Consider the following 72,089-nt stretch of genomic DNA (forward strand, 5'->3'; position numbering starts at 1 on the left):
TAGGAAAATACATTGAAATTGAGCGATCAAAACGCCTCCTTGTTTATCGAATGAATCGCAGGGACTACAGTTTGTGTAGAATTTGTTTGGAATGGATAAATGCCAACACACAGTAAGGTACTCGGGCGAGCGGAGTGAGTCTCGGATTTTTTGTTGGTGGCGGGTCTACACGAGAACGTGCTTAGGAAAGTGTATATTACAACTCATATGAATAAAGGCCATCCGACCCGAAGCGTATTGTTTTCTTCAGATAATAAACAATTATTTCATAATCGTGCGTAGAATATGAGATGGTAGATAGGTAACTGTAGAGAAAAAAATATATAAAAAAACAATTTAAGTCAGCGGGGTTTGTCTGGGAATGTATCCTGAAATAGACAGTAACTACCTTATTATAGGAAATTAACGCTTCATGAAATTAACGCGAATTTCAATTCAAAAATTCGCGTTAATTTAAGTCGCGTTAATTTTTGTTAACGTTAATTTCCGCGCCGTTAAGTGGAGCGTTAATTTCCATGACCTTTATTTCCATTATTTTGGCCCCAATTTCTCGATACAGTCCAGACGTTCTTGACTCCCGGGAAAAGGCATTATTTCATTAGGGAAAAAATCTACCGGTATCACTAAAACTGTGAAGAACGCTCAAGGCGGTCAGATAACCCCTACGCTTAGGATTAAACGCCTAGTATAGAAATAAACTTGTTCCTGTTGTCTCAACGTGTCTTTTCTTGGTGTTCGTCGCATTAATTTCCTTCATTTTGAAATGTTACCCCCTCTTTCGCGTTAATTTCCTTTATTGGGATGTAATTTTTCCTTCAATTCGCGTTAATTTAAGTCGCGTTAATTTCAAATACCTTAATTTACACAAGCGTTAATTTCCTATAATAAGGTAACTCGAAAATAAAATATGGAAAGCTGTAAGTTTCTGTCGAGTATTTTGACGATACCGCTCGAATTCCATGAATGGTAGTTGAATGCCTAGCAAAGTAAAGCTCATTGAGTCGGGTAGTTTTTTAAAGGAATACCTGTCATCTATAAGCCTATAAGTGTACAGACGCACAGATGACGTCACGGGGTGGTGTGACTTAGTCCAAATCAGAGTTGTCGGCAAAGTTTTTCAAACTCGTGAGGCCACAACAAAGCAAAAAGGTTCAGCTTAATTACAAATGTACAGTGGGAAATAATGCGCCAAGCATCATTCACCTTTCGAAGCATTTTACTGGGCTTAAAAGAACCAAATAGATTCGCGGATTTCCAATAAAACATGCTGCTTGCTTATAAGGTAAACCCTCGATCCAAGTGGCCCAACTTTGCTGGAGCTTAACCCGGTTTCTGTAGCATTTAGCGGCCAGGAATATTACTGGTCCCCCCTGAATGGGATGCTAGTCCATCGCAGGGTTACCCCCAGCAGTAAATTTGCCAGTACCCATTCATAACCAATAACGTATGTTGCACTCTGTATTACGGACCCTTCGCCGGACTCCGGAATATGGTTAGAGAAGCAGGTTTTTATACGCTGCCCATTGCTGGATAATGTTATCAACATTCACTATGTAATTATACATCTACGACAGACACAGTTCATAGTATCCAAGGATACAGGTCATTTTATTGCTGTGCAAGTTACATGGAAAATTGTACATCAATGGGTGGAGAATGGAAACTGGATCGTCCTTTAAACCACAGGCTGAATGACAGAACAAGAATGATTTTCAAGAAGTTTAGATATTTCCGAAATCTTGTTCTTAATTCCCTTGCTTCTAGTATAACCATTTCTCACCCCTATATCGAAACGTATCTCGATTATTTTTAAATTCCTTAGTTTTTGTTTTGCACTCTACAGTATATATTGTACAAGTTCAATCAATTGGGATAAATATACCAATGTCATGTTGGTATATTTATCCCAACTGATTGAACTTCGGTTTTTCTCAGCAGGCCTAAATTCCAGCCCTTAGTTAAAGGCTCCAATAGTCTAGTAAGCATATTCAAAACTATATGATTATGCTTACTAGACTAATGGAGCCTTTAAAGCACCTGCTATGATTAAAAAAATTCACGCAAAAGCTGAAGCCTCCATACTTGTTAAGCCATACAATAGGCCCTATGCATAACTCTGTTCTGTTAGCTTGTGCACTTCTTACTAATTTCATCACACATTTACCAGAAATAGTAAACGTGTGATCAAGTAAGTAAGGAGTGCGTATTTTGGTCCATTGTAGGTTACATGTAAATCTTAATAGCAGTTTAAAGGTTTCAAACCTTCAAACTGCTATTAAGCTTTACAGAAAGCCTTGCCATTCAGCATACGAAAAATCCAGGAACACTTTTTATAACTAACAATTTAACGTCATGTGACAGAGTTATTTAATAACTCTGTAACATGACGTTAAATTGTTAGTTAAAACGTTTTAAAATCTACTTGGGATTCTTGTGCAAACTCGTTAACGTGCAGAAGTGATAATAAGAAAAAAACCCTGAAGGGCTGTATTATTGTACTGCGCACAATGGAATTCTGTTTGAAAAACAGAATAGGAAAAATAAGAAAGTCACTGAGATTTTTTCTATCTTACGGATAAAAGAGGGCTCTAAATAAGTTCATTCACTATCAGTGTAAAATCTCAATTGGACAGGATGAAACCCTGATACGTAAACCAGGTTTAAGCAGTGCCTTGTGAAAGCACTGCTAAAACTTGGTTTACAAATCAGGGTTTCAGGGTATCAGACCTTGGATAAAACTATTCAGATTTTAAAAACAAACAGCTAGCCATAAAAGTAATACTCAAAAACTTGAAGTAATTGATTACAAAATGACATTTGAAAATGTTTGCCAGTTGTTAACTTAGCAAGTAAGCTATTTTCAAAAAGACTTTTCGCTCTTACAGTTAAAAATTCGTGTAAGAACGAAAAGTGCCCTGAAAACAGAAAAGTCAATTAGTTTCCGGAATGCTTATACTTGAACTACTGAAGATAGAAAGTTATTCTCTACTTTTTTCAGGTATTAGTAATAAGTCTCAACAGCTTAACATGATGATTTGCTAAGCCGCATCATACGCACTTTTGAAAAAGTGATAACTGACGTTTTATGGCCTGAAAGTCTACAAAGTTTGCTCCACATGCGTCAATGTTAAATACAGCTCCTTCATTTGACCAGGTCTTCCAGTCTGGTTCTTAGGTGACCACATTCAGATCTCTGTCTTGTCTGCGCTTGTTGCGATTGCGCACGACAAGGAAGACGGTTGCGCAGACAATGACGGCCACGACGACAACACCGCTGACCGCGACAATGATGGCCAAGTTGGTTGAGAAAGACTGGGGCTCATCCTGTTTCTCCGATTCAACTGAAAAAGAAAAGATATTAATTTTTAGTATAATTTCCAAGGTGTTTCGCTATTGTAAACCATCATCTGTCTGATTATCATGTTTCACAGCCTTTTTTCATTTTCTTTTTATCTTCCTCGTTGAAAGCGGGAAAAGAATGCGAGAGAACTGGAAGCCAGCAAAAAGGGGAGGCACGAGGGGGTCGGTGGTGTTAAGCGAGAAAACGAGGTTGATAAAAACCTCGCTCGCGCGCTCTCCCTCGCTTGCGTTGAAATTAGTAAGGCCGTGAACAGTCTTAACAAAAGAGTGAACGACTCAATCATATCATAAAATATATTCATAATGTAGCACAAATAACTGCGTTTAAATTGTTTTGTCTGGAAAGAAGTATTTATCTTTTCAGTCATAAATTGAGTAGGAAGAGCTCTTGTATGACGCCTCGATTCATTTGCATTGTTGTAAAAAAAGACGGTTTATTTGTTCAAGTATATATGGAAAATCTGTAGTTGAAGTTATACTACCCATTTCTATGCACGTCAGTGATATGCACGTTTGACTAGAGGCTAAACTGCCCTGGAGGAAAAAAACTTCATTTTAAGATAACGAATTCTACGTACCTTCTTCTTTCTCGGTGTCGTCAACAAAGGTATAAGGGCCTGCTCGCACATTAACCTCCTCTACAAAATTATTCACCGAACGCCTTTTCCTCTTTGCGGGGCACGCGGCAGGATCAGCAGGGCATTCGCAATCAGAATCCGCGGAGGCCAAGTCCGCCAGACAGACTCTGAGAGTACAGTGGAAGTAAACCGTATCGCCTGCCGCAGCCCCAAAGTACCTGAACGAGTTGATCGAAAAGGTTTCTGTTAAGCTGTCAGCGGCGCAACTGTACGCCAGTGTGTTTGTGTTGTCCTCACTGACAGCAGCACTACCGCAACTGAAATGGGACAAAAACAAAAAAGTTATTTGCTGTTTTGGTTCAAAACAAGCCTTCTTTAGAGGGTCTGAATTGGGGTTCTGGAATCTCAGTTATCAATTTAATGTTCTGCGATTTCTCAGCTATCAGTGAATTTTGCAGATCCTAGATCTCAGCTGTCAGTTATTAAAGATTTTTGTCCGTGTGTGAGATATATGTAAAGAAAATAGTAAAAAAGCTAAAGACGGACAAATTTTGACGTTAAAACATTACAAATTTGCCAAAATTTACAACATTTACTAAAATGTCACTCTAATAGTTATATCTCTGATTCTACTTATATGACTTATTCTACTTATTTGACATTGTCTGGACTGTAAATTTCTACCAGCTTCTCCCGGTAGGCGTGATGGCCTCTTTTACCGTTTAACATTTATTCATATTTTCTGTTGTGCTCCACTGTCACTCCAACATTCTATCATCCAATATACAGCGCATCGTATTCAATCGGTTTAAATGATGAAGGTCAAAGACCGAAACTTTTTTAGCAACTTTTTAATGTTTCAACATCGTCTACTTCTATTAACTTCTAAAAACGGTCTTCGGCGAGTGTAAAATGTCTCTCAAATAAACTTAGGGAATAAATATAATCGGGGAATAAACATTGTTATTATCGAATTAACGTTTTTAGTGACTTTATGGTTCAGGGTATATAATCACTTATAAAAAAAAGTATGAGCGTGTCACTTAACTTTACCGTTTATATATCGAGATCAACCTAATAATGCAATTCCTTACCCGTCTGTTATGAGAGTAACTCTGTTATCAGTTGACGACGGCTCACTGTTCGATGACGCCCAGCAGCTTACAGGGAAAAGGTCAAGGTTGGGTGCAGAACTTTGAGTCTCGACCGCGGCTGTGAAATACAACGTTACATCCAGCGGCATTGGGTTGGATGGAGCAACGACAGAGGAATCGCTTGTAGAAACATCAAGTGTCAAGGTAAACAATGCGTTACCTAGGCAATAAAGGAAAGAAAAGTAAAATTAGCCAGGTATAGAAAGCTGTTAATTCCGCAGAAAAAAATGCAATCAAAAACACTTTCTTAGGTACCTGAAAAACCCTATTATATCTTTCAAGGCTCGGCCGAATGCACGAATTACCTGGTAATTGGGGATTGAAGTGCTTTGCTCCCATTTTTTTTATATTAAATTTGTTTGAGATGACAAAAGTAAAAGGTTAATATAATGTGTAACAGACGACATTATTTGAAAAGAAACAGTCGCTTTATCTGGTTTAACTTTTTGAACAACTGGGCCCTGAACTGTGATAATATTTTGGTCTCTACCTCTATGAAGAGATAAAACTTTACCAATGATCAAGATTGCATGTGAAGATTGAAAATTGAAGGTGTTTATAACAGCATCGCTGATAAGTTTTTAATTTCTCCTGGCATCATCATGACCTTGTTAAGAGGACAGGTGGAGAGAATAACGAACACGATCAACTAGCTGTAGGATGATATCTTTGATGCATCACCAACTTCTTAGAGCTTTGATTCAAAGAAATCTGCATGTATGAAAATATGTAAAAGGAATTGATATTTTGAGTTTGGGACAAAAGCCAGATTCGTCTCTCACAGTTTATGGCTGAAAACGACTTTCAACTGAGAACAGAGGAAATGTACGCCTCTGCTAGGTATGGAAAAAGATAATAAATTTAGAGTACAAATGATGGTTATGACAATGTTTATCCTTGATTGGCGATGTCACAAAAATTGTTAAATTGACGAAAAAATAGTGCTAAGATTCATTACTGGGTTATATATTAACAGACGAAGTGTTTTTATTTCTTTTTTTTTCATTGACTTTGGATAGTTATTAAGTCGATCGTCATCTGATAAGAACTTTGAGTTTGGAGTTAATCGAACCATGCAATTTTCATTCCCCTTGAAGCTCAAGGTTCGATAATTCGAGATTTCACTGTACACGGTTAATTGCAGTGAAAGGAACACTTTTTTAATTGGAAACCATAACTGTTGCACGCTATACGTACCTGTGTCGTTGTTGCCTCGGTTCACTATCGGAATAAAGTTTGCCTCGACGTTGCCTTCATTGTCATAATCACATGACACATAGTACAGGTGGTCATATGCACGCAACTGGCCTGCACCACCCGGGTCACCCTTTGTAACGCTGACTTCAAGAACGTATTTGACGCTGTCAGCTAACTGTTGTTGTTCCAAAGCACAGTCAGGTAGGTGCAAACCGCTGTAGGTTACTGTCGAAGCGTCGGTAAATGTTGGTTCACATGCCGCCTCGCCTTTTAATTGCCAATCCGATGCTACCCACTCGTCAAGATCATCCACGTCGGTGATGGTAATATCAACCGTGTGATCGTTGTTACAAGTGACAGCGCCCGCAGGATCCCCCTGACCTGAGATAAAGAAAAATGTAATGTTAACACTCAACACTGCCTCCAAATAACGAAAACGGCTCTGGTTCGGTACAATAATACCAATTTTTTTTTAAACGACAAAGAAAAACTGCTGCTTTTTTCATTAAGTGACTATAGTAGCTCTATTTTTTTTTACTTGATATCAAAGTTAAATCATACAACAATCAATGTATAAAGACTTTGACACGAATTATTCACTGAACTTGGTATGTCATTTGCCGTACATGTCTTAAATGATTTGATTGATTCAGTCGAGAGCATAACAGTTACATACATGCTGTTTGTGTGTAGAAAAACGTTTAAGTAACGTTTAATTTAATGGGGACTCTCCTCGAAAAGCCTGGTAGGGTTTGCTGAGAGTTCCTCTCCTAAGTCTACTTAATGAAATATTGTAGCTTAGAACTTAGAATGTAATAGGACAAGTAAGATTGATTGATTGATATAAGAATAAATGTTAAAGTTCACTGAAATTGCTTGGAGTTCTTCTCATCGTTATTTATACCTTGTTTACCTTATACCTTATTTATGTCACTCGTTAAGATAAAAAGAAGCCTTCAATTACCTCTCACAAGCTGGACGGCAATTGCAAGTGTCATAAACAGAATGAGCTTCGTCATGTTGAACTGTAAAATTCCACCGACTCTTTAAAGCTTGGTTTCTGTTAAAACAAAATAACAAATATTCGACAAACAGCTAAATAACTCAAGAGTAAAGCTGGCTTATTAACAAGGATTGTTGTTATTATTTGCATATTTGATCCCAGAAGTTTTTTATGTCTTCCACTGTTCAATGTAGAAAAAGAAAAAGAGAAAAGAAAAAATCTTTGGAAGCAGAAGAATGTTATTTGCGATAAAGTCCCCCTTTAATCACTCCGTAATTAAGTTTCAACTCAAAACTAGAAAAAAAAAAGAGCCATTTAAAACAAAAGTTTCAATGTTTCAAAACAAGAGAACATTAAATACAGGCTAGTATTTTTGGTAAGTATCACAGTTTGGTTTTGCTAAGTTGCGCCGTTCTGGAAAAATGGATCATTGATTTCTTGAACATTCTGGTATTCGATCATTGACCAGCTATCCCTATGACCAGAGAGCAAACAATAGCAAAAATTCCTTCAGCACACCGAAACCCCAAAATCCAAAGTATGCGTATTAAAATGTTTTAAAACATTAGAATTTCAAAATGTCAAAACGCTTAGACCATTTGGATCTTCTTTTCTCGCGTACATTTTTTACACTCAGCCATGCGTGAGGCCATGTTTGGTATGCGAACATGCGATAACAGGCGTATTTTCTTGCTGGGTGAGAAGAAATAAAAAGCTAACACACCCAAACGTAAAATAACATATCACAGAGACGTCATCCAATAACAAAAACGTCTTTTAAGGTTAAAGAAATTGCTCGCAAGCAGTCCGGCACAGTTTTCACTTTAGTTCACTGTAAATTAATTCCTGACTAGATTTAGCAGATGACTTAGTTTATAATGTTTTGCTACCGTGGATGAAAGTTTTCGAGGTTTTTATCATCGTAATACAAAAATGTTTAGATTCTAGGTCTCATGAATACAATCCATGAACAAATAGGACTGGATATTTCAAGCATTTTCTAGCAGAAGTTAACTTAACTAAATGCGCTCAATTATACGGCTATCGCATTTCTCAAATTTATCAGTCAAACTTTAAATGCAAAGATTTAACAGAGAAAGATCCCAATAAATATTCAAGCCTGCCTCTTTTAATTTTAACAATCCGCAAAATAAAATACTCCAAGACTAAACTTCATGGGTATTCGACTGGATTCGCTTGGTTGAATGCCACTCCCTTGAAGCTTGAAGAACCGAATTTGCAGCAGTTCGGTTTTGTTTTGCTCAAAATACGAAAAAATGATTAAACGAAGCTCATCTACGTTCTATACCAAATACCGCAATGAAACCCTGAGCGAGAACGACGTATTAAGAGAGATTTATAAGATCATTCCAGAAAATTATTCTATGACTTGAGACGCAATCGGGATTAATAAAACAGTGAAACGTTAATTTTTCTACCCTTTTCTTGTTGACGCTCCAAAGAGGCATTTGCAATGTGAAAAGTAATGTTTTTCTGTGTTGTAATCTTAACTTTTTAGAAACAGATTTGCGATTGCACTTTCTGAGAAAGAATTTGAGACACGATTATCATGCTAACTTAACTATACAACTTACCAAAGTTTGAATGTACTTCGCTCAAGATTCTGCTCCAGAAACTCAGCACAGTCAACAGGCTACTAAAAAGAAAAAAATTGGAGTCCAAATCATGAAGGAAAACTTACTGTAAAAAGGGCATCCAAAAATGTACTTACCTCTCCGAGATTTGCTGCGGAATGAAGCAAGTTCTTCGAGCCAACTTCTTATAAGTAGGGGACGCGGCAGGATTGAAAGAAAACAAAGGAATAATACAATTAATAATTTATCATTCAAAACAATGCCAAACTAGAACGTCATTACATACTTACTAACGTGGGAGTAAATAATGTCATTGTGTATGGGAATTCATCCAAAGATTCTAGAAACTGGCTACAGACATGTTTATAGTTACGGGTGCCTTTCGATAAAATGTTTCCTTTTTATGCATTTTTTGATGAAATTATACTTATTTACTTGAACGTTTTTCGTCTCAAGAACAACCAAACAAGCAATTTGTGTGGCACTCTGAATTACTCATAAGAGCTGTTTAACTTTGCACCAGGCACAGTTTAACTTTGCACCAGGCACAGTTGACGCAAAAATTCAATTTAAGGTGAAAAGGTTGCTACCTGGTGTGCACGCTAATGAAAAATTGCTCATTTTATTTTAACTCGAAACTAAAAGCTGCGTGTTTTTTAACATTTGTTTTAATTCCAGACAGTTTGTATGGAACAATTTTTTGAGACCTATGCAATAGGAATGTTTAACCAAGTAAGACATTAGTCCTCACTAATCACTAAACAGTGATTTTCACTGGTTGTTTAAATTAAAATTAAGAAAGTACTGATGCATCCACAGAAAAGAGTCTTTATACAAATAGAATGTTGCGTGTTTCAAGCCGTTTCTATTTATAATAAATAAAAACAGGTTGACAAGCACACATTCCGACCGCTATTCGTCATTGACCCCTGCCAACCTTCTCTTAATGGAAATGCAAAGGAATAGCTGATTCTAGATATATAATTTGCTCCTGATGGGGTTTTTGAAGAAATATTTAAAAAATGAAGTGCAGTAGATATGATATATTTACTGCGTTCTTTTATGAAGGAACTGCAATTGAAAAGGAATTTGAAACTCGATTGAAAATTCGTGTTGACTTGCTCTCGCTGGTTATAGCCATTGGCGACAACGACGATTTTTCTGGTTTAGAGTTTAACAAATAATTAATGTGTAAGGTTGTAAGGCTTAAAATTACTTTACATTCCGGTTAATGGCACTTGAATAAATCCACTATCTTCGTTTTAAGTATGTCGGATTATTATTAGCAGAGCTTAGTGGTATGCATGCATAAAACTTGCTCCAGGCAACACCGCATTCCGACACTGGAGTGAAAAATGATTGTCCATTAAAATTCTGCCCACCAAACTTAAGTCTACGAAAAAAATTTACTCGTTGTCCTTTTCCTAAACCTGGGACAAACAATTCCTAACAGGTAATACACAATGAGTAAAAAAATTTACGACCATTGATTATGAAATGTCTTCGTGTATGCAAATTAAAAAAAGGTTTAGTAACCGATTACGCAAGGGGTTTGGTAGTTGAGCACTTGTTTCAAATTAATTTACCGGTTAAACAACAAGAGTATCACACTTTGTTTACCAACAGTTATTTTTTACGCGTTTGGTAAAATGTTGGAACAGCAAGAGAAATCGAGTAAATATTATAAACTGCGCTTTCCAAAATAGCCTTCGGGGGTTAAATTTTTGGCAGTTGATTAATACATAATAACAAACATTTGAAGTATTTTGTTTTCGAGATAAAAAAAACTATTTGATGCCCCATCGAAAATAAAACGGAATTACGATTTCTCTTGACAACAGTAAGAATTCAAATAATTTCTTTCGAAGAAATGTTGGATCTTGCTTAAATTACATTATGAATCAGAAAATCATGAACACTAAAATTCATCTTGGATATGTAAATATATGTAGAAACCTATCGAACGACAGCTCTAACAGCAGGAAATATAGGTAAACTAATGGAGAGCAATGGATGGAGCAACGTTCTCTTTCCCCGCTTTTTTCTCTTTTAAAGTGTAAAGGTACACGTTTTTCATATTCCCACTGTAAATCAGCCTAGAGAACACTGAGAGAACCTCGAAAAAGTAAAAGAAAATAATAATAAAAATTGTGTACGCCATGCATGGAATGTAGCTTTTCAACAGATGTGCGTTTGTTTTCAAACAAAAGTATTTTAATTGACTTATGTAGAATGAAAACGCTAGCTATTTCAAAATAATTGCGGTCTTTCGGGTCATGTTTAGAGTGTGTATTTAGTTGTTTCCTAGGTTATTACACAACCTTAAACATTCTAGAAGAAATAAACCGTAAGCAAAAAGATAAACAAAGATGCGTCAATGTTGGATAACACGTGTCCATTTAGCTATTCGCACCGTACTTAAGGCTATGACCGTTTTTTTTTTACTATTTATCAAATTATTTTCCAATGGCCATTTTTTAAGATTATTACATTCTTTAGCTTTTTGTGTCATAGTTTGAAGATATTTTCGTTTGCCTTAGGTACAAAACAACCGAATGAATTAGATAAGAGTTCTACAAGTAGGCCCTTTGCTATCTACAGATTAATGACAATACTGAATCGATCAGTAAAAACATATCAAGTCAGTACAGCTAACAAAACCAACGATTCTTTAATCAGCGCTAGCCTTATTCGAATTTCATGATCTTTGTATAATTAGTCTCTTCCAAACATGCCTAAAGCCTTTAAGACGCAACAGCCCGTTTGACTGATAAGCCCGTGTCCCCCAAAGCTAAAAGATAGTGACAAACTCGTAAAAAATAGTACCACATGAAAGAACTGCTCAAAACTTTCAGCCGTAGCTTAATTTTTATATTTCTATCCGCAAATTAAAGTTATATCTTTCTTTTGATGTTCAAAGATAATGTTTTTCATGGATAAGTTGCCAACCACTAATTTTAGAACCGCTGAGACCAAAAATCTGCAAAATCCCCGTGTCGTAGCCTCTTTAAGTCTCTTTAGTACTGTTTATTATATATATATGCTATACGAGGTGGTTTTAAATTTGAAGTATGTGGATGAAACCCCGACGTGTGACCATTCAAATGAAAGCTATTGAGCAGCACTAGTACTGTTTAACAAGCTGTACAAGGTGGTTCTTACTTCTGAGTCTGTTGATGAAACCCACCATTCAAATGAAAGCTACTGAGCAGTACGTTTTGTAGTACTGTTTATCATGCAGTACAAGGTAGTTCTAACTTCTAAGTCTGTGGATGAAGAGCACTGCATGATTCGGCATCTAAAAACGGCTCAGTGACGGACAATACTAGGTTGTAATGGCAAAGCTTTAAGTTATCTCAGCTAAGTTAAAAACGGGAAGCTCAACTTTTCAGAAGGATTAGTATTTGTCTTCTGAATGCTACGCAAAACGCGTATAACTGGAGAGCAACGAAATTCTTTCAGGCAGTTTAAATTAAAGTTCTGCGACCAAACCAAACCGAATTAAAATTAAAACATACATTAGTGTTGCTAGCTTGACACGAAATATTTGCACACAAATTGTATCTCGCGGCATTCTCGCCCAACCGTGCATGCGAAACAGTAGCCTGATCGACCCCGACTGTGTATGTGCGTAAGAGTTTAAAAAGGATCCCTTAGCGACCTGCTGAGAGCCAGTTTTATGATAAACCGAGCGTCACGCTTAAAATCTAAAACGCATTCGGAATTTCTATTCCGAATGCGTTCATTTTGTTTGTTAAAACAAAATCACAATTCAAAAATGATGACTAAATTTGATGCGCTTCCAAAAGTCTAAATACCTTTCTGAGTTTGGTTGTGAACTAAAGATTAAAGCGTTTTGCCGCTTAGCTGTCTTTGTGTCGCCACTGGACAAAAGATAACGAAGAAACAGTCAATAAATACTTGGTTAATTATCACTGTTTTGACAGGGCCAAGTTAAAAGTCATAATACACTTAGCAACTGAGCGTAACGAAGAATAAACCATTGTGTAGACGATTTCATCCATGGATTCTTGGAAAAACCAGAGAATGCCACATAGAATTTGTACTTGTTATTCATTTTTACAGAAATTAAAACTCCGTCTCAAAACTCTGTCTTTTTACTCTGATAAAGATAATACTCATGTCCCCGCTCCCAAAAGGGCAAGATAGAACCCAAGACGCAGGCAAGGGCTCTATCAGCCATCCGAGCGAGTGGCGAAATGAAATGCGACGTTCTTTATCAGATTAGGGACACATAAATTTAATGATTTTTTCATTCATCATTTCATTTCATTTTATGAAATTTCTACACTCGATGCAAAGCAGCGAGGTTAATTAAGACGTACCGCCGTTATATATATTCCATATACTCCGATGAAGAATAGTTCTTTGTATGATAAAGCTAATAAACGAGAATATTCTATAACGATTTAAACTTCGTGTATGCAATCAAACTCAGACTCAGTTTTTAGCACATCCATCACGTCAAATTTCTATATTTATAACTCTTTCTAGATCTAAATATCTTCTATCCTTTGAAGACTAAAATCTGCCTAAACAAGAACTGAACATCTGTAATCAGGATTGGACTCTATTTTGGTGTAATTTGCCCGAGGCACACTGCATAGTTTTGGTACAAAAATCTGCCATCGAAAAAGCACTACCGGAGAAAGAACATTGGTTACATCGTTAGCTTTTTATCATTCCCAATGCTTAAGAATTGTAAAACATTCTTGCTTACGCTCGTAAAGCATCCTCAAATTTGATATAATTCGAAAACAGAAAAACGAAAGGTATGCAAATTACAGCGGTTTGCAAACTTTTGAATTATTATGCATAAAGCCCTACTGTTGTCAACACATTTGTTAAAATTTACGTTACTTGAAAAGCAATATAACCTTGATGATATTCTTATTGTGCGACTTAAATGATTTTTATGCGTTATTAAGATAACGATAGAATTCTAAGTACTATAAGAATCTAGAAGTTAACCTTCATTAATAATTTCCACTCCATGAAACTCTCAAGCGCGTGTCAATTTCGTGAACAGCAAATGGCGCGCGAATAAATTAAATTTGTTCGTGTCAAAATACAAATTCTTTTTAACGGTTGCCAACGTTCCTCGTAATGCTATTTTGAGAACTTGGTATTACATCAAAACAACAAATATTGCTGTTTATTTGAGTATTTTTTATGCACCTATCAATGATAATTCGTAAAAGAAGGGAAGACAGCAATTTTCTGTCCTAAGTGGGCAATTTTGACCGTTTTAATAGTAGTAATGTACTACACTCTGAGGCAAATTTGCCTTAGAGATGTAGTACATCACTACTACCAGTGGTGGATCCAAAATATGGGGACAAAAATGGATTCAAATATTGGAATCAAATATTGGAACCAGCCCTTTTATATGACTTCAGTGGTCGGTCCAAAATATGGGGGACAACCCTAGGTTCAAAATAAAAAAAACTTCTTATACTCTTTTTCAAACTTTTTTTATAGTGCTTTCGAATGGGATTGTCTTATATGGGTCCACTTGCTACCCAGACTGTACTCTTTTTTACATTGCTCACAAAACCATCGTGTATTTCGCATATAACGGGCTTTTGTGCGCCTTATAGCTTTCATTTTGTCTTCTTTGGTAAACCATCTCTGGTATCGGCCATTAACAATATTATCATTCCAAAACATCAATTGTTATATATTAATAACACAATATATTAATTTCTTATATCATTAATAGTGCGTTTAAATATGTTGTAAATCTTTCATTGGAATCCAGCTGTTAAAGTCATCATTATATCCCTTCCATTTGACAAGAGCGTGTTTCTTTTTGTAGTCTCTACGGATCACTTTATCAATTCTGAATACATCCTGTTTTGCTTTTAATAATTCAGGTTCATAAAAGCTACCTTGTATTTCCTCATCTCTGAGGTCTTTCAATTTGTATGTAATGGGATTAGTATGTTGGATCTTAGTAATTACGAACATTTCTTCACTCCAATTCGGTGTATAACCCTTATCGAAAACAATTCGTTTATACTTAGATATTCGGACCTTGTCACCAACCTTAAATTTTGGTTTAGCTGATAATGGCTCCATATCACCGTATAGGTTAAAGTAAACAGTTCCTTCATTCTTTTTCTTTGAAGCTTCTGTGGGTGTCATTTTGATAGAGCTATGTTTTGTATTATTATATTCTTTTACTATTTTTGGAAGTATTTCAAGATACTGTGTATTACCTTGAATAGTAAACTGTTTGTACATTTTATTTTTCAAAGTTCTATTAAATCTCTCAATAACAACAGCTTTACCTTCATTAAAAGTGGAATACATGTTAATATCATTTTGCTTTAGCCATTCCTTGAACGTTTTGTTATAAAATTCAGATCCCTTATCAACCCAGAGATATTCAGGTTTACGCTTGTCATTAATGATAATATTGTTGAAAGCGCTAGTTATTGATGCACCTTTCTTATCTTTCAATTGTATAGCCCAAGCGAATTTACTGAATACGTCAATTATAGTCAATAGATATTTATAACCTTTATTCCATTTTGAAAGTTTATCCATAAAAACTAAATCAGCAGACCATATGTCGTCAATTCCATTTGATATTATTCTTCTAGTTTTAAATTTTCGTCTGATTGGTTTATGTAACTCATCGGCTAATTGTTGAGACCAATCATTTTTACTCAACGCCGTTTTCCGTTTTTTGGCTTTTTAACACCGAGCCCTATTTTAGCCTTGGTTGCAATTACATTACGTGCGACAGTATGACCCCATTGACGTTGAGAATAAGGGGTAGAGTCGAGCTCTTGGATCATTTTTTGGTCAGCTTTATGCTTGCAACTTAGTTGTTTAGATTTTGCTTTATTTCCACAAACGCTGTATGCAATATCATGCCTCATCGCTATTTCATCCGTTCTGCCTGTCGGTTTTTGAAATATTTGAAGTATTTCACCTGTTTTTGGATCATATTTCACTTGTTTTTCGAGAGGATTATAAGGACCCAAAAAGGCATAGCCAGGGGGTACCCAGCCGGCTTTTGGTTTTGGCAATTTCCCAATCAATTTATGTATATCAAGAGCACCTCCTTTAATAAATCTGCTTTTTTTCTTCCTGCATATTTGACAAACTGATTTTTCCATAAGCCGACCATTTTTAGCTTTTACCTTTTTAGAGTTTAATGATTTGGTTTGTTTTTTACACGATAGACAATACGATTGGCACATTATATATATTGATTAGATATTTAATCGCAATAATGATTTATCCATTTTTTATTTTTATACTCACTGAAATTGCATTTGGGGTCGAGATTTTCATTTTTATATGCTCCAGCTGGCTTCCAAAAATTCTTCGTTTGAATCCCGCTCTGTTTATTGACCATACCTCTCAAAAAATTACCGCTCCAGTACTTCTTGAATAAATCCTTGTCTGCTCCTGTGATATCCATTAAAAAAGATGCCACTTGCTGACTCTCTTTGAACCCCGGCACTTTTGAACCAATTTTTTGGTTAATGGTTTGTCCTACGCCTTTGCCTTTTCTCTCACTCACAAAACGAGTTTTAGTAATACCACAAGAAGCGCATTTCGATTTGAGCATTAAACGATTGTTTTTTGTTCTCGCATATTTTTCAGAACCAGCCACTGAATTAGTTTGTATTTTTTCACGTACGCAATACGATTTCATATATAATATGATCACATATTTTTGAAATAATGTTGAATGAATTTTTCATTATTCATTGTGTCATATATGTCAAACACTTTTAATAAATTATAATACGAATTCCCCTTATTCATTTCGTTGAGAAAGTATAAAGAGAAGTATCCGCATGTGGTTGTATTTATATTCTGTATCTGATTGTTTTGATGTATCAATGTTAAATTCTTCTTTTTTGCGTGATCGACTATTTCTTGAAATGGAGGCATACCAAAACTATCAAAATAATTGATTACCTTATCTTTTACATAAGTTGCAACCCAATGGCTACCGCTCATATAAGAGGGTTCAAGATTGTAAATAAATAATGCTTGTCTATGGTTATGTGGTACTCTTTTATCCCTTGACAAAACATCACTGATTGGGATGCTTAAATATTTGCACCATTTTATTAGATCAAAATTACTCATCGGTATATTCTTATGGAATGTTGGCTTTCTTACTTTCTTTTCGGTTTTAAGATTTTTTTTTTTTGGAAGCACTAATCCACCTGTTCTAAGAAATTTATCATATTCACCCCATGATCCTAATACTGGATGAGATCTGTAAGATAATACATCTTTCTTACTTGGTAGTTTAATTTTACCACCGTTTTTTGATCTTTGTTTCCTAATGATTTGTGGTGAATAATAAGGGTATTCTATTTGCATTCCTGTCCCTCCTTGATTATCAGGAGTGACTTGAATTCCTTTTCCAATCACCTTTCGCATTTTACTTATTTGTGCTTTAGATAAACTCAATGTAATGCCTTTTCCCTCACTTTTTACTTTATTATGACGTGTTATTTGTCTTTCTGTAAGGTATAACTCAGTATTACCCTTCTTTTTGATCTGATTCTTGTTAATTAATAAACTGATTTCACTTGAATTTTTGATTGCTCTGGCTAGCTTTTTTATTTGGCCTTCTGTTAGAGGAATATATGTTGAAATATATTTTGTGCTCATAGTCTTGCTCTATATATAATAGTGTTAGATTAAATATTACATAAAAATAAGTTCATTCCCAATTTTATCAATTACGATACTTTCCTCATAAAGAACTACAGCGTAAATCATATAATTGTCAGTAGCTTGTACATTTAATCGATAATGAAACAATATCTGTTTTGGATCATCAGTAACCGATTCCTTATGATTTCTTAAATCGAAATAGATAACAGGAAATAATTCAGAATAATTTTGTAAATTTAACTGAGTTCCTGTATTGTAGTCGTTTGTCCTGAATGCATATTCTTGAATGTCATTATATAATCTTGGTTTAAAATCACAATCATACTCTAGTTCCGGAGTAAAAAACGAAGTACCAAGTTGCAAACGACAAGTAGAAAGTTTACATGCATTATTACCCGCATTTATTTTAAAAGTATCAAAAATAAAGGGGTTTTCTAATTCATTATTAGTCTTGTTCCTCTGAAGATATACAAAAACATGTTTTGCATTTTTAATAGCTGGTGTAATTTGATATATTCCGGATATTGATGTTGTTGGTGATGAATGTTTAATAAACTCTCTTAAATATGTAAATTTTGATGGCCTTAAAAAGGTATTATTTACTAATTTTTGTCCTGCTGATGTAAAGTTCAAACGTGGTAACCATAACTGAAAATCTAGAACAACATATCGTGTTTCATCACCCCCAACTCTGTAAATAAACTCTCTACCATCATTTAGTGTTATGTTTAGTTCGATTTGCATAGGTGGTATCATTTTATCTCGTAGTTCTTGAAAAATGGAAAACCTATTTAACGGAATACAAGCATATACGTCTTTTGATTCTGCGCACAATTCAGCTCTTTTAATTGCTCCTACTTTTGGAGCTGTTGTCAAATTGCCCACTAATACAGCTCTATCGTCAAGATACCAATTGAAATTGGTAGCTACTGTACGGCTATAGTCATCAGAAAATTCAAGCAATCCTTTTATGAAACAGATTTTATGCAGGCTATTACTATCGTAAGGCTTTTTACCCCCTGAAGTTATCATTATGTGATTGATGATACTTGTACTATCATTTATCGTTGACGTTAGCACAGGTGTTTGTAGAGCATTGGCATCGATAGCTGTACCATCAGCCTTTTTTTGAAGTTTGTATTTGACGATAAAGTATCCGTTATACCAATCGAACCATGAAGAGCGATCGGTCATATTGAATATATACCCTGTTTTTTCCTGATATAAGCCATTTGCCGGCTGAATAATGGGTGTTTGCAGATTGAATCTGAGATAATCAACTTTTTCAACATTTTCTATGCTTCTGAAACTCATTTATATTATTAGATTAGATAATTTACTTCAATTGTGCTAATCGTTTCAAAATAAGATCCCCAGCTTTTTCACTTCTATTTAACACGGTTTTTAAACTTTTCTTTTGTGCTTTGATTATTGGTGATTTATTGATATCTTTTATCATTTTTTTAGAATATTGTCCGATATTTGATAAATCATTAGTTATTAAACCTGATCCTTTATGGCGATATTGATATAAACCTTTTTTAGGGTTATAAAATTTTGACCATTCGTATACTCGATTCATTTTATATTATTAGTTTAGATTAATTCACCTCTTTGATAACGATATGAAACGCCGTATCGATTTCATTTAAATCAATGGGACGATTATACGAATCGGTTATATATAGTCTGATTGAATCAATACTATTTTTATTAATTGGTGAAAATTTCAGTCGTCTTGGTTGAAGAGTGAAAGGGAATGATCTACGAATGCCTTGTGCTATGATACTAAAACAAAATAATACATCTCTGGATTCATCTGTCAAGGATCTGTTAGTCAAATCGCAATGAATACATATCATATCAACGCTCCTTGTTAAATCAGGTATTTTGTCACTTATATTACTCCCTGAAGTTAAAATTTTCTTTTCAAAACCCAGAATCAAATTAAAGTCTGATACAGATAGATCTAATTCATAATTTGGCTTTATGGTTATTATTGTTCTAAATAATGATAAATCAAACGTAACTGAAAATGGATAATTATCACCATCTTTACCAGTTGTATTTGTGTACCAGTTGTATGTCTGTATATGAATACATTCCATTAGGAAATTCAATATTTTTAAAACTTGTATCACTACCAACGGTTTTTCGATATCTTATTTTAGTATTAGTGAATGAGGATGCGATATTGTACCAACTATATGTCATCGTTATAATCTCATCCAGTGCCATTTCATAATTTTTATTTGGATCCAAGAAAAGTGGCTGTTCAAGATAAATAGTGAAATCATTTGCTTTTTGGTTATAATTATTTGCTTGTCTTTTCGCCCTGAATGAACTAAGTATTAAATGCTTCTCCATTATATATATTTAAATTAGATAAAATAGTTGTTATAAATTTTTTCATAAAGACGCTTTGTAATTCTTTTCACTCTTAACAGTTCATCTATTATTGTAATACCTTGGTTTTTTAATTCATAACTCGTATTTCCAGCGGATATGCTTCCACAAATTATATCCAATTTTTCAATAAGTTTTTCAGGGTCTCTGTAATAAATAGCCTTATAATTATGGGCTAGACCACTACCTTCCCACTCATCTTCTTCTCTATCAGAATCAGGCGCTGTGTCCCTCCTCATACCCTCTATCTTATCAAATAATGATTTTTCTATAGCTGGTTTTTTCTTATATTTAGTTTTACGGGGGGTCTTTTTTAATTTTTTTGATTTTTCCTGTAAATCCGAAGCTGAGAAAGGAACCCGTTTGTACTCCATACGTTGTACTTTTTGCTTAGTTAATAACAACTGGTTTTCAATATTGTTAATTTGTTTTGTAAAATCTTCATCTATTTCCAACAGGTCATTATATGATTTTCCTTTGTATTTACCAGATTTGATCATATTTTTACCACTTTTCTTCAGTTTGCCTAATAAAACACTAACCTGACGCCTTTCTTCGGCGAGAGATTCCCTTTGACGATCTAACTCCTTTTGATCAGCACTTGTATCCCATTTTTTTCTCTTCTGTTCTATTGAGGGTGGTGGATCAAAATCGGGCATTTCATCTTCATCTTCTGTTTGAGCTTCATCAATGGGTGGCGGTGGATCAAAATCGGGCATTTCATATTCATCTTCATCTTCTGTTTGAGTTTCATTAATTGGTGGCGGTGGATCAAAATCGGGCATTTCATCACCCCCATCTTCTGGTTCAATTGGATATTCTGGAAGAGGATCACCCTCTCTTACCCCTTTATTTTCCAACTTTTTAGTTGCTTCAATTTGTGTGTCGAGACGAGATGTTACTGGTTTAAACATTTTTATGAATTTGATTTGTCCTAATTCATCTTGCAATTTTGAAGACATTATTTGATTATTAATATTTTTGATTTGATTCTCAACTTCCTCTTTTTGGTCAGCAATTTTTTGCCAAGCTAATAGACTCATTTATATATATTAGTGTAGATTATTATCGGTCTTCCAGAAGTCTTTCATCAGTCTTTCATTAGTCTTCCAGAAGTCTTTCATCAGTCTTTCATCAGTCTTTCATTAGTCTTTCAGGCGTCTTTCATATTATATAACTGATATATATAATATGAAAATACCAAATTATGACACTGAAGACGATATAGTCTCGAACTTTAAACAAGTATACGATTTCATGCCAAATCAATGTTTTCGTATGCTACTTTGCGCTCCGAGTAATATGGGAAAGACTAATACTTTAATGCATATGATTTACAATTTACTATATTTCGATAAAATATATTTATATGCAAAAAATTTAGACCAGTCTAAATACCAGAATCTTATCAATGTGTTCCAACCAATAAGCGATGAAGCTGGTTATAACATTATTGAAGCTAGTAACGACCAAATAATTCCTGTTTCTAAACTAAATGATGATAATCAAAAGCTCGTGATATTTGACGATTATGTTTGTGATAAAAATCAAAAACCATTAATCGATTATTTTATACAAGGGAGACATAAAAACTGTAGCGTGATATATTTGTCTCAAAGCTATTTTAAAACGAAAAAGACATAAGACTTAACTGTTCGCATTTCTGTATTTACGAATTCCCAAGTGCTAATGAGAGGGCACTGATATGCCGTGAAAACAGTATTCCAAAAGAGCTATACGAGCAAGCACGATAAACCACGTAAATTCATAACAAAAAATTTCGATGAGAAGATTTAATCTAACATATTAACAGAAAATGGGGTACATTAATGACGAAAATGATTTTATGCATACCAAATATTCTCAAAGTGCAAAACCTGCAATTGGTTTTAAACAACTGGGAGCTGATTTCGATATGGATAACAAAAAGATATTCAGGTTAAATACGCAAGCTGATGTAGCTATCGATGCTGATCTCGATACATATGCTCTTGATCTTTCGTCTGGAGTTAATAAGGGGTACGTTAAACGTCAATGTCTTACTAAAGACGCTCAGGGCAATGACTTTGATTTGGGCCAGTGTAATATATTTAATAGTGAGCCCTTTTATCCCGGTTTGTATAACGATACATCTTTGCCAAATGTTGAATACGTGAGGTTGGAAGACCAGAAAGTCAAAGCAGAACTCAACAACAAACTCGCTGATAAAGCTGATCTAAGTACCAACGACGAACAAACATTTAACAGCATAATAAATGTTCCGAATTTCGATCAAGGATACAGCAATATGTCAAACGTAATGAATAAAGAATATATTGACTCCAGAGACGCGCTTAATAAAACATATGCCGACAATACTTTTCTAACGAAGAAAACAGGTGCTATTTTGGCTAATACCCTTCAGAGCAAGGCTTCCAAAATATATGTCGACAGTACTTTTTTAACGAAGGTTGTTGGTAATGGTTTAGCTCAGAACATACAAAATAGGCTCAATATTCACGGTAGTAACATGATGCAGGCAAATCTCGATATGAACGATAATCGCATAACAAATCTAAGCAAACCAATATATGGAACCGATGGTGTAAATAAATTGTATGTTGACAGTTCACATATTACCTCTATTGATAAAGGAAACGTTTTCAATAATATAATGATTGACAGTGATAATCAACTTAGTGAAGAGAATGATATCGAGCTTGGAGATTTAATTCATCATCCAAATCCTGTTCATCAAATCAATAAAAAGGTAATAGATACAAAATTACTTCTTGATAGTTCGAAAAATTACTACTCAAGCAGATTAGGTATCAACATGTACCCTATACCAATTAATTATTATACAATGGCATTTGAACTCTATTTTCCAGTTGAAATAGATGAGAATAGTGTTGATATCAGTGTTGTGTCATTGATTGATACTGTTAATAAAGTAACTACACGAGTTTATAACGGTTATAGTCGAACAATAGCTCAATTTCATAAGTATCAACAACATAACAACAACTATCTCTATGTCGATATCATTTTAAAAATGAAGTCAGGACACTCGTATGTACCAAAACTGCAAACTTATATTATAATATATGGGATTAAGAATTATGAAAGTAATGTTGAACCCAGTATATACGATCAGCTATATTATGTTGAAAATGATAGAATAGCTTTCAATGCATCAATTGATATGAAAACACAGGCCATTCATGGTATTGCAGAAGGTACTACTGATGATCAAGCTGTTAATTATAAACAGTTGGTAAGTCAAATCAATATTCTCAAAACAACTCTTGAAAATCAGATTAAATTATTACAGTCCAAGAGTTTTTATAGTGAAATATTTGAGTACTATTTCGATCTAACGGATGCCTCTAAATTCATCATGTCAGATAGCAACGGAGCTGTATTGTCTGTATTAAATGATAATCTTGTCTTTAATCCCACAAAATTGTTAGCAGATTTTGATCCGAAGAATGGTTTTTTTGGTGTTTTTAAAATTAATTTAAATACAAATATCACTCACGCCGATAACTGGACTTTTTATATGGGATTTAAATATGACTATAAAACCGGTGATAATAAAAGAATTAAAATTGAATTTATCGAGGGTGATAGCTTTAGTTTTCCGTGGGTTAAAGTGGAGCATAACAAGCTATTCATCGATTATGATCTAGATTCATATACAGAGCAAATAAGAGGAACATATTTTGATAAATATTTAAATCTCTGGTATACTAAAATAGGGAATCAATTTAGAATCGCTGTTTGCAATAATGCTATGAGTATTGATCAAACATTGGCTGGGTTTAATATCAATGCATCCAACATTAAAATCAGTTCAGATTACTTTGTACAAAGAATCGGTTTTAGTAACACAGCAATGTCAGTGAATAGTCGAGAGTATCACAAAGTCCAATTTTTAGATAAAACAATGGGTATATTCTTCGAATAAATTATCTAACTCACTATTATATGAAAACTGCAGATTTAATACATGAGATGCTGAAAACTATTCAACGGTTGATTAAAAATATCAGAAAATTATACAACAGATTTAAAAATAGAAATAAAACATAGTCTAAGCATATAATATATATGCCGAAACAACGCAAAAATATATTCGAATGGAATCATATTAGTGACAAGTTAAATCAAGCGCAAATTCAAGAATTGAAAGAATACTACAAAGTATACCATAAGAAGTGTTGGTGTTATAAACAAGCTACAAAAACCTTTAAAAGGTTTAAATTAATAGGCAATTCGCTGGCTATTTTATTTGCTTCGGGGGGCATAGTATCGTCCGTTTCAACTGGTGGTATCAGCCTAGTTGCAATCAGCACGGGAGCTTTATTGATACAAGGTTGGCTTCAACATCAAAATCTCGATTTGAAAATTCAAAATTGTATATATGCAACCCAATCCTATATGCATATACTTAACACACTAAAATTTATTTTGCGAACGGGTGAATTCGACCTATCCAATATCCTAATAACGATGAAAAACACCGATGACTACATAAGTGATAACAGCCCGATTATAGATAAGTATATGGTAAAATATGATAAAATTTTTACTTTATAAGGCGCAATATCTCTGCATTTTTCAATTCTAAAATCTTTGCCCAATATCGATTATAAAATTCAAGCGTTTTTCTCGATTTAGTAATCTTTATACATTCAAATGGAAGATCAAGCAATTTAAACAGTTGTCTTATAATATATTTCGTGCTTATCATTCGTCTTCGGAGTTTATTTATAGATGGAAGAATAGTATCGATCTCATGAAACACTTTGTAAATCTTATCGCGCTGATTATGAGACAATTGAACTCCATTTTTAATACATAAATCGTTTAAAACAGCCTCAATGTGGTATTTACGATGATAGATGCTTTTACGCCATATCTTGTGTATGTTCTCGTAAAAATCGAAATACTCATTGTAATAAATAGAACCATGAACCAAACCGCAATTAATACAAACATTTATACCGTTTTGATTTGACATATCCTGCTTACTACAGCATGGCTCAGCATCCTTGTTACCTTAATTCTATCAATAGTTGATCGCATAAAGGGCATATAGGTTCTTTTAAAATTTTTAATTCATCGTGGATTTCAGAATTACAAACCATTATATATATTTAGCACATAACTTCACGGCACAGCTGTGTTTGGCAGTAAATTTTAGAATAAACTTTTTGAGTAAACTTTTTGAGTAAATTTTACTCAAAAAGTTTATATATAAAAAACTTTTTACTTGTTGAAATATGATTGGTCAATAGAAATCACGCCATTAAAAACATTGTGGAACCATCTTTTACTCATTAATCATTTATAACTTATGGCTAAAACCGTAAACTGAATAATTATGTATTTAATGTTGATCCTTACGAGGCCTTCCACGTCGTCGTTTCTGATCTTCAGGTATACACTCTAAACATATATGATTTTTGTCTTCATTTGATATTTCAGATCGACTATTCAGGTCTGAAGATAGCATTTTAATAATACAAATATTAGCTTCAAGGATGCTCTGAATACACCACATTTTATTAATGAAGGCTATATCATTCGAGCTTTCATCAGCTTCTGGCAGGTGTTTGATATTTAATGTAATATCACTCATTCTATATATATTAATAAAGAAAATAATTATCTGTTTATATCTAAACGCACTATAAAAAACATATAAAGAATTATATATATAGTACATAATAAATGGGACGAAATAAAAAATACGATAATGAAGAAGACAGACAAAACGCTATTAAGGAAAGCAAGACCAGATATATGCTAAACAAATCATGGATATGTGATGCATGTCAACATGACTACACGCTCGCTGGAAAGCACTCTCACATGAGGACCAAGAAGCATATTAAAAATACTGTTATCAAGGCTATTGAAGACCAATACAACATAATACCAGCTGAAAACATATAAAGCAATATTATATAATTATATATTGTATAGCACAGTATATATGAATTGCTGTTATCTGTTGCCTTAGGTGACCAAAAATATATTTATTTCTGGTTATCTTTAAACGCACCAAAAATCTCAAAAATAATTTTTACTATAAATGACTTAAAGAAATGGTAATTTTATATAGTACAAAAAAAAATGGCACAAAAAAATATCTCAACCAATATTAATATGGACGAATCTGATCTCAACAATCTATCTAAAACCGACCTTATAAAACTCATTTTATCACTTAAAGCCCAACCAAAAGCACACGAGCACCAAAAGGTCGAGCCGAAAGCACACGAGCCCCAGAAGCCGAATCAAAGCCCCACCCCCTCGCGTAAAATACCAAAAAAGAAGACATACCAATCTCATTCAAATACTCCTAAACCAATAACAAAAACCCATAATACTCTTAAACAACTATCAAAAAGTTACCTGAGGGATGCAAAGGCACTAGGCTATACATGGATAGATCTTGTAAAAAACTCAACAAGGCAAAAAGTAATCAATAAAATTCAAAAATATAAGACCGATAAGACCTTAAACAGGGCACTCAATGAATTTAATTTCGATGACAGTATTTTTGATTCAACATCCAATGACCAACCTCTATTCAAAATAACTGAAATTGGGAATACGGTTAATAAAAAATTCAATGCTTTCACTAACGAATTTAAAATAAATGTACGCAAAAATTTCATTGGTGATAAAAATGATGTTTTCAGTGTATTTGAAAAAATGGTTGAAATGACAATAAAGAAAAGGCAGTTAAAAGGTAATGATAGATTCAGATTGGTAATTTCAAATGATGAATTAGATCATCCTATCTCAACAAAATTGTTAAAAGTTTCTGATTTCAAGTTAAATCAACTTTCAGATATAATCAATACGTTGGAGTATAAAGAAATAGATTTAGAAAATTGCAAAATAATTATTCAATCTGTTAAAATACCTTCAGGTAAAGGTCGACTATATTTATCAAAACAAACAGTAAATAGGAAACAATGCATTATCACAATAAAAAACACCGACTCAATATGCCTTGCTAGGGCAACAGTAACAGGCTTTGCTAATTTGCACAAGGATAATTACACCGCAACTCAGTTGAAAGATGGATTCAATAAAAGTCGAAAACTACAAGAAATTAAAGCCAAAGAGCTACATAACAATGCTAATGTTTCAATAAACGATTATGGAAATTCTTTAGAAGATGTAAATAGCTTTGCATTACATTTAGATGTAGAAATAAATATAATCGATAGTGAGCAATTCAATGAGATTATATATACTTCCAATAAGGGAAAAGCTGATAAAATTTATCTATACAAAACACGGAATCATTTTGATGTTATAAAATCAATGACAGCTTTTTTAAATGTAGCATATTTCTGTCATTCTTGTAAAAAAACTTATACGAAACGTGATAAACATAAATGTCCTCAGAAATGCTTATGTTGTTTTAAATATTTTTCAGATGGTAATAAATGTGATGGTAAAGACGTAACCTGCAATCACTGCAATCGTGTTTTCCATGGTAATAGTTGTTTTAAAAACCATACTAGTAACCGATCGAAAAAAGATGGAAATGATTCAGTATGTAGCAGTGTAGCAAAATGTTTAAAATGCAATCAAATTATACTAAAAACATATATTAAAATACATAAATGTGGTTACAAAATGTGTAATAATTTTAATAGCTATTGTGAAAGCAAACATAAATGTTTCATGAAAAAGATCAAGTGTAAGGGTGGAAATTGTACCAAAGATTACAAAAATCCTTGTAGATTAAATAAAAAAATAAAACGAAAAGATTATTGCTACTCATGTAAAACATATAATAAAAAATATTTATTTTTCGATTTCGAAGCTAGACAAAACACTGGAACACATGAAGTTAATTTAGCTATCTGCCATGATTTCAATGGTAATGAATCAATCTTCAATGATATTAATAGTTTTTGTAACGGAATCCTCAATGATGAATATAAAGGATATACACTTCTGGCTCACAATTCAAAAGGATACGATAGCCATTTTATTCTTAAATGGTGTATAGATAACAGTTTTAAACCTTATTGTATTTACAATGGTGCAAAAATTATGATGATGGAAATTCCACAATTAAGAATCAAAATAATCGACAGCTTAAATTTCATTCAACAATCGTTATCATCGTTTCCTAAAACGTTTGGTTTAAACGAGTTGAAAAAAGGATATTTTCCACATTATTTCAACAAAGTTTGTAATCAAAAGTATATAGGAGAGATGCCTTCCAAAAAACATTATGGCTATAATCAAATGAAAACAGAAGATAGACAGAAATTTTTACAATGGTATGACGATCGTGTTAATGAAAATTATGTTTTCGATTTCAAAAAAGAGATAGTTGAATACTGTCGTTCGGATGTTGATATATTGAGGCAATGCATGCTAAAATTTAGACAAGATTTTATAAATGAAGAAAATATTGATCCACTAAAATACATCACAATAGCTGGTGTTTGTATGGCTATTTATAGAGGTAATTATATGCCTACCATAGCTGTAGTTGATAACGTTGTTCAAACAGAAAACCATAGTGCAGTCAGTATTGCATGGCTTGATTACATTGCTGAGAAAAATAATATTAAAATTCAACATGCCTTAGAAGGTGGCGAAAAAGTTATCAATAACAAATTAAAAGTAGATGGATTTTGTGAATCTACAAATACTGTTTATGAATTTCAAGGTTGTTTCTGGCATGGTTGTCCAGATTGTTACAAGCCTGATGTAATCAATAATAAGAATCAATGCGATATGGGTACTTTATATAATAAAACAAAAGCTAAAAACAACAAAATAACGAGTGCTGGTTACAATCTTATTGAGATGTGGGAATGTAAATTAAAAAAGGATAAAAGTTTTCAGAAATATTATAAAAATGATTTGAATAGAGAAGTGGTTGGACCACTAAACCCAAGGGATGGATTTTTCGGAGGAAGGACTAATGCTTCCAAGCTCTTATACAATTTCAAAGATGGTGAATATGGTAAATATGTTGATTTCTGCTCCTTGTACCCAACTGTCCAGTTCTACAAGAAATATCCCATAGGTCATCCTGAAAAAATTATATCGCCAGAAAAATACGATAAGAAATGGTATGGATTCATAAAATGTAAAATTTTGGCACCAAGAGAACTATGCCATCCTGTTCTGCCTCAAAAAATAAAATGTGAAAATTCTGAAAAGCTAATGTTCCCTCTGTGTTTATCATGTGCTAAATCAAAGCAACAAGAAAGATGCCAACATAATGAAAATGAACGATCATTCATAGGCACATGGACAACCGATGAAGTCAACAAAGCCATTGAAAAAGGGTATAGAATTACAAAAATATATGAAGTTTGGCATTTTGAAAACTCATCCGACGATCTATTCAAGGGATATATAAAAAAATTTATGAAACTCAAACTTGAATCAACGAAATATAATTTTAAAAATAACAATGACGAGATGAATTTCAGAAATAAAGTCAAAAAGAATTTAGATATTGATTTAGGTGAATTAAATGAAAATTCAGGTTTACGAGCCATTGCAAAAATGTGTTTAAACTCACTTTGGGGGAAATTTGGTCAACGAAATAACATGAATCAGTGCAAATACGTAACTGATATAAATGAATTTTATCAAGTAGTTCTCGACGATACTATAGGTAATTTAAACATGAATTTCATAACCGATGAGATGGTACAGATGAGTTACACTTATAAGGATCAGTTTGTTGATAATTCCTATAATACAAATATCTATGTAGCCTGTTTCACGACTAGCAGTGCACGGTTAATGTTGTATGAAAAACTAGACTATTTAGATAAACAGGTATTATATTTTGATACAGATAGTATTGTGTATATCGAATCTCAAAATAGTAAGGTGATAGAAACAGGTGATATGTTAGGTGATTTAACAGATGAATTAGGTGGTGAAGCTATAAATAATACATTCGTTTCTGGAGGTCCAAAGAATTACAGTTTCACATATGGAAATAATAAACAGAAATGTGTTATTAAAGGTTTCAGGTTAAACCATGAAAATTCCCAGATACTGAATCACGCAAATATGATTAAAATTGTAAAGAACGAAATCAAAGAACTCACATTAGTAAATGAAAATAAAATTACCAGACAGAATAAACAAATTGTAAACAAATATGAAGAAAAGGTATACACCTTTGGATATGACAAGCGCGCAATAAAATACATATCGGAAAGCTGTATAGAAACGTATCCTTATGGATATTAATTTGACCTAGGGTTTGAGCAGAGCGAGCGATTTGATTTTTAAACGCACTAAGATCCAAGATTTTTCAATTAAACTATAAGAGCATTTGATTTTAAATATTGTCAAAAATAATCTGCTTTGCTTGGTTTACATATTTTCATTTTTAATACAAAAATATTCTACTTAAAAAATTAAAATCTTAAGTTAATATATAGATGGATAAAGATGGAGCGAGGCTTGATCCTTTTAAAATTTTAGGTAAAACGGATGATAATATTTATGTCATTTATGAAAATAAATTGCTAATATTAGACATTGATTATGATTTAAGGAAAATTATTCCTTGTTTTAAAGGTGTTTATTTCAGAGATAAATCAAACAGTAATACTGTTTTTAATTTAAATGATATGATTAAAAATGATAAAGTTGAAGGAATTAAAAAATTGATGAAATTGTATTCAGATTTTTATTGCAAGGGTTGATTTTCAAAGTTTATTTTAAACGCACTATTATTGATATAAGAAATTAATATATTGTGTTATTAATATATAACAATTGATGTTTTGGAATGATAATATTGTTAATGGCCGATACCAGAGATGGTTTACCAAAGAAGACAAAATGAAAGCTATAAGGCGCACAAAAGCCCGTTATATGCGAAATACACGATGGTTTTGTGAGCAATGTAAAAAAGAGTACAGTCTGGGTAGCAAGTGGACCCATATAAGACAATCCCATTCGAAAGCACTATAAAAAAAGTTTGAAAAAGAGTATAAGAAGTTTTTTTTATTTTGAACCTAGGGTGGTCCCCCATATTTTGGACCGACCACTGAAGTCACATAAAAGGGCTGGTTCCAATATTTGATTCCAATATTTGAATCCATTTTTGTCCCCATATTTTGGATCCACCACTGGTAGTAGTGATGTACTACATCTCTAAGACAAATTTGCCTCAGAGTGTAGTACATTACTACTTTTAATGGACTTTTTTACAAAATATTAGTAAAGTTAAGTGACGTTTTGGACCTTCCAAAAATGCCCTGATCAGCAAAAAAGACCTTTTGTCATCATGTTTTCTTAAAACAGTTTCAATTGTTGTGCGAAAGAGAAGGTGGAGATGGCTGGGACATGTCCTACGGATGAGAGCAGACTCAGTGCAAAGAGTTGCATTGAGAATGACACAAGAAGAACAGTGCAGAAAGATTTGTTGGAGCGTGGCCTCACAATTGAAACAGCTAGACAACAGGCAGAGGACCCTGACGGAAGCCCCATGTGGCACCAGGCACTCTGCGTCCTGAAGAAGAGACAAATGCCCTGTGGTGAGGCATTTCAAATGCCCCTCCAATACCCAGCCTCATTCTGCTCCGGCTCAACACTGATAAGTGCAATTCTCTTATGATGACACCTCTTTTCCGAACAAAGTATTGATTATGTAGTAAGAATAAAATACTACAAAAGTTAACTGAGAAACACATTTTCATAAAATATTCGTGTGGTTGAAAATGCCCGGTAATTGACTTTTTAACATCTGATAGTGGAAAACAAAAACTCCAGCCAAAGAGAACCATTAACTATTTCAGTAGAGTGATTAATTTATATCCGAGTTAGGGTTTCTTCCACCAAATTTTCGGTGGCCACTGATGGCCTCTTTGTATTTGACAGCGGCCACCCAATGTTTAGAGTGTGTATTTGGTTGTTTTCTTGGTTATTTGACATTCTAGAAAAAACAAGCCGTAAGCAAAAAGATAAACAAAGAAGCGCCAATTTTGGATAACACGTTTCCATTTAGCTATTTGCACCGTACTTAAGGCTATGAGCGTTTTTTTACTATTTATCAAATTATTTTCCAATGGCCGTTTTTTAAGATTATTACATTCTTTAGCTTCTGTGTCATAGTTTGAAGGTATTTTCGTTTGCCTTAGGTACAAAACAACCGAATGAATTAGATAAGAGTTCCACAAGTAGGGCCTTTGCTATCTACAGATTAATGACAATACTGAATCGATCAGTAAAAACATATCAAGTCAGTACAGCTAACAAAACCAACGATTCTTTAATCAGCACGAGCCTTATTCCAATTTCATGATCTAGCTTTGTATGATTAGTCTCCTCCAAACATGCCTAAAACCTCTAAGACGCAACAGCCCGTTTGACTGATAAGCCCATGTCCCCCAAAGCTAAAAGATAGTGAGCTCAGTTCTATTTAGGACAAACTCGTAAAAAATAGTACCACATGAAAGAACTGCTCAAAACTTTCAGCCGTAGCTTGATTCTATCCGCAAATTAAGGTTATATCTTCCTTTTGATGCTCAAAGATATCATAATGTTTTTTCATGGGTAAAGTTGCCAACCACTAATTTTAGAACGCTGAGACCAAAAATCTGCAAAATCCCCGTGTCGTAGCCCTTTAAGTCTCTGGATGTGACTATCCAAATGAAAGCTACTGAGTAGTACGTTCTGTAGTACTATTTATTACATATATGCTATACGAGGTGGTTTTAAATTTGAAGTATGTGGATGAAACCCCGACATATGACCATTCAAATGAAAGCTATTGAGCTGCACTAGTAATGTTTGTCAAGCTGTACAAGGTGATTCTTACTTCTGAGTCTGTTGATGAAACCCACCATTCAAATGAAAGCTACTGAGCAGTACGTTTTGTGGTACTGTTTATTATGCTGTACAAGGTAGTTCTAACTTCTAAGTCTGTGGATGAAGAGCAGTGCATGATTCGGCATCGAAAAACGGCTCAGTGACGGACAATACTCGGTTGTAATGGCAAAGCTTTAAGTTATCTCAGCTAAGTTAAAAACGGGAAGCTCAACTTTTCAGAAGGATTAGTATTTGTCTTCTGAATGCTACGCACTAAGCCAAAACGCGTATAACTGGAGAACAACGAAATTCTTTAAGGCAGTTTAAATTAAAGTTCTGCGACCAAATTAAACCGAATTAAAATTAAAACATACATTAGTGTTGCTAGCTTGACACGAAATATTTGCACACAAATTGTATCTCGCGGCAATCTCGCCCAACCGTGCATACGAAACAGTAGCCTGATCGACCCCGACTGTGTATGTGCGAAAGAGTTTAAAAAGGATCCCTTAGCGACCTGCTGAGAGCCAGTTTTATGATAAACCGAGCGTCACGTTTAAAATCTAAAACGCTTCGGAATTTCTATTCCGAATGCGTTCATTCTTTTGAATTCACTCATTAGTTTCTTGTTGACGTTTCAAACTGTCTTGCAGTGTGCAAAGTATTTTTTAATGATTACAAAGCTTTAGTTAACGTTTCAGCCAAAATATAAATGCGTTTTCAGTCTCTATAGATCTCTATACCAAACGAACCAATAACTGAAACAATTCAACCACTTACCAAATTAAAGTTCGAATCCACGCACCACGTCTGAGAAATTAAGATAGACGTTTGTTAAAACAAAATCACAATTCAAAAATGATGACTAAATTTGATGCGCTTCCAAAAGTCTAAATACCTTTCTGAGTTTGGTTGTGAACTAAAGATTAAAGCGTTTTGCCGCTTAGCTGTCTTTGTGTCGCCACTGGACAAAAGATAACGAAGAAACAGTCAATAAATACTTGGTTAATTATCACTGTTTTGACAAGGCCAAGTTAATAGTCATAATACACTTAGCAACTGAGCGTAACGAAGAATAAACCATTGTGTAGACGATTTCATCCATGGATTCTTGGAAAAACCAGAGAATGCCACATAGAATTTGTACTTGTTATTCATTTTTACAGAAATTAAAACTCCGTCTCAAAACCCTGTCTTTTTACTCTGATAAAGATAATACTCATATCCCCGCTCCCAAAAGGGCAAGATAGAACCCAAGACGCAGGCAAGGGCTCTATCAGCCATCCGAGCGAGTGGCGAAATGAAATGCGACGTTCTTTATCAGATTAGGGACACATAAATTTAATGATTTTTTCATTCATCATTTTATTTCATTTTATGAAATTTTTACACACGATGCAAAGCAGCGAGGTTAATTAAGACGTATACCGCCGTTATATATTTCTTTATACTCCGATGAAGAATAACTCTTTGTGTGATAAAGGTATCCACGAGAATATTCTATGACGATTTAAACTTCGTGTATGCAATCAAACTCGGACTCAGTTTTAAGCACATCCATCGAGTCAAATTTCGATATTCATAGCTCTCTATGCTGAAATCTCTTCTATTCCTGAAAGTCTAAAATCTGCCTGAACGAGAACTGAACATCTGTTATCAGGATTGGACACTATTTTCAGTGGTGTAATTTGCCCGAGGCACACTGCATAGTTTTGGTACAAAAATCTGCCATCGAAAAAGCACTGCCGGAGAAAGAACATTGGTTACATCGTTAGCTTTTTATCATATCCAATGCTTAAGAGTTATAAAACATTCTTGCTTACGCTCGTAAAGCATCCTCAAATTTGGTATAATTCGAAAACAGAAAAACAAAAGGTATGCAAATTACAGCGGTTTGGAAACTTTTAAATTATTATTACTATGCATAAAGCCCTACTGCTGTCACACACTTGTTAAAATTTACGTTACTTCAAAAGCGATATAACCTTGATTGTATTCTAATTGTGTGACTTATATGATTTTTATGCGTTATTAATGGAATTCTGAGTACTATAAGGAATCGATAAGTTAACCGTCATTATTTATTTTCACTCCATTTAAAGCTCTTAAGCGAGCGTCAATTTAGTGAAGAGTAAATAGCGCGTGAATAAATTTCATTTGCTCGTGTCAAAATCTAAATTCTCTTTAACGGTTGCCAAACGTTCCTCGTAATGCTATTTTTAGAACTTGGTATTACATCAAGACAGCAAGTGTTGCTGGTTTTTTTTTTTTTCATTCTTTTTTATGCACTAATCAATGATACGTCGTAAAAGAGGGGGAGACAGCAATTTTCTGCCTTTAGTGGGTACTTTTGACCATTTTTAGTGGACTTTTTAACAAAATATTAGTTTTTGGACCATCCACAAATGCCCAGATCAGTAACAAAGACCTTTTGTCAACATGTTTTCTTGAAACAGTTTCAATTGTTGTGCGAAAGAGAAGGTGGAGATGGCTGGGACATGTCCTACGGATGAGAGCAGGCTCAGTGCAAAAGGTTGAATTGAGATGTACACCCCGAGGAAAGCGTAGCAGAAGCAGGCCTAAGGAGACCATGGTGAAGAACAATGCAGAAACATTTTTTAAAGAATGGCCTCACAATTGAAACAACTAGACAACAGGCAGAGGACCGGCAGCAGCCAGCAGTCGAGAAACTTGACGGAAGCCCCATGTGCCACCAGGCACTCTGGGTCCTGAAGAAGAGACAAAAGCCCTGTGGCGAGACATTTCAAATGCCCCTCCAATACCCAGCCTCCTTCCACTCCGGCTTTAACACTGTAGGGTGCAATTCTCTCATGATATCACCTCACTGCCGAACAAATTATTGATGATGTACTAAGAAAAAATTGCTACAATAGTGAACCGACAAACATATCTTCATAAAATAATCGTTTGGCTCGAAATGCCCGTTAATCAGTTTTTTTACATAGTGGAAAATAAAAACTCCAGCCACAGAGAACCATTAACTATTTCAGTACCGTGATTAAATAATATCTGAATTAGGGTGTCTCTCTCACGAAATTTTCGGTGGACACTGATGATCACCTTTTATTCGACAGCGGCCGCCGAATATTTAGTGCTAAAGAAACCAAACCTTGAATTGGTAGTTTTCATCAGTGTTACAAAAACTGTTTGCTTGCACAAGAAGCATTAGAGCGGACAGGAGGAATTTTTTTTCAAAATTATAGCTTTGTAGCGTTTTACACAACCGAGGTGTTACGAAAATAATTTTGAGAAAATTACAGTCAGCCGCCATGTTTGTGTGTCTCTTTGCGACACAAACATGGCTGCCGTAGAATAGTTATCAATCATAAAAGTAGATTCTTCCATGAATATTATTTGCGTTTACTAATATCATTTTAGATATTAAAAATTAAAAAATGGGATAGAAATACCCGTTTTGTGACAAATAAGAAACACCATACCATCTTTATTATTTACTACAAATAAGAAACACGTTCATCCGGGACATCACAAATTTCAAAATGCTTTCATTCCTAAACGAAGCACTGAATCGATACCACAATTTGCACAGTAGTTAATGCTCTTTATATCTTTATAAAATAACTCAGATACTACGCGCGCTCTGATTGGTCAAAAACCTATGTACTATTGTACCAGTAAAGTCCCGCTTCTGTCCCGACATGGCCGCATTACGCTCGATTACGCATAAGGACGAAGTATTAACGTTAGTTGAATGTATTCTTTTGGTCTATATTATGGTTAAAACGGAGGATATATGATTACCGTAAATGATCATTATGAAAATGTACTGAGGGTGGATCACAAAATTGAATTTTCCCGCACACCACAGTTGAGCAAAGGAACTAGAGAAAAACTGAAAACGAAAACGCAGAGACAAACACTGACTGAGTGAGAAAAAACAGGAACTAGAGAAAAACTGAAAACGAAAACGCAGAGACAAACACTGACTGAGTGAGAAAAAACAAAATGAACAGGTCTGCTTTCACTGGACTGGAAAAATATGGATATAGTTCCATTCAACATTAACTCGGAAATGTTATTTGAAAGGAATTAAAACTGATCAAATTTGTCGCGATGAACTAGAATTATTTTGATGGCAGAACCTCACACTGAGTTCTTGTACGCGCTTAAATTATATCTTCAGTTTTACGTGCTTAAGTCTGTTATTCGGCGAAAACGAAAGAATACGGAATAGATAAATTCAGAACAAATTTCTAAAGCAGTGTTTGTGGAACTAACCTTTATTCTCAATACCTTTGTCAGTCTGCGAAGTTTGTAAACTTGCAAAGTTTTCGTGCAGTCTTTTACCTGCTTTTACTTTCGCGGTGAATGACTCCGGCCACAATTTGCTAGATTTCCACGTCAAAGAACTTTAAAATCGTTGAATACATTTTATACCGTGACAGTTTGTCTTTTTCCTTTCCTTTCTTATGACTTTCATAGCTTTAAAAGAACTTTTAAACGTTTTTGTCGCGTCGATTTGTGGATTTTGTGTGTGGAGCTGAACCTGCGATTTATTCTTTCGGCCGCTGTGATTGGTTTACCGCGTCATTCGATGAACTTGTTGAGAATAAGACATTTGATCACGAAAAATAAAAAAAATTCTTATTTCTGTGAAGGACGTTTCCTATAGTTATTTCATAAAAGCAATAAACCACACTTTCTAGGGCTTTACTGGCGTAATAAAGCCACTTGGGATGTTGGGAGAACACTCGAAAAGCTTGTAAATCACTCGCCTGACGGCTCGCGATTTACAAGCTTTTCTCGTGTTCTCCCAACATCCCGCGTGGCTTTATTACACCAGTAAAGCCCTAGAAAGTGTGTTCTATTGCTTAAATAATATATCAAAAGAATAGCTTTGTAGGATTAACAGGGAGGATTTTAGAATTTTGATGACATCATATGAAAACCACCAATTAATCAATTTCACTCAGTCTAGCGGGCTAGTGACAAATTTTGCGGAAATCGTTACAGACCGGACAAACGCACCGAACTTTGCATATAAAGAGCTTTGAACATATCATTCCCAAATATGTTCCAAAAAAACCTTCTCACTTGGAGGCGAAAGTGACGTCATTTGTTACGTCACTATAGTGTTTTTTGATTGTTTTTGATTTTGTGTGTAATATGATGATGAACTATATCCGGGTAAGGAATTTCTGCCTCTTTTTATGCAGAGAGAAAAGTGCAAAAATATTAATTTCTTAAGAGTGACTTTAACGAACGGCCGAGCAAGAATTTGATTTCGTGGCAGAAATTGGAAAATCGATTTTTCTTCGTTTTTTGCTCATTATTAGCTTTAAGGTAGATAAGAAACCTGATGTAGTTTGTTTCCCCTAGAGGTCTTCTAATTTTATGAAAACAAAGAAAATCGATTTCGGTGGTCGAAGTCACAAATTTCCTAACTTTTAAACCCGAAATTAGCTATTATGAACACTCCTCGCGTTCGCTTACAAAACCGCGCAGAGAAATTTGGTCACTTCCTATCAACATAAAAACTCTTTTTCTTTCGCTAGAATATAATTTCAGGGCTTTAGCGCAACTCTTCCAACTGATAAAAATGAACTGACGAGGAATGCTTTTTACGATAACAAAAATTTGAATGAAATAGTAATTTTCAACGGCAGTATTTAGCATGTGGTATAACATTAATTTTTTTTAATTCTCGCTCAAACATGCATACAGATATTCTTATTAAACATACCTGAGAATTGGCTTGGGTTATTGGAAAGATTCTCACTTAGAGGTCATCAAACTTCGGCAAATTTTCACAGCATGACCGTAAACTGTGTAAATACCTCTCATTGCCAAACGCCACGATAATGAATGTTTTAACCCCAAATGCTCGTCTTTCCTTCTTCTTGCCAAATGTTCCATTGCAAAATTCCCTTTTCAACGAAAGAGTGAGATAAAAAAGCCAACCTGGGTCAATTAAGGTCCATTTTGATCGCAAAACCTCTTCGCCATTTTGCCACAAGATTAGATTTGTGACTTACGTGACATAATACACGTGACATGAAACACGATATTGTGACGTAAGTGAGTCTGCGCAGTAAGAGCTCTGGGGTCGAGAATATCACGGAGTTAAAATAACGCAAAACAATTCTCCAGCACCGCCAACGCAGTTTGAGGAAGCAAATTGATCGTTCTGGAGTTCTGTACACACTTTCGTCAAGAGAAAAGAACCACGATAAAGGAAAATTGCTAAGGATGAAGATGCAAAAGGAATTTCGCGCTTAACAGTTGCTTTGTTGTATTTTGGAGCCAAGAAATGTTTAGCTGTAAGTTAGGCTATTTTGATCGATATCACAACATTTTGTGGGGCTACGATGCATTGGTAAATATGCTGCCTTCAACAACCCAAGCCAATTCTCAGGTATGTCTTAAACATTTACATGTGTGTTAAAACGACAATTGAGAAAATTTGGAGTTATACCACATATTAAATAATTCCGTTGAAAACTGCTGTTTAATTCGACTTTCTAGTATCGTGAAAAGTATTCCCCGCCTTTTTAATTATTTCAGTTCGAAGAGTTTTGCTTAAGCCCTGAAATTATATTTTAGCGAATGGAAAAGAGTTTCTCTGTTGATAGAAAGCATCCAAAGCTTTCAATGTGGCTTTGTTTGTGAACGCGACGAGAGTTAACGATAGCGAATTTCGGGTTGAAAATTGTGTCACTTTGAGGCTCCGATCACGAAAACTGACTTTGGTTTTTTTCTCGAAATTAGAAGACTTCTGGGGGGAACAAAATACATCAGGTTTCTTATCTACCTAAAAGCTATTAATGAGCAAACAAATGAAGGAATTTGATTTTCCAATTTTCTGCCACTGCAAGCGCGGTTTTTATTTAAAGTCCTTCTTAACCACCACACGTGTCGCGAAAATCACTTGGTCTAAACGGGTACCAACCATATCCTTTTGCAAAGTATTTCTGCAAAATGGAAAGATTAATGGGTATATCGAAATACTGAGTATTCATAAGAATGTTTGGATTTTGAAGTTGCGTTATGTCGTCTTTAAAATGCAAATTTGCATCATTCCAAGTTAATGGCATTCTCGTGTCTTAATTAAATACAAGAAACCAAATAACAGTGATTGATTTCCAAATAACAGTGTAGTTTCAAATATCATAGTGATCCAGTTTTATTTTTTTATTGATTATACCAGTGGTCACTCGATAATATCTATCATAACCCATCATCCACCACGGTCCTTGCATGGGACTGGAGACAGCATAATGCAGTTTCCGACACAAGACAATGAAGGAACATGTAGAGGGGCATCTTATACACAAATTGCAAACTCTTAAGAGAAACCTAGTCCTGTCTTCCAGATGCTTTAACTAATGTGTCACCCATACAAGTCACCGACACAACTACTGTGCCATCTGTAACAAGCACGAATGGGTGCACTGGAGGAATCAAGCTGAAGCAATCCATAATTATAGAAAAGAGCTGGATAAAGCACAGTATGGAGTTCCTTAAATTGGAAACGCTTTGATTAAATTTGCAAGGGTCAGCCTATTTTCAGCGGTCTCACCTCTCACATATAAAAGGAGATGAGAAAGAATGGACAATGCCATCAGGGCTGTAACCAGACCTTTGGCAAAGACGAGGCAAGATCTTGCTTGGAGTTTCTGGGGGGCATGCCCTCCAGAACATTTAGAGAACGATATGCTCTGAAACTCTTCCTTGAACATTTTTCATAAGAAATTGCTTGAAAAAAATCAATCTTGTGCAACTGGGGAATATTTTCCCTACTAAACATATTTCGTTTTAAATTTTGGGTTAAAATCAAGACCAGGCAAGTGCCTCGTCTTTCCTCTTGCTAGTTACGGCCCTGAATTCCATTCTGTCGATCTAGCGAAGAGGTATAGTTCAAATGGCTGACCGTGATGTAAAAGTCCCAGCAGATGAAAACTTTCAAGCCGCTCAAGCAGCCGTAGTTGTGTACAGCCGCCACCATCCCACCTCCACAAAACCCAGGTAAGCCAGCTGTAATCCAAACTATCAAAAAGCCGTCGGAGAAGAGGTCACTTTTAGAGGTTTGTTCAGTTTTTAACTTTCTCATCTACCGTATATGTGTTTTCGCATATCGTTTTCAGGTTCATGTTATGCCATGCTTCAAAACGTGTAGCTTAGTTGCTTTGCGGGCAGTTTTAGGAACGCTTTATAAGGATCCGCCAATTCATAGGCCGCCTTGCACGCTTCTCTTCAACCTACCGTTGAACATCGTACTTGATTATTGCAATGCTTCCCCCTTTCTTGAAAAAGCAGACATGCCAGCAATGGCTAAACATAGCATAGAGATTGTAAGAACGTCACTAAGTTCTTATATGAGAACAAAAATCCTGCACTAGCTTGTAGTTGCCCCGTCCCCGTTATGCAATATACAAGATAATTGACTGAAGCATGCCGTAGTTGTATAGCGAAGACAAATTCCTGATTATGTTTTGTAGGACTGAAAAAGCAAAAGCGAAAGCTTTGTGCCCGGGGGGGGGGGGGGTACTCCCATAAATTTCGGATAGGGGTGTGCCGCGAAGGTTCTTAATCCCTGACCTATTTAAGGATAAAGAAAGCGAAAATTGATACCCTTTTTAAGGCCCAACCGAAAAATGACATCCTTTTCATGGGGAGGAGAAGCGTTCCGTGACGACCCAAATAACGGCTAACCGTGCACGGCAGAACACAAATCTTTATCAAATCCCTTTATTCATACTTGAACAGAAATTTCAGTTTTAAGATACTTTTTTCGTTTAGCTGGGCGTTTATTTTAGCTGATAGAATTTAGGTACCCTATCTAAGGATCACACTGGAAACACATTGCCAAAAGGAGCAAAACTGATACCCTATTTAAGGACCGAGAACCTCAAAAAAACGATACCGTATCCCGCGGCACATACCTATATAGCCCACATATAGGACTACCCCCGGGGGCTTTGTGGAATGCCCTTGGGGATCTGTTGCATGGTTATGGATGGGTTAATTCCTTGAAAAAAAGCGGGAGTAGCAACGTCCGGTACATCCGATTCGTTTTTGAGAGCAGCTCTTATTACTCGGAAGCGAAACATGTATCAGATGACGGCACAGGCGCTATAGTGAAGCTCCAACAGGAGGCTAAATTTACTAATTCGAAAAGCATGGAGCAAGATTTGAAAAAATGACGACAAGCGATGACAGAAGCATACCCAACATTTCGCTTCTGTTTCTCACAACAGAAATAATTCTCTTAGTGGCGTTTATACGCAGACTGCGCGATTTTACTCTGATTCAAGAGTATCTTCAAGAACTTATGTTCTTATTCTCTGCTTTAATTAGACAACGTCAACTAGAGCCGCTGGGTTAGTATCCATCGTCGGGATATGCAAGCATTGCCAGACAGACTGAGGAACAATTTCAGCAAGTTTTCTACGATTCTCATTGACCAAGCCTGCGAACATGCAGGTAAACGCCAAAATCAAGGGCACTGCAGGAGTTGTGGAAGGGGAGAGAGGGGGGGGGGGGGGGGCGGAAAACCCACCTACATTATGTAGATGGCTATTTTCTGGCCTAAAAAACATATATTTTGGTGAGCAGCACGCGCCACAATTAAATCGAGAGGAAGATATTGGTCACCACCAAAAAGGTCTTTTACAAACCAATCAAATCAATGCGGCATGGCTTCGGACTGTTCAGCCGCCTGAAGGAGATCAGTACCCAGTAGCGTGAAGGCTTCCTTAGCAAATTTTTCGCCCATGTAAAAATATACCGTAATGATTCAATTAAGCGCCCCCCTTCCAATAAGCGCCTCCTTCCGAATAAGCGCCTCTCTTCGAATGTGTTTTTTGTCAATAAACGCCTATTCCAATAAGCGCCCCCTGTTATGGATAACTGCCCCTACTGAAGTCATCGACGTCGACTAGATAAACTTATGAACATTCACCGTACAGTTCATGTATATATTTACTGCTAAAATGAACAATTCTTTCAAAAGTAATTGAACTTTCAACAATGTGTTACTGTTATAGTTTCTAGTTTAATATTTATTAAAGTTTTGTTTTGAGCTTTTGGTTGTTTCTCAAAAAATTAAATAAGCACCCTGTCCCGAATAAGCGCCCTCCCGTGAGGTGCCAAAAGCAAATAAGCGCCATGGGCGCTAAATCGAATCATTGCGGTAAATGTTGTTTATAGTGGTCATCCACTTTGAAATGGCTAATGTAAAATTGCAGTGTTCGATTATGGGAGGGAAAAAGACCTTTGGTTCGAGTTATCAGGAGGTTCGAGAAATTGAGAGTTGGAGAAATCGCGATTCCACTGTATTTAAAGAGTTACTGTCTGAGAAAACCGGGCAAAATTTAAACAAGCCCAAAGGTAGTGTTTGGCCAAATTGCTTCTTACTAGCAACATAGCTTAGATGGACTGATGGTAAAATAAACTAAAATTAGCTTCTCAATCGGTTACGTATTGGAGATACGAGATCCATTCTCTATCACTCCACACAGGTCCCAGTGTTACTTGTAAATTTGCCCCTGATTTAAAACCTCGCAGAAACTCCCTTTCCCTATATTTTGATGAGGACCATAATTTTTATGGCGGTGTTATGTTATGTTCTGTTGAGAGAATATCGGGCTCCGTTTTTCTTAATAGTAATAACGCATAAAATCAAATACTGGTATTATTCCCTAATTTCCGGTCATTTGTTCCCGACAGTACTGAATGTACCGAGTGTACCGAGCGTACCGAGCGTACCAAGTGTACTGAGTGTACCGAACGTACGACACTCAATAGGCCATTTCCGAGTTACCCTTTGCCTCTGTTTCAAAACGAGTCTACGTGCGAAACCATTCAAATGAAAATGAGTTTGATTTGCATGAAAATGGACCTGTAGGTGAAACTCATTTTCATATGAATGATTTCGCACGTAAACTCGTTTTGAAACAGAGGCAAAGGGTAACTCGGAAATGGCCTATTGAAAATCGCACTAAAAAGATGAAATAAGACAACGGGTCTGGTTTTTCTTACTCACAAACCAACACATATCAGCCGTCACTGTTTATTTTAATAACAAAAGAAAAGATGATGTATATAAACATATTGGGTACTTCAGTCACATTTTTAACAGCATGCGTGTAAGACTAAGATGATGCCGTACTTGTTTCAGACTCCCAGAAATGGTAGCCATTAGCGATTGACAAACGAGAAGGAGCCACTCCGGACATTCATCAAGGAGGGGCTTGTTTCTACAAAAACTACATCATCAATAACAACAACAACTATTGCCACAAAGAAAGAATAAAAACCGTAATATAATCCAAAATTGCATAAAACCGCTTGATATGGCTCCCAAAAGGGAACGTATCGCAAAAGTAATCAAACTAAAATTACGTAGCATATTTTTTTTGGAAATCAAAGCTGCTCGCGAAACTTAGTTTTCGCGAATTTGAAAAATTTGTTTAACATTTAAGTCACTTTCTTCTTACGCGACCTTTTATCTAAAACTACACGAAGCATTTCGCAAAAACTTTCGTGTAAATATTTCCAGCAAAAAATGAACTTTCTCATTGAAATAAAAGAAACGAAAACAAAATCAGAGTATCATATAGTGGTATGTACTGATATTCAGTTACTTAACAAGTCCATAAAAATAAGGCTGTCTATCTCCTGTACTAGCTCTGAGCCAATCCGATTTACGATTAGGTTACATATTCTTTTACCCCCCACCCCACGGGGAGGGGGGCTCTCGTGTAAATATGACGGGAGTGCTAGTCGGAAATTTTTCAAGACATCCCTGAAAAGTACTATAAACTTCTTTGGTGGGCGTAGCTAAAATTTACTTCAATTGCAAAGGGAAACCAATTCTTATTCTTTACAATATCTTATACTATCCAATACTCTAGGTAACAACAGAATAACTGTAACGGCAGCCATTTTGATTAAACACCCACGAAAAAAATCCACGAATTTTACGGCAAATAACACTTCTGTCATTATCACATTGAAGCCCCACCCCTTTGGTTTTACAAACCATATTGCTGTTATCCCATTTACGTTAATCCAGGATTAAAAACTAATCAAGAATTCATTCGTTTTGTTAATTCGTTAGTTCTATCACTTATTTTAATTGTAGTTGAGTTAAATTAAGGTAAGTGCAAAACAAATTCAGTCATACAGTCAACTCTCTCTACAACGGACACCTTCGAGACCGGCTCCAAATGTCCGCCTTAGAGAGGTTTCCGTCTTGTAGGGGGTTCAGTTACGGTAAAATAACTGAAAAACGGCAGGGGCGGGGCCAAAACTAGGTGTCCGTCTTATGGAGGTGTCCGTCTTATAGAGGTGTCTGTTAAGAGAGAGTTGACTGTAATACAAATCGCTACAAATAGCTTACAAAAATTCTACTCGATGTAAATTTTAATCCTGTGTTACCTTAATCATGCTTTAAACAACCGGGCCACCTAATTAAATGCCCAGTTTTTCAAAACGTGGTTAGTCAAACAAATCATCTTTCAACCGAATTGAAAAATAACTATTTCTAACCCTGGTTAAGCTTGATCCTGGGCTGCATTTAAAAAAAATAAGATAAACACGTGTGCGTTATGGACTTACAGTTAATTGTCTTGTTTACCGCTAAGTCGGTTTTTCATTTGACTTTATACTCAAAGTTTTTATCTCAAGATCTTCAAAAGCCAAGTTATCCCTGGCGAGGTCAGCGGTGACGTCTTTCACTGCAGGCCCACGAGCATTTTTTGAGAGCCTTACCATCACCAGTAAACCAATTATTATTGCTATAGCAACCAAGGCACTGACACAAACAACGGCCACCAAGGTAGTTGGGAAGTTTTCGCTGTCTTTAATAGCTTCGGTTGGGCCTGAAAGGAGAAGTGGCACAGACTGTTCATTAGAATGAATGTTTCTTTCAGGGCTACGCTCCAAGGTCCAATCCCTTACACTTTCGTATACTCCCCCTTTTTAATCTCTCCCTTTTTACTAAAAGGGAACCCGATCCATATACGTACATGACATGACATAAACCTAAAACAGGAGGTCTTCTTGTTATTTTTTATGTAGTGCTTAATAAAGTGCGTCTGTTCGAAATATTTTAATTAGTCCTTTTTTACTACCTAAATGGCAGATTTCCCTACCCTTTCATAAACCTAAGCTTGTGAAATCCCTACCCTTTTATACACCTGTGGCCTGTAAAAGGTGCCACTTTTAGCCAGCCTCCCCCTTAGGCCATTATACACTCAACAGCTAGGTTTTCTCCATACCGCCTTCCCCACCCCTGACGCGAGTGTAACTATTAACGAGTGGTGAGGGGTGGGTGGAATGTACAGGATGTGCAAGGAATCAAAATCAATTTTTGTCTGAACCTAAATTTTGTTATTATGCATTGAACTGAATGAGTCTTGAATGGTAAATGTTACCACTTACCAGATCCACTACAAAAAAAACTAGCCAATAAAAAAATACCTTCTTCTTTTTCTGTTCCGTCTTCAGAGTTATCACCTCCATTGTTGCCTTCGTCATTGTCTATGATTGTATATGGGCCAAGAACTAAATGAGCTTCAGCAATGTCTTTCCTCGAGTAATCTCCCACAGTACGCCTCTTTCTGTTGCCGCCGCCGCCACAGGCATCGCACTGAGTATTGCAGACGGAGCCGGGATTGCTTATTAGGCAAACCACTGCATCGCAATGGAAATAAATCGGGTCCCCAGACGTTGAACCGGCAAAACGGAACACAGAGAGGGTAAACGTCTGGAAGTTGTCAGTTGTGGTGCAGTTATAATCAGAGATAAAATTCCCATCGTCAGTTTCGCATCTGGAAAAAAAAGTGAACAAAAATTCTAGTTTAGCACAGTGTTTAACTTGATAAATGACTTCCAAGAGTAACATTTTCTCAGCCCTGTAGCAGGTAAAAACAATGCTTGTGCAACCCGCATGTTTAAGCCAATCAGGAAAGACCTTTTTTCAACCAATCAGGACCAACATTCAATACCAATCACGACTTGGCTTGGGCACGTCTCCCCGCGCATGACGTGTTTGCTTCTATTGGTTTATTGATTTATTCACTTTGTTGGGACTGGCCAAATGACTGTTTAACGACATTCATTAGGTACTGCTCCATCCTCAGATGTAAAGCAAGCGGAGGGGGGGTTGATGGAACACCACAACCCCTCCCCCCCCCCCTCCCCTTGACCCTCCAAAAAAGAAACCAGGGTAATTATCGTCTTGATAAGGACAACTTAAAATCATTCTGAGTACGAAAATGATGGAAAAAAGGAATAATTATGTCAAAAGGCGAAATTTCATGCCGAATCGAAATGACGGTGTCAATAAAGTTGTCTGGTGGTGTCATTTAACACGCATAACAGCCAGATTCTGCAAAGACGCGTCATACCTACATGCATAAATACTATTGTCTGTAGATATGACATGCACGATGACAAAGTGTCATCTGGAATTAGCAGAGTGCTTTAAGCGGATATAAATTACGAAAACGTAAGCACTGTATAATAAATCAAAACGTCCGCGAGGGATGAATGAACAGCTACTGAACGTTTTAGCATTATAGTGTACGGCAAATCGCCTTTCAATATTTAGAATAAATCTCGAGCGGGTGGAACTTATCACCTCTACTAACGAAAATTAGTTAAAAGGTCTATTGTTATTAAAACTAATTTTAACCTTTGCAAAATCCAAATTTACGAGCGTTATATCCCTGGTTAACAAATTTAACCCTGCTCTTAAGAATTTTCTCCCATTTTTCTTTGTTCAACAAAATGCGATCAATCTTTTCTGTTAAAGTATTTTGAGTAAAGTATGTTAAGTTCGGCCGTGAAGCTGTAGTTTATAAACTAGTGGTAACCACAGGTTAAAAAGTGCGGGCCTTGACGCACATAGACAAGGTACTGGTAGGCAGTGCCGATAAATTAATAACTGAAATGATAAAATGGACAAAAGACAATTATTCTGAGTAACGCGTCACGCAAGGATTTTTGCGGTGCAGTGTGAATTGAGATGTGATTTTTCTCAGTCGGTAAACTCGCTATGTTGTTAGTGTTATAACGAATTTCTCGACAATAACCGTTGTTGGAATCATTCGCTTTCCCGTAATTTATCTGTGTCGATAAATAAATGATAAAATGGACAAAAGACAATTATTCCGAGTAACGGGAATGCATGTTTATAATTTTGCTTATTGCCGCGAACCGATCAAAATTATCTTTTGATTGTCGATTTGGGAATTGTAATCGAGCACGCAGTGTGAAATGATCGGGATGTGAATTTTTCTCAGTCGGTAAACTCGCTATGTTGTCAGTGTTATAACGAATTTCTCAGAACAGATTTTTCTCTTCCGGTGTTACGAAAACTGTCGTGATTGACACATTTTCGCATTCCGATCGTGCTTAGTGGAAGAACAAAAATTTTCAACTTCCGCTTCTCTATTCGGTTTATAAACGTGGCGCGCACGCGTAAAACGCAATCCGCTGGTCACTGTCAAGATTAGGGTTGCGGGCCTCTCTTGGGCCCGCAATAATTACATTTACTTTGTCACGAGCACATGGATCTACTGAACGAAACTTTTGATAGGCTTAATGTTTTTTCATCAATATATTAATTGGGTTTGCTGGCTAAACAGAAAATAGCATAGACACCGATTACAGCCGATGGAAAGAAACGTGACGAAGATGACTTAATTTAAGGCCTCAGGTTAGGACTTATCGTAGTCATCAAGAAAATATTACAGAAATAGTAAGGGCCTGTTTACATGATTCCGGAATGACTTTCATTCCGGAACGAGTTTCGTTCCGGAATGAAGTTCGTTCTGCATTCACATGACAGAGTCGACCGGTTCAACCAAAGGCATTTTCACGTGCACGGTTCATGTTTCGCGCGAGATCAAAACAACATGGCGCATGTTTCGCGCAAACATGTTTTTGTGCCTATTAATGGCCGTATCTGCGATTTTAACGAGTAATTTGACCATAGAGCTGCTTCTTTGGGCTAAACAGTAAATGCTATTACGTTTTTTCGCTTTGATTTCAAACTGTGGAGTCCGTATGCGGTTTCATGAGTTGCGATTTCATCTCGGAACGAAATTCGTTCTGTGTTTACATGATACCAGAATGAAATGTCATTCCAGAACGAAACTTTCATTCCGGAATGAAAACCGGAACGAACTCATTCCGGAATGACTGGACTTTCGTCTCGGTATCATGTAAACAGATACAGAGAAATGTATGGGGATGGAATGAACTCGTTCCGGAATGAAAGTCATTCCGGAATCATGTAAACAGGCCCTAAGAGCAAGTGATTGTTCTTTCGCATCATTTACCTTTCACTTTAAAGCATTTTTTTAACTTCAGTTATAGAACTATAAGCGTGCACTAGCGTGGCAAGGCCACTGTACAGTTGTTAAGAAAGTACTGACACAAATGTATATTGTATGTCTTACCCATCAGTAATGAAGGTGTAGTTATTAGCGTCATTCGCGTCGCTAGTTTTTGTTGCCCGGCAACTTGTCAAATGTAGTTCAGTGTTTGAGTCAGAGCTTTGCACGTCTACTTTAAAGTACAAATTTGTTCCCAGTGATATTGCGCTATTAGGAACAGGTGTTGTAAAAGTGTCATCAGTGAAGATGTTCATGGCAAACGAGAAGCTTCCACTGGCTGTTGAACATAATAAAACATATTCGGATGTGAGTTATTTGCGCTAACTTATGTATGTATCTTTCTTTCCTTGTTGTATATGATATGCGTTAAAGAATTTAGGCATTCAAGAAAATAGGTCCTTTTGAATTTCTCAATGTTAGTTGTCTGAGCGGAAGCTAGTGTCAGTACAAGTTCCCTCTATGAATACGCCAACAGGGAAGCATGGTTAAGTTTTATGCAAAACAACGAGTCGAAGAGTTGGCAATGCTGAAAACAACAGCAACAACAACAACATATTTAAGTAGTCCGATATTTCTACATCACAACGATTCCCTTCAGGCAATACAATTAAATAAAATACCAAAAAAAATTCCCTTCAGGCGAGTCCAAAAGAGGCGTACTGGGTATTATAATGCAAAGAAAAGTTAAATTTTGCTCAAGAAAAAGTCAACCGTGCTAAGTTTTAGCACCTTCCCTTCCCAGTCTAAGTGGCGGGGAGTGTTTGAGTTAATCCCTTTAGATTAGTAAAAGGATGCTCAGGAACTGAGCTACAATTAAGAAGTTCAACTTCACGTCGTTTGCATTTATCTTAGTGGGAGGCCTGGAGCAGCAGGTTATGTTGCAATCCAAAAATTAACCTAACGGCTTATCCTGTCTGCTTTTCCCTCCGTGTAAAGAGACTAGAAGAAGTGACCCCCCGTGGGGTGTAAATCACAATATCCCCCTTCCCCCGACTTGTTTTCAATTTTCCGACAAAAGTACAGCTGGGTAGAGAAAGACAATGTGCGCGAGACTAAAGTATCTTGCCCAACACCACAACACAAGGACATTATTGATGCGTTTAATCTCTTAATTAAGATTCCCAACTATACCATGCTAACCCTTGCTAACCCTAAGAACACTGTACTCCTTCTTCTGGGGGGAGGGGGAAGGGGGAATTAAAATAAACTCCAGGTACTCAGGGGAGGGGTGGAAGCTCATTCAAAGTTTTAGGGGGCGGGAATGATTGTGGGAGAGATCAAGTAACTCTGGCTTTTTTACGTACACTTTTGTAGATTTTCCAGTAGATATTTCATCAATTTTTTGACAAAAAAAATAAAAATAAAATATGTATGCGTGATTCGAAGCATTTGTACTGTCCGCAACTTTGAGCCATAAAATGTTTTTCCTGATCTCTTGAAAACTGATTAACACCTACTGTAAAAATACTCCAAAATCAAATTGAGGAAATAATTTGACATGTGATTTCACACAAACTATGCAATTTGCTGCATGCTTTGTCTCGATTACACCCATCACCCCTCATAGTGGTAAAGTCATCATTTCAACTGTATTAAATTGTGCCTTAAATCCCCTTTACCCCAGCCGTGGAAGGGTAAATGTTGACTTTTATCGTTCCAAATGGCCTGTAATGTCAGTCTCTCCCCCCCCCCCCCCCCCCACCTTCAGCCTTCAGCTCAAAACATTCCAGGCAAGCTGCTAATTTCGTTGCCTGATGACAAGGCTGGTTAAGCAGTTTAGTATAGTTATTACTCACCAGGGGTAAACTCTGTTGGCTGACGTATATACGAGCAAATGATATTAAACTCCTTACTGGTAGTGTTTTTTATTTCGTTGTGGTAAAAGGATTTCACTCCGTCTGTGGAGATAACGACTGTAGTGCCACATGTCCCCAGGGTAATGATGAAGTTAATAACCGAGTCATTACTAAAACTTGGACCGCAGGCATTGTCAAGCAGTTGTAGAGCATTTGGGTCCGTGAAGCCATCGTGAACTCCTCGATCGATTTGTACCGTCATATTGTTCTCATTGCACGTGACATCCACGCCCTCTGACAAAAAAAGAAACATACCATTTCATGTTACAAATTTTCGTCAAACCTTGAGTACAACGGTTACCAATTTTACAGCAAATAGAAAAACATATGCTGTGTTTCCATAGCAACAGCTGTGGAAAATATGGAGCCCAGTACTTTATTAACTGTCACGATTTAAACCAAATATTGTGTAGCGCCTACGCACAGACGTCAAATATTGTTCAAATGTCTCTTCGCTGTCCACTTCGTAACTCTCTGGGATCACACATTCTAGTTTCCCAGCCGACTAGGAATAAAACCCTGAGTTTACATAAATGGCGGCAATACAACCAAGGCTTACTAAAACCATTTACAAAGAGGGTTGGGGGTCACTTCCAGGAAATATTGAAAATTAAACCTTGTGCTCCCCAACCCCCTCCCCTTCCACATGAATGTTGTCTGAATTTCGGCACTGCCTTCAATCAGTTGAGCATCAACTTAAACAGAGAAAGGGTCTGTCAGAATCAAAGGTAACTTTTTCTTTTTTTAATAAAGCCACCTTTTTTAAGGAAACTGAATCCAATTATAAGGAGACAAAGAGTGTCCCAACAATATGTTTTGCAACTCCAAATGATAAAATTTCGGAACGAAACTATAGCTGAACTCTGCTTTATTTTTGAAAAAAGTTTTCCTATTACGCTTAAAAGTTTCACTTTGAAGTTTGAGAACCTCAACTCTCATGACAAGTGAAAGTAAAATTGTTCGAAATAATGCGTAAATTCACATTTTACAGGATAAGGGAGAAATAACTTTCAATTATGATAACAAAATGGAAAAAATATGGCTTTTAGTTCCCGCGCCACCATTTTAGATTTTATGACGGTGAAGTGGTTGCTCAATTGTTAAACACAAGCAATCCTCTGCTTCCAAACGATAGCGGCAACCATTTGACGTCATAAAATCCAAAATGGCGACACGCAGAAATTTAAAAGCGATAATCTTTTCCTTTTTTGTTACTATCGAATGTTAATTTTTTCATTGTCTCGTAAAATATGCAATTTAAACATAATTCCAAATAATTCAACATAAACTTGCTGTAAGAGTGGAGGTTTCCTTTAAACAAGAAGTTCCGTTATGAAAGGAATGGCACGTCCCATATTTCACACCTTTTTGTACAAAATGCAATTTTGTACTCTTGCATTCATGAGTCAAGCGTCCTGCAGACTAAACGCGCTACAAAATCTCATGAAACGAAAATATACCGTAACCAAAAGTAAGTTACAAATTGTTAATGTTTTAGCATGACATTGCTAAAACAATGTACCTTGTTTCCACATGTCTGAAGAGAAAGAAAACAGGCAAACTCGCGTTTTTCATGTCTTTATATCTAGTATTCAGCACGTGCAGTTGGTCTCTTCTTGTACCCATACTACCTTTCGGTCTTGTCTTTAACAGAAACTGCCCCTTATGTTTATCTTGACTTGATTTTAATATTTACTACTAATATTTTAATATTTACTCATTAACTTTTTTAATATATACTTATTTATTTTCACATTTATAATTTCTTTTTTTGTCCCCAATTAGCAGCAATGCTAAATACCCCAGACACGTTTAATAAAGGTTTTTTGTTGTTGTTGTTATTTCTTACCAATACTACCTTTCGGTCTTGTCTTTAAGATATGTTTGGACAAGAGCGTGTTTCACCACATTTCCAAACACCTCAAAGTTTGTCAAAAATACTCTGCTGCGCGTCATTTTTTCAAATTTCTTCTTTGTATTTAATTACTTCTTTTTTAATTCCTTAAGCCAGGTTTACACGGGTAATTTTTGTGACAAATATATTTGATCGTGTAGATGGCACAACAATTATTTGTCAACAGTTCAAAGTTTAGTGCGCCAGTAATGACTTTGGAAGAGAGAGATTAACTCAGAAATGCATACGCAAAATGCAATGCTGTCGCTATATTTGCCACATTTTATGTGACGAATGGTTGTCTACACGAACAATTTTTCGTATGTGACAACTTTTATTTGTCACATAAAAGATACAGGGGCACCCAACGAGAAAATTTTACTATACGTGTCGGCTAGCACCACAGCTTCTAAGCAAATATATTTGTCACATAGAAATTCACCAATTTTCTTCGTCTACACATGCAAATAAAAATTTTCACATAAAAATTGCCACATTAACATTGCTCGTGTTAACCGGCCTTTTACGGTTAGTATAAAGAGCTGAATTTATGCGGTTCTACTAGTCTCACAAATTAATGTGTTGATAATGAATTAATACCTGGTGTGCCATAGACCTCCACTCTTAAACATATTGAATCGTTAAATGGTTTAAACCGGATATGTCGTGCAGTTACGGGAGTTGGCAGTTCATGGAAGTCAGCAGCATCACCGTCATTGGGAGTTGCCGAGTTAAATTGCTGTGAACATATAAACACAAATTACAATTAATTAATAGTATAGATTCTTGTTCGAAAAGTTATCCAGTCAGTTAGGTGAACTATTATGTAAAAGAGACGGGGGTGAGGCTTTTGAGAGTGTTAAGTACTGAAGACCAACATTAATGTTCTTAACTTATCCCGGGCTTTATAAAAGTGTCTTTAATTTTAAGGGTCGCACGCAAAAAGATAAAATGATGCCGTCATCCTGTATCGGTGGTTTCGATCGATCTGACATGAAATATCTAAAGTTTATTTATAAGTGAACGCATTCGTTAAAGGGGACTTAATTAAAAAAGAAATTCCCGACGAGCATCCCCGCTCCTTTTAAATGGAATTCTCCCCACCCCCGGGAAGGATCTAAACAGTTAGGTGTTTCTGCTCGGGAGCAGTTGGGGGAGGGCGAAAGAGTAACAAAATATAAAAGAATAGTTGTCAACGCTAATCATATGACTGTGTTGTGAAGAATTAACTTTGAAGTTTGTGGATGAATGTCTAGAATGCTACCATTTTTATGTTCCTCCCTTTTGTGCAGGATGAAATTCCAGGGTGTCACTATTTAAATAAAACTATTGCAAAATACTTTGTAAAATCTATATGAAACCCTCAGTAGTGTTTGACAATCGACAAAAATAAAATATTTTGGGGAATATTTTCCTTTGATGTACACCATTGGGAGGGAAAAGGGGAAGAAGACTGCGTCTTAAACTTAGGATTTCAAGCGGAGTGGGTGTTCTCAAAAACATGAATATCTGATAAAGGTGAGTGTAAGCTCAGACTGAAGAAAGAGGGTGAAAGCGAAAAAAGAAAGAAAGTTGTAAATAACGAAGATTCGACTGTACGATATTACCGTAGTTGGAACGTAGTCAGTGAATGTCGGCGATGCATCATCTTGGGAAGTGCTGAGTGAAAAACTCGTAGTGAAACTGGCTCCAGGATCCCCTTGCGCTTCAACGCCGCAAATAACGTATTTTTGTCCCAGGTCTATCTGAAGATATGGAGTCGCGTCAGCGGCAGCTGGACACCACGCACTTGTTCCATGCAAACGACCTAATATAGCGTCTCCAGTGTTAGTACTAGCGGTCATTTGACCGTTAGGAATGACTTTCAATTCATCGCGAACTCCAACGTTGGTCTCGTTACATAAGCCTGTAAACAAGTTGAAACGCTTGTGAAATTAATACAAAAAAGGATAGTAATTAGGTAAAGTCTGCGTTTGAGCCTATTGGTCCATCAGGGCTGGCTTTCTCTCCGGTGTCTGCAGGATGAAACGATTAGGAGTATTTCTACTCATCTCTAGATGGGATGCTAGTTCATCGCAGGGTTACCCCCAGCAGTCAATTTCCCGGTACCCATGTACATACCTGGCCCAGATTGTTCAAAGGTTGGATAGCGCTATCCACCGGATAAATCATTATCAAGTGGATAGCACAGCTAGTTTTGTTACTATTTATCCTCTGGATGGGTTTATCCGATACATAGCACTATCCAATGAACAAATTGAGAGTGGAGGGTGGAGAGAGGCACTGTAAGAGTACAGTGTCTGCTCAAAAGAACACAACACAATGTTCAGGCCTGGAGAGCAAGCGAACCCGGATCCCTTGATCCGAAGTCCAGGCCACCTAATTGATTAAAAAAAACAAGCTATGCGCCAGAATGGTTTCAGTCGTTTGCCACATAAAAACATAAAATCCTTTAAATTAAGCAAAAACATCAGATATTGCAAATACATTTTTTGGTAGCTTTAGGTTGACCATGCAATATCTCTTCTTAAACTAATTAATGATTTATCAAGTTAAAACAAAGAAAATCATAACCGTGTAGGAGGTTTGGATTCCCGGTCTTAATTAGCATAGATTTTTACGATTTTATTTCTTTCGTCTACTAATTAGATTTTGTTTCGATTGAGAAGATATATCAAATACTCGAGACAGTGTTTCATTGACTACCCAAACACCTCAATTTTTGTCAAAAATACTCCGCTGCGCGTCGTATTTTCAACTATCTTCTCAGTGTTTGGATATCCGGATAAAACACTGTCGCTCGTGTTTGATATATTACTTACCAGCCGTTGATGTTATAAGCTGAAACATCGTTGCAAAAATTTGTATCCACGTAATCTTTATCATGATTGTCTGCGTGTTTGCTTGAGTGTACTTTAACACAGCCTAAAAGTTCAAAGAGATAAACAAAAAAAGCTGTCACAAAGAGGGTGAAGCCTCTTTCTTTTATGTAGTAACGCTCGCTTCCCGTCTTTCTGCCCCCCCCCCCCCCCCCCAAATTACACACAAAACCGACAACTGCGGGTTGCTTGTGAAGATTATGTTGGCTCATCAATGTTCCGTGGCTTGAGATCATATAACAGTCGCTCTAGTCTCGAATGGAAATAAAGCTAATTACGTAGTAACTAGTAGTAAGAAATAAAAACCATTTTTGCGTGGCATTCAACAACACTAAGAAAAACTTGCTTGGAGGTGGAAAAGGAAGGGATGCTGCAAAAACACTTTACAAATAGTTGAAACATGTTGATTCTTCAAAAATTTGTTTCAGCACCTAATTCATCACAAAAAGTTTCATTTAGTAGTTTTTTTAAAAACACTACTTAAAACTTAAAAGTTGTTAGCTATTAGCTTTTAAGGTGTCAGTTTATTAGGTTCCTTTGCTCTTCTTTTTACGTTGCCATGGTAACGAATTTGACGTCACTGAGACCTCAATTTGTTTATTGGTAAACTCCACACACTGAATGTGTACTAAACGTTAGTCCTAAAGATTATAGCTGTAGTTATAAAAACACTGCCAAAGATGTGAATTAAAGTCTACCATATTCAAAGCTGAATGAAGATACAAAAAACTGACTAAAATTATTCGGTGAAAGGTCAAGTCCATTAACGTGTTTTGTTTGAAAATAGTTCGTAAACATGCGTTGTTAACCATGTTTTCTTACACATGGTTTGCGCTTAACAATGGTCAAATTCCATGTCAGAAAATTATGTTATAGCTGAAGCTCGTGAAAACACAGTTGTCAAGCTCAAAAAGGAATGCGCAACGAGCTGCTTTTGAATGTTGCGAGCCATTCATCCCTAAAACGTGAACTGAAATGTTTCTTATAGTTGATCTAGAGTGGATATATTCTTTAAATCGCATATTTTGCGACAAATGTTTATTGTTAACAACAAATCATAGAAAGCTCTAGATCATTTCCGCATTGATTTTGCATTGGACAGCTTAATTCACCTAATGCGCCTTTCAATTTGTTAAAAGCTAAGTAATGTAGTCTAATTTTTGAAACATGGCGTCATTTCTCGATTTAAGTTTTCGTCTGGACTATGCGGAGTGTATCCGCAGAAAAGCCTTACTGAATTGAAAGGGCAAGAAACGTTTTGATTTGATCAGTCGATACCATGTAGTAAACACCACTCATTTCAGACACTATAAGAATGAATGAAAAAGAAAAATTAAAATTAGCGCATTAACTGATTATTCAAAAATAGTCTTGAAGAATGGCAGATTTTAGGCTTATTCCATAGCTTTGGCCCTAAAATCTTTAGCAGCTAATGCTTAATTACCCTAAGTAACAGCCGATTAAATCTGAAAAAAGTGAAATCCATGTTGCGCTATTTTAAACACAAAAGAGCAGATTTTTTTTTCAGTTTTTTTTTTCAGCTTTCTCGCATGCCGACACGAACTGCCAATGATACAGTCCTTTAGATTTTAGTACTAGAACGACTGCATGACTTCGGGTGCGAGTTTTCCAGTAGTAGAAGAGTGCGCGTCTATAACTGTTATTTTAGAGGAAAAACGCAGGTTTTGTCCTTATCATACTGAATCGTTTCAAGCGAAAACAGGTTGTGGAACTGAATGTTGTGGAAACTCATAGTTTTTCAACACAAAATGACTCATCTTTTCTCAGGGTAAATGAAAGCTTTCTGTAATATGTCCTTCTCGGTATTTCGCCAATAACTTGCGGTCAAATCGGGAACTCGTACATACTTCAGTTGCAATGCAGCTAACGTTCAGCTTAATAGTTTAAAACTAGCTGGCTGCAAGAACTGAGAATGGCTAATCTCAACAAATTATTCACTGCTAGATCTCACAATCGGGACAATATAGATCCTTTCTGAATAATTGGGCTTATTATTTTCACAAACAGCTACAAGCAAAATTATATACTCCTGACCCATGGAAAATATACAACAACATAATCCAAGTGTTGATTTAAGTATTAAAAACATGTTTAAAATGTCAACCGGTATACGGAGCAGGTTTATCGATTTAAATTATTTAAAGAATAAAGATTTCTTTTAAAAAACAAACAGTCATAATTTGCAATAACCTTGTATATCATTTTCTCTCTAGCTAATAGAGAAAGTCTAAATTCAAATATTTTTTAAGTAACTAAATGCTACGTGTATGGAAATTGGTAAAGGCGTTTTAATAAATGTTTCCCGACTTATGTTACGCTTTATTTCATTATTTTTCTACCCTGTTTGTCAGCGGAATAAAAGAACGGTTGTATCTCGCTAAAATGATAATCAAACATGCTCTTTAAGATATTATGCGTATGTATTTTTAAAAAGTACACACTTTGAATTAACTGTTAAAACTAGCACTAAACTATCTAAACTTTTTAAGTGTCCCACATAAGATTTTATTGACATAATGTGCGTTTCCTAATAAACAAATTCCTTGTACATCGATTGAAGATTGGTTTGTACGTTCACCTCTCCACATGCAAATTTGTCGAGAAACACATCATTCGCTTTGCTTGCTTTAGATCGTCTTTTTCATCTTTTGCTCTTTCCATGCAGACTTGTTTGATCACTAACTACATTCTTTACTTTGTTTCGGGAGTTTTAAATGTATTTATTAGAAGTTTTGATACGATTTCAGGATATTTCCGCCAGAGAAATTAAATATTCAAGCGATTGTGCAAGCTATTTTGCAAATTGTAAAACATTAGGCCGATATTCGTTCCGCGTGGATGACCTGTTCCCACTAGCTTGACTTCTCAAACATTCAATACAACCAGATCCTTAATAAAATCGTGATATTCGAAGTTAAACTTTCTTATCAAATAAACAACATATTAAAACGCGTTTAAAACAAATCATTTGCGATCCAAATAGTGAACAGATTAGCGCAAAAATTCCAAGTTTGAAAATGGTTCATTGCATCTCAAGGGTTTAAAATGCGCTGGAACGCAGCAAAGTTAAAACAACTAGATATTTGGTAGATTTCAAATACAAATATGTCTTTAGAGATCAACTGATGAAAAGTAATGATTTGGGCGAAACCATTGATCGATTTCAGTCACAGACACATATGTTGATATGTGAAAGTTTGGATCGAAGTTATTGTAAGCATGCTTCGTTTAGATTTGCATACCAAAGTTTAATTTGAGGTGTCTCAAAGTTAAAGTGAGAAATCACGCGACAACAATGTTTGCGCCGTTTGTTGATGGAATTCAAACAAACACTATCAGATCTTTCGGTTCATATGAAGGGTTACTTGTAATAATAATTTCGACCTCGAAAGGATCGAAACTTCCGCAAGATCGTAAGGAGTGGCGATTTCGGTTAAACAGGACAAGTCTTGCTTAACAAAACATTGATCTGTTAGATCCCGAAATCCGGCCTCATTCTCGCAATAGTGGAGGAGTAAGCGCTAATATTTACGTTACTGTTTACACAGATCTACGAAAATGTAAAGTCAAAAGTAGCAACTTTACCTACCTTTCCATTCAATTCTCGGCTCAAAAAGCATCAATGCATATCACACCAAAACTTCAACCGCAGAGAAAGCAAACGGCAAATTCAATTCTCAATTGTGATCTTCAAAGCTATTCACGTGCAATTTGCGTCTATAGTTGATTTTAATTTGCCTTTGGTAAACTATCTGTGGACTTTTGACGTACAACGCTGAAATCTCGAAAATTCTCTCAGTGCTTTTTATATGACAACCAAAACTATTTTTGCCCCAAGGGCTCTAAACCGCTGAGCCGATTGACGTTGGTTTCAATTGTTGTCCAATAATAATAAGCAGCAGCACTTTTTAATCCATAGCTTTTGCTCACAGTATAAGATAATTGTCTTTTTATTGACTTAACGTTAAGTAAGTGAATTCAAACTCTTTTCAAGAATCGCCAAAAAGAAGTTGCAAAGCTTATTCGAAATCTTTGTTCTTGTCGCTAAAACATTTTTAATAAGCTGAAACGGATGAAATGGAACAGTGGGGTGTTTTGTAATTGTCGGTTTATATCACAACAAATAAAACTGGTAGCAACAGATTCGCTCCCTTGCCCTTGAATGTAGGTCCGTTTGGCGTACAAAGAAAAAAAAACAAGATATTTTGTGATAGAAAAGCTATTCAATTGTTGGAGCGGCTAACAACGCACGTTTGTTAGTTCTCGAGTGAACTGCATAAAAGGTGAAGTACTTGTGAATCTTCCGTCCTATAAAGGGCCATTATCGCTTGCTATCTTGTCTGAACCCTCGCGCAAACTTCTTCTTTCGATGTCATTTTTCGATTTTCTGAAATGATATAACAGATAAAGTAATTGTTTACTGTGAAAGCTTTGTTTAGCCACCTCCCTTATTTTCAAACCCTGCAGTCTTAAATATCAGCAAAGACAGGGCCACCCAACCAATGATTTCTGTAGGCCCCCCTCTACAGCTTCGATTTTATATTTAGCCCCTTTTATAAAGCACCCCCCCCCCTCCCCCTCTCAGGATTAGGCATGAATAGATTGTGCTAGTAAATTCAGGAAAAGTTGCTTCACAATATACCGAAAAGTTGCTCTAAAGTTGCTCAAATATCAAAAAGTTGCCACCAAAATTTAGAAAAGTTGCTTGCTCGTTGACGTGAATTTTGCGTTTTCTAGAAATTGAAGCGCTTGCAGGTTTACTAAGAGTTGCCTTAGCGTCTATGGCAACCTCAATGGGGTCAATGTTTGAGTAACTTGCATTTTCCTCGTCTGAAATTCCATCTGATTGCGATACCATAAGTGACTCGCACTTTAGCAAATACCAAGACGGCCGGCGGCAGGCTCTATGTTGCAGCGAATAACCGCTGGATTTAAGCACCCGTTAGATAGATAGCCGCTGTCCAGATTTCGTAGGCGTTAAGCAAGTGTCATTTTATTGTCATTTTATTGCATATCCTTAGTTTGAATAAAATCAGTTTTGATAAAACCAGTTTTAAAAAAATCCTTCGAAATGAAACGACCTTTTATGGTTTGGATCGGTTTTAAATCAATTTGTTGCGCAAAAGTTGCCAAGGAAGGCAAAAGTTGCCCAAGGTTGCTGGTAATACAAAAAGTTGCTCAAAACGCTAAAAGTTGCTCAAAACGCTAAAAGTTGCTCAAAAGTTGCCGAGCACAATCTATTTATGCCTACTCAGGATAGTAGAGCAAGAGCATTTATTAAGAGGAAATCGAAATGTTTTTAAGTAACTTCGTTTTTAGCGTTGACCCTTTTTACCTTGTTACTTTTTGTAGAGATACGTTATTAACTAGAACTTGTTCTCTTTATTGTATTCGCGAGCTGATTTAGAAATTGAAATAAGATCCCTCCTTTCTCTTCCATAAGACCCCCTCTAAAGACCTTGAAAAGTAATTAATTTTGCACCCGGAGGCTTTTATGGTATGTCGTTTTTGTCAACTGAAAGCTACAAGCTTAGTTTTAGCAAGAAACGTACGGAAAAGAAAGAAAAAACAGTTCTTCGAACCCTGCTAGCCAACTATTGTTAGACATTTATATTTTTTAACGTTCAGACATTGCTTGCATACATACAGACTCTAACCCGGGGGAAAACTGCCAGCAAGCTAAACGTTTCTGTCTGTAATGTATTCATAATTGTTTGTAAAACATACCTTTGATTTATTTCCGTTATCGATGAAAACAACTTGCACACGCAAATATTTCGAATTCGTTTACGTTCACATCAATCCACCAAGTATTTCTACAAATTATCGTTCAGCGATCGATGGCCAAAAATAAATAGGATTCCTACAGTCTACGGCGCCAACACAACAACGGTAGCGTATCTGAAGTATGACCCGCCGTGTATCCTATGCTGTCTACATATCTTTCCATGTCAAATGGTTGTGTCTGTTGGCAGTCTCTTTTAAAAACTGTGAAGCTCCCGCAACTGTTATACTAAACTGGTATACAGAGCGACTCATGAATCTTAATCAGCATATCTACTGATCAGTATGACTCAGTCACATGAGGTTGGGTTTACTTCAACAAACCCTCCTGTACTTCGTATAAGCCCAGGGGAAGGGGGTACTCCCTATAAAGGACTATATGGAGATCTAGAGGCTCCGCTCGGAAGTAGTTCCTTTTACAGGCTGGAGGTACATAAAAGAATAGGGATTTCACGAGTTGGGGTATAGAAAACGGTAGGGGAAACTGTCAAACCGAACGGCCGATTCATAGAATTGTTTTAAGGGGTTATTCAAGTAAAAAGTTCCGAAAATACGGATACAGTATCCCTGCTGGAGGGATAGAGTTTCTTTACCATTTTCAATCGAAAGTATATAAAAGAGTTTAATTTTCTGTCAAAACTGGTCTATAAAAGGGTGACAGTTTGATCCTCGTGGCAAAGCCACCACGTATAAAAGATTTTTGAGCATTCCCCCTACCCGGGAGGGAGCGTTTGGCGTTTACGGCCAAAACAATCGATTTCAGATCCTGTAGTAGGCAGTAGAAAACCTACGAAATCTACATTTTAATTCTGTTTTAATTTTTTAATTTTAATTCTGAGGAGGAAAATTCCTCCCTGAGTAAGCGAGTTTATGTAATTGTTTTGTAAAAACCAAAGCAAACTACGGTAAGATCTAGATTTTCCCGTATATACCGGTTTAACTGTTTATTTGCCGAAAAGAAAAAAATACAGATGGCTGAAAATCATTTTTTGGGGGTGGGGAGGGCTGTTACTAATGTAACATTATTCCAACTTTTTGTTTTTGTTTCCGACATCAACTATGCATTATGCTAATAAAGCTAAGAGCAAAGTTCACTAAAAAGCTCCTCACCCCACCTTCCCCTCAGGAAATAAAGTAAACATGCATAATAAATCACGGCAGGGCATAGTGCCCCTCCCTCATGTCCCTTCCACCTTGACATTCATTTACAATGCCGCAATGGGCGCCAAAAGTGTTGAGACACTCGACACTTTTTGAGTACCTTGGAAAAATTTTACCCCTCACCCCTTCGATATTACCCCCTCCACCCGAAACAATGTTGGATTTTCGCTGCAAGACTTGCCTCGTTTGTGTACGACATTGAAAAGGGGGAGGGGGAGTGGCTCACAAGCTGTACCAGATTTAAGGTGGAAAAATGGGAATGTTAAATTAGTATTAATTTCAACCAACTGTCTCAAGGACTTTGGCGGCCATTGCGGGTTGCTGTGGTTGCTTTAGCCAGTTGTATTTATCATTCAATTGTTACTTTTTGTAACCGGAGTGGCTTTTCTGTTCTTTACAGTGAACAGACAGTTTGTGCAGTGAATCAATAGGAAGACCCGGCTGGTGGCAACTTATACCATATTGTATATTTTTTTTTTGGCTTTTGAGAATGGCCTTTCGAGCTCAAAGAGGTTAGCTCTTTTATTAGGCAGAGTATAGCACATGAGAAAGTGTACCTAATTCCCTCTCTACTTACCTTATTGTTCCTTTTTTACGCGGGACTTAATTTTCGTGATTTTCGGAAAAAAAAGCGAAATTAAAGACCCACGAAAGTTTATTTTTAACGTTTTTCAACGTATTTTTAATGCTTTTAACTTAATATTTTTTGGTCAAAACGCGTAAATTAAGTCTCGCAAAATATGCCTGTTCCATTTTCGCGAAATTAAGTTCCCGCGAAAATAAGTAACAAAGAGGTATATATTGTAATTTGTAATAAGAACCATTTTCACTCGGTTGTCGATTTAAGTAACTCGCGTTTGCTTTGGTTTTGCATCTCTACGCTTAGTAATTGGTTAAAAAACTCGCGCCACTTTCTCGACCAATCAGAAATAAAACCAAAACCAATCGTAAATTGCTCACACACGTTTTCCCGCGCTCCCTACCACATACCAGTTACAAGTATTTTCTTCAACTTCTGATTGGTTCATTGGATTGTCTGCGACCTTTGTGATTGGCCAGAGGTTGTGATAACTTTGGTTTTGGGTTTACAACAATCATTCGAAATCCGCTCTTTCGTTATTGTAATTAAATTCTTTTTACAATCTTTCAGCCTCGGGCATTATCCTCTAATATACGAGCCGCCTGATGGGGTTTATTTACTAGTTGTTCAAAGGGTGGATAACGCTCTCTACCTAATAAATCAGTTTGTTTTGTTTGTTTGCTTGTTTTTTTATTGTTTTTGAATACGCAGCTTCTTTCCCAAGCGCCATTGCATTTTGTCGGTAAAGGGTGGGAATAGCTGTTATTGCAGTTGAGCCAGCGATAATATATTCTTTTGTTAAAAAGGTATGCGAACGAGGCGAAAGGGTCAATACATCAGTGAACACAATGCAGAATGACCCTTAAGCCTCGTTTGAATGTCAAACTGCTGAGAACTCCAATAACAGCTATTGGAGAAGGAGGTTCTGGAACATGTAATTTTAAAATCATTCACACTTTTTTCTAGAGTCCCAGTTGTTGGTGATTCTTCTCAGCGGTGCAAAATGATCTTTCCTTTCACTAAAAAAAGTCTACGGGGAATATAACGGGAGGCGGAATGCAGGCAAATTGTGGGAAGAGAGCGGGATACGGGAAGCGGGAAGCGAGCGGGACAAGCGCGCGCGTCGACACTTGCACGGTTCGCGAGGCCCGCCGTACATGCACACACCCTAGACGCTTGCTTCCGCCGGGCGTACAAGTGCACATACACAAAAAAGTGTCTGTTTCGTAAGCTACATATTATCGGGGTCAAAATTTAACTAAATGTATCCTTTTGATCTCGTTTATAAGCTTTTTCTTAACCACAGAATATAAATCAAAAATTCCAGTGAATACAAACAAGGATAGTAACCAAAACAGCCCGAAGCTAAACTGCTTGAGCGCCTATTGTGTAAAAACCTTTTTGCTAAAGAGCAACACGGGGCGGGTTAATTGTTTGCCTGTGTAATCAAGTCAAAAGCTTACGAAGATGCCTAATGATGCCTTAAATGCGATAAATATCTGTCGACCTTGACAGAGAACCGACAAACGGGGCGCCTTCGACTTAACCTTGATTGCGTGCGCCAAGCCTATTTCGCGAACAAACATTTCAACGTTAACTCTTTGTGTTTGAAGAAGTATAGATATAGGTCAGTAAATTTATAAAGCATGAGAGCTTTCTTTTTCCATTTTTGTGCAGAGTCATTACGAAGCCAGAGCGTTTGATCCGAGAAGCGAAAGGACTGGGAAAGATTCTCACTGGGAGATTGAAAACAAGCTACAAAGGCGTTTATTGTTGACTGCCAAATTCATTGTTTTCCCTTATGAGATAGACAAAGGCTGGTGAAGCGAGTCAGAAAAAGTGATAAATATCTGTCAAACTTAGCCAAAGAGAAATGGCTTGTTTTGTTTGGGTTAGCTGAAGGAGAAACATTCGTCACGTTTCACGTGATTAATTAACAACCTTAACAATAAGGCACAAAGTTGTTTTCGCCAGGCATGGAATAGTTTCATGCAAGTAGCGACCACATAAGTCAATTTACAGTGTTTTAGTACTTCCAAGAAGCGCCAGTTTGTTTTATGAAATTTGAAAAACGTTCTGGCTTGGAAAACAAGTTACGACCGTTATAGACTAGTAAGTTCGTCGAAGGACATGCAAAACTGTCTTCAGAGTCCATAACTATGTCTTCAACTTTACGCACTGTCTTATTTACAAACATTTCAACGGAGCCACTCCAAAGACTAACCACAGCTCCAACGCCATTCCTACAAGATGTCAAGTATCTTACAACTAGTGAAGTCGTTATAAGCACCTTGTACTATGCTTGTGTGGTTTTCACAATTTTTGTCGGAAACGCACTAGTTATTTCAGCCTACCAGAAAAACTGGCGACTTCAAACAACTACAAACACTTTTATACTGGGCTTGGCTGTAGCAGATTTAATGGTGGGTTTCGTTTCAATTCCCTGCTGGTTCTACGTGTATAGCTGCCATTATTTCGACACTACACTTCATCCTGTTGGTTACGAACTGTACATAACGCTCGATGTCTTCATAGGATGCGCGTCTATTTTTCAACTCACTGCTATCAGCATTGAGCGATGCATAGCCGTAGTTTGGCCGATCAGGCATCGCGCAATCCACGAAGGCGTCTTCCACGCGATGATATTAATCGCGTGGTGTTGCTCGGCTCTCGTGGCAGGACTGTACCCGATTCAACTCAAGCACTGGGAGGAAGGCTACACGGTGTTCATATTTACAATGTGCTTTGTTGGGCCGTTTATTGTCATGTTTGGCGTGTACCTACTGATCTACGAAACAGCCGGTCGTTCGCGGACAAGGGTATACCCCGAGCTAGCCGCTGCTACGATCCACCGGGAAATTCGCATTGCGGGTACAGTAGCCCTTGTTACCGGCCTCTTCATGATCGCATGGTTCCCGTTCTTTGTCGTAACGGTGGTGGCTACGTACGATTTGGAACGCTTACCCGAGCCTCCTGGTCTCTTCCGCTTAATAGCGTTCGTGAAAGCACTGCACTATACAAACTCGGCACTAAACCCGATCTTGTACGGCTACCGTAACCCTGAGATGAGGAAAACCATGCATAGTGTAGCGTTCGCGTGCTGTCCGCTCCTCGCCATGTTCAAGAGGAGGCCATCTGGGTTGCAAGCCAGGTTAAACCGTGGTGGAATGCAGGCCTTCGTGCCCGGAACAATGTTAGCTGTGCCGAGCCTGTTTGAAAGACGAAGCACTCCAAGTAATGGTACAGCTACAACGGTTGTTGCGTTTGTTAACAGAGGTGGAGAGGTGGAGTCAAGGCCAGCAAGTTTACATGAATCTCTTAGAGAACTGAGCTCTGCAGAATAACTGAACCATTTCATGGATTTATTTCATGCAGACTCTTAATTAGATCTACTTTTATTATATCAAATCGAAATGAATTTCTAAAAAGGTCCTTATTCGTATGCGACGCAAACAGAGTTGATAAGATCAGGAACTGAATGTCCGGTATTTTTTTAATCAACAAGAAAATGCAAGAAGACTTGATATTACTTTTCAAAGTTCGTGAATTTATTACGATATGTCTTAACTTAATTAATTATACAAATTAATTAATGCCAAAAAAGTTTGCATCGGTTATCCTAGTAATTCAGTAATTTACACTGTCTCGGCATTATTGTAAAGAAGGCTACGCAGGTTCTTAGCCGTTTCGACCAATGGGACTCGTCATGAAAATTTGGCACTGAATTGTTCTCAGCTGCAAGAAACACTTCTTCAAAAACAAGGGTTAGTTTTAAAGGACCTCAAATTTTTTGAGGATGTATATACTCACGCAGTATATCATTCATTATTGGAAGTATACGACTCAGTACAATAGTCAAAGGATAATAACTTAATTAAGGGTTTTAATCGACCTACACTCGTACATTAATAAAGCCATTTCCATTTGGGTTATATTTGTTGTTATAACAATTTATTATCATTTCTTGTCAATTCGATTAAAGGCATCAGTAGACTTAATGGGTAATTCTTTTATGACTTCCAAACACTTTAACGGTAAACACATTCATAAAAAAATAAGACGCCTGACAGAGTACAGATGGTCAAAAATGGAACGGATTAAGACATGATTGAACTGAGCCGCTTATTATATAAACTGGATTTCTCTTCAGCAAACACAAACAAACAAACAAAACTACACAGAGTTGGAGGGCGGAATTTTCCTACAGTGGACTATACCGGGAGGATACTGCCAATAAGGGAGTGGTCATCATTTAATGGGTAGGGGCTGGTGAATGGGAGAATTCAACATCAAATACTTTTTACGCCTCCCCCTATAAGCTCAAGTAAACTTTTCGACCCCCCCCATGCCATTAGACACCCACCCCCCCCCTCCATGCCCTCAAAATACTGTCAGAACACTCCAAAGAAGATTCCTCGTAAGTGTGCACCATGCTAATTTCCGCATGTCAGTAGCCCGAGGTACTGCTATTACGCACCCATTATATTACGAAATCGCTTAAGATTGGCTATCCTAAACCAATTGGATGGAAAATCACATCTAAAAATTATTTTTCTTTTGAAAATGCCGTTTCTCAGACGCAGTATGGAAGTCGGCTTGCTCCGGGTAATGTATGACTGTTATTGGACATCTCATTCATCAACATAATAAACAATAAGTAAATGTGGACTAGCTAAACTGTTACTGATATTTCACGGATAATCTATATAAGCTGGAAGCGAATCCCATGAAATAACCAGTGACCATGAAAAATGGTCACTCCGTTGGTCTAAATGCCAAATTTCAAAAGAGGTTTCTTTTCAGCTAGAGGTTTGCGAAAGGGAACGGATTTCACCACAGGCGGCCCAAGCGCACTATGTGATGATTCATAAAGTTTTAGCGAACGTGACCCTTGCCTTTGAGCGGTGTTGTGTTACAAAGATGCGATTTATAAGGGTTTGTATAGGAACTCAACGATTTTCTTTCAAAAGGAATAATATGTAATGTTTCGCTAATGTTTCGGTAATGTTTCGGTGAGTTAGCGCTGGCTGGTGGTGTGCCAGCGCTAACTCACCGAAAACGCTTCAAAATGGCCTGAGAAGCGGACAAACAACAAAGAATACAACAAGGCAATAAGGTTAGTCAATTTTATTAGCGAAACATTACATATTATTCCTTTTGAAAGAAAATCGTTGAGTTCCCGTACAAACCCTTATAAATCGCATCTTTGTAACACAACACCGCTCAAAGGCAAGGGTCACGTTCGCTAAAACTTTATGAATAATTCACATAGTGCGCTTGGGCCGCCTGTGATTTCACGAGTTGCAGAAAAGGGTAGAGAAAACTGTCATTTCGGTGACAGGCGGATTAAGTAGAGAAGCCGCGGAGAGAAAATTCGAGTTCTCAACTTGACTATTATGAATGTACTATCTGTTCTCCTCGCCTCTTCGTCGCTCGCGTTTGCGGCTCGGCCGCCGAAACCAGAGCGTGACAGTATAAGTGGTGCTCCATACACAACGTACGATACTCGAAAAATAGGACCGCTGACCCAAGTCGCCCACATAAAATAAAACATGGCGGAAAGGAAACGGAAAACAGGTGTTGAAGGGGAACATTTTGGTCGAGAATAACACACTTTTCAGTCCAGTATGCTAATGTTGGAAGCTGCATAACACTCATCAGCTGCTATTGAAATAAAAAATGGAGGACATAGATGTATTTTTCATGGACCCGACCTTCATCGACCTGCAAGTTTACACCTTGTGGTTGCAAGGTTTCTCCGGTGAGTTTATGGCTTCGCATTATATATTTTTGTAATCACGGCGTTAGTCTATAGTTTAATTAATTTCCTTCGCTGACGGCCTTTCTCGTTGTATCCAGATCGCGTTTTACTTTAAAAACGGTCGTTTTACTTTTGAATCAGAGTCGTTTTACCGTTTATCAGAGTTTAATCTCTTATATCCAATAACTTTCTTGATATTTCACATATTAGCTTTATACTTTACTTTCTCCATGTAGGCTTAAATCTTTTAAATTTATCAGGCATTGAAACCACTAGAAGAATTTAATTTTTGCTTTTTCAGCTTTTAAAAAATAACATGCCAAAATATCCTCGAGGTAGGGATAATGGTAGTTTACTGTAGAACAAAAATTGCTTTTGGGTTCAAGTCTACAATCCTGGGCAAAACAAGTTGAGACAAGACAAAAGATAAAATAACATTTTTCCAGGTATCTTACATTTGCAGACAGCAGACTGCAGGTTTGCGAACTTTTACTCCAGTTAGCCTGACTAACACTCCGGTTCAGTAGCCTGTTTGTGGTTAGCTCTCAAAAATGGTAATGGTAACATGGTATTTACCGATATTACTCTTAGAGTAATTTTCAATTGAGTGTCGTAAAACCAAAACCAAAGTAATTACTCTGGCCAATCACAAAGGACACAGACAATCCAGTGAACCAATAAAAACTTGAAGCAAATACATGTAGCTAGCACGAAGCGCGGGAAAACGTGCGCGAGCGAGTCACGATTGGTTTTGATTTTACTTGTGATTGGCTGAGAAAGTGGCGCGAGATTTTTAAACCAATCACTAAGCGTAGTAATGCAAAACCAAAGCAAACGCAATTTACTTTCGACACTCAAGTGAAAACCGCTCTAACGCCCGGCATAACAAGGTACATGTTTCCATAATTGTTTCTTCATCTTGCCATAGTTCAGAAACAACAAATGTTTCTGCTGTGGGGCAGAAGAAAAGTTTGCTTCTTGTAAACAAAAGTTGATGCTGGAAACAATGCTTCCTTTGGGTTAAAACTGGCAAACATTTGGGAAACAAGCGTGCACAATGAGTTTTTATGGAAATGTTTCCTGGTTTTGCCAGGCCTTTAGCCTTTAGTCTGCAGTCTGCAAATGTCAGACACTGGCCTTGCCCTCAGGGTTGTTGAGGGGGAGGGAAATTGCAAGTTGAGCTTTGATATCAAATGTGGTGTGGAAGGCCAGTTCAGGTTTGAACAGTTTTGTGCAGGATTTTGGTATCTCTAATTTTTTTTTAAAAAAACAGGAAGTAATTGTGGACAATTTAAATTTTTTAAATCTACCAGAAAATGAAGCAACTCAGAGACGAGATTGTGACGAGGTATTCAAAAACCAGGGTGCATCTCATGCTATCGTTACCAGTGATACTCATGACCAGTTTCGCTTGTTCTACATGCTGGAGCGCTTCCTGCAATCTCCACCAATGCTTTCCAAACAAATGCTGTTGCAGATTTCACCAGATGTTCAAGATTTGCTTATTGAAAAGTAAGGGCTAAATAATGTAATACCGGGTCTCATACAAATTGTACAAAATTCGCCAGTACTACAGTATGAAGCAAATATTTATGATAATCCTATTGGATGTCTTGTCCTGCTAAAGAAAAGTACGAAGTAAAAATATATTGCACATGGTTTGTTCTAGTTATACCCGGCAGGGATATTTTGCCGAACACAGAACGCAGAATGGTGGTCAGCTGTTGGCTTGCGGTTAGCTTCATCCCGGTTTTCTTGCAGTTAGCTTTCACTTTGGTTTACTTGCGGTTAGCTTTATTTTTTTAGGGTATTTTACTATCGCCGTTCTGTCATTCCCCCAAATGTTCCATCATTCTGCGTTCTGCATTCTACATTCTACGTTCTGTGTTCTGCATTCTTCCTTCTGTGTTCTACAAAATACCCCTGCCGGGTATGACCTGCTTTTAAGGATGTCATATATTTCTCTTGCCGGGGCATTAGGTATTATCAGTTTGACAAGGAGGTAGTGCGGGAACTTTTAGGTAAAAAGCTGACTGGACGTTTGAGGAAAGACTTGGATGACATCAGTGAGAAGACAAATATACCCCTCAAGAGTTGTCGCCGACAGGTGCGTTGTAAGAGTCAGATCCACTTATGCTCAAAATAGAGGGTTCAACAAGAATAAGAAAGGGGGTGGGGTGGGGAAGACCTACATAGGCCCACTCCTGTAAATCAGGCACTGGTTTTGATTGTTGTTTAATGGATTGAAAGGTTCTGGATTCAAGCCCTGGGATTGTTGTTTTGAGTTCTTGAGCAAGGCCAAAAACTGTGGTTAGCTCTTATGTGCCTGTGGGTATCTTTAGCATAACACAGAATTTACCTTAGTATGTTTCACTACCACAACAAGCCTCCTGACAGATTTTAGTCAAGTTTGTCCATTGATAAATACCAATGTTTAAATTGTTTTTATCGACATTGGTATAAGTGCAGTGTTCTTAACATAATTTGCTCTTTTATTTCAATCTACTGTTAGTTTGACAATGTGAAAAATGTGCTGAGAACAATAGAAGAGACTGAGGGAGGAGGGCTTGCTGACACTGTAAAGAAGCTTTTTCTGTTACCAGATACTTTGGCAAGGTAATTACACATGTATGTTAATAAGAATAAATATTAGTCATGTTTACTTAGTGGATATATTGATTCGAACACACTTACTGAGCCAGAGAGATTTTTTTTATGGCCAATATCTGATTGGTTCTCTTTTTCAACCCCCTCTCTATTTCAATGTTGTTAAAACAACGCCTGAGTAGGGGGAGAGAGGGATAATTAAACATTTTTACATGATTGCAAGTCAGGACATTTGTGAAAAATGTGTGAAATGTGTTTCAAGAAGTTTTGTCCAAGTTTGACTTAGTAGATATCATAATCAGTCTTCAGAAATATAATCAGGTTGCCTTGACTGTTCCAAGTGATACTGTATGTTCTACAG

The 72,089-nt window shown here is 36.5% G+C and overlaps 4 protein-coding genes across 10 annotated transcripts in view; 2 read left to right on the forward strand and 2 right to left on the reverse strand.

Annotated features, from left to right (window-relative positions):
- Positions 1-1,584: 1,584 nt before the first annotated feature.
- LOC144635013 (uncharacterized) lies at positions 1,585-33,770 on the reverse strand. 6 transcript variants are annotated; one of them, XM_078494078.1, is made up of 9 exons: positions 33,693-33,770; positions 33,575-33,604; positions 9,025-9,068; positions 8,888-8,946; positions 7,254-7,349; positions 6,290-6,670; positions 5,033-5,252; positions 3,939-4,255; positions 1,585-3,341 (listed from the first exon to the last, which is right to left on the reverse strand). In XM_078494078.1, exons 5-9 carry the CDS (start codon positions 7,306-7,308, stop codon positions 3,172-3,174), a joined length of 1,143 nt encoding a protein of 380 aa, XP_078350204.1. In that variant the 5' UTR covers positions 7,309-7,349; positions 8,888-8,946; positions 9,025-9,068; positions 33,575-33,604; positions 33,693-33,770; the 3' UTR covers positions 1,585-3,171. The 6 variants fall into 6 exon arrangements, with proteins under 6 accessions (XP_078350204.1, XP_078350201.1, XP_078350205.1 ...); XM_078494075.1 differs by having other exon boundaries at positions 8,888-8,949; XM_078494079.1 differs by having other exon boundaries at positions 9,025-9,071; positions 33,693-33,769.
- A 10,063-nt stretch (positions 33,771-43,833) lies between these two features.
- On the reverse strand, positions 43,834-59,662 carry LOC144634970 (uncharacterized). 2 transcript variants are annotated; one of them, XM_078494016.1, is made up of 8 exons: positions 59,425-59,662; positions 55,758-55,860; positions 54,543-54,841; positions 53,536-53,674; positions 50,982-51,275; positions 49,249-49,462; positions 46,262-46,611; positions 43,834-45,660 (listed from the first exon to the last, which is right to left on the reverse strand). In XM_078494016.1, exons 2-8 carry the CDS (start codon positions 55,819-55,821, stop codon positions 45,419-45,421), a joined length of 1,602 nt encoding a protein of 533 aa, XP_078350142.1. In that variant the 5' UTR covers positions 55,822-55,860; positions 59,425-59,662; the 3' UTR covers positions 43,834-45,418. The 2 variants fall into 2 exon arrangements, with proteins under 2 accessions (XP_078350142.1, XP_078350143.1); XM_078494017.1 differs by having other exon boundaries at positions 55,758-55,843; positions 59,412-59,662.
- Positions 59,663-65,260: 5,598 nt separating this feature from the next.
- On the forward strand, positions 65,261-67,301 carry LOC144635003 (beta-1 adrenergic receptor-like). The gene has a single exon (XM_078494061.1). It carries the CDS (start codon positions 65,520-65,522, stop codon positions 66,702-66,704), a length of 1,185 nt encoding a protein of 394 aa, XP_078350187.1. The 5' UTR covers positions 65,261-65,519; the 3' UTR covers positions 66,705-67,301.
- Positions 67,302-68,904: 1,603 nt separating this feature from the next.
- LOC144635021 (acidic fibroblast growth factor intracellular-binding protein-like) overlaps positions 68,905-72,089 on the forward strand; it is a 10,107-nt gene continuing 6,922 nt past the window's right edge. Inside the window, exons 1-4 of the mRNA XM_078494090.1 lie at positions 68,905-69,121; positions 70,435-70,633; positions 71,102-71,228; positions 71,634-71,737. Coding sequence (XP_078350216.1) covers positions 69,040-69,121; positions 70,435-70,633; positions 71,102-71,228; positions 71,634-71,737 — 512 coding nt within the window. The 5' untranslated portion in view covers positions 68,905-69,039. The remainder of the gene's footprint in view (positions 69,122-70,434; positions 70,634-71,101; positions 71,229-71,633; positions 71,738-72,089) is intronic.

Source organism: Oculina patagonica, chromosome 13, assembly GCF_052425735.1.
Source record: "Oculina patagonica isolate OP01 chromosome 13, crgOcupat, whole genome shotgun sequence".
Taxonomy (NCBI): domain Eukaryota; kingdom Metazoa; phylum Cnidaria; class Anthozoa; order Scleractinia; family Oculinidae; genus Oculina; species Oculina patagonica.

Bases quoted from the DNA above. Each gene is read 5' to 3' on its own strand.
- LOC144635013 (XM_078494078.1), bottom strand. From the start codon at position 7,308: ATGACGAAGCTCATTCTGTTTATGACACTTGCAATTGCCGTCCAGCTT. The intron at 4,256-5,032 runs GTAAGGAATTGC...GTCCCATTTCAG, and splicing joins GTTACTCTCATAACAGACGG to TTGCGGTAGTGCTGCTGTCA. The intron at 3,342-3,938 runs GTACGTAGAATT...TTTCTTTTTCAG, and splicing joins CGACACCGAGAAAGAAGAAG to TTGAATCGGAGAAACAGGAT.
- LOC144634970 (XM_078494016.1), bottom strand. From the start codon at position 55,821: ATGATAAAGATTACGTGGATACAAATTTTTGCAACGATGTTTCAGCTT. The intron at 53,675-54,542 runs GTAATATCGTAC...ATATGTTCACAG, and splicing joins CTGACTACGTTCCAACTACG to CAATTTAACTCGGCAACTCC. The intron at 46,612-49,248 runs GTAAGACATACA...TTTTTTTTCCAG, and splicing joins TACACCTTCATTACTGATGG to ATGCGAAACTGACGATGGGA.
- LOC144635003 (XM_078494061.1), top strand. From the start codon at position 65,520: ATGTCTTCAACTTTACGCACTGTCTTATTTACAAACATTTCAACGGAG.